Source organism: Hibiscus syriacus, unplaced genomic scaffold, assembly GCF_006381635.1.
Source record: "Hibiscus syriacus cultivar Baekdansim isolate YM2019G1 unplaced genomic scaffold, ASM638163v2 tig00110828_pilon, whole genome shotgun sequence".
Taxonomy (NCBI): Eukaryota; Viridiplantae; Streptophyta; class Magnoliopsida; order Malvales; family Malvaceae; genus Hibiscus; species Hibiscus syriacus.
In genome coordinates, this window is record NW_024062880.1 from 1,113,772 (window position 1) to 1,175,830 (window position 62,059).

The 62,059-nt window shown below is 31.7% G+C and overlaps 3 protein-coding genes across 3 annotated transcripts; all 3 read right to left on the reverse strand.

Moving 5' to 3' along the window:
- Positions 1 to 2,153: 2,153 nt before the first annotated feature.
- LOC120142433 (mitochondrial substrate carrier family protein B-like) lies at positions 2,154 to 4,683 on the reverse strand. The gene is made up of 7 exons (XM_039157137.1): positions 4,292 to 4,683; positions 3,792 to 3,968; positions 3,550 to 3,699; positions 3,288 to 3,389; positions 3,134 to 3,204; positions 2,951 to 3,018; positions 2,154 to 2,572 (listed from the first exon to the last, which is right to left on the reverse strand). Exons 1-7 carry the CDS (start codon positions 4,538 to 4,540, stop codon positions 2,331 to 2,333), a joined length of 1,059 nt encoding a protein of 352 aa, XP_039013068.1. The 5' UTR covers positions 4,541 to 4,683; the 3' UTR covers positions 2,154 to 2,330.
- Positions 4,684 to 9,467: 4,784 nt separating this feature from the next.
- Positions 9,468 to 10,121, reverse strand: LOC120142436 (phototropin-1-like). Its single transcript, XM_039157138.1, has 3 exons — positions 9,950 to 10,121; positions 9,638 to 9,860; positions 9,468 to 9,532 (listed from the first exon to the last, which is right to left on the reverse strand). The coding sequence occupies exons 1-3, from the start codon at positions 10,081 to 10,083 to the stop codon at positions 9,494 to 9,496; spliced, it is 396 nt and encodes a 131-aa protein (XP_039013069.1). The 5' UTR covers positions 10,084 to 10,121; the 3' UTR covers positions 9,468 to 9,493.
- Positions 10,122 to 31,974: 21,853 nt separating this feature from the next.
- LOC120142352 (rop guanine nucleotide exchange factor 7-like) lies at positions 31,975 to 34,755 on the reverse strand. Its single transcript, XM_039157062.1, has 8 exons — positions 34,237 to 34,755; positions 34,053 to 34,169; positions 33,747 to 33,901; positions 33,585 to 33,659; positions 33,212 to 33,499; positions 32,769 to 33,122; positions 32,555 to 32,674; positions 31,975 to 32,217 (listed from the first exon to the last, which is right to left on the reverse strand). The coding sequence occupies exons 1-8, from the start codon at positions 34,721 to 34,723 to the stop codon at positions 31,975 to 31,977; spliced, it is 1,839 nt and encodes a 612-aa protein (XP_039012993.1). The 5' UTR covers positions 34,724 to 34,755.
- Positions 34,756 to 62,059: the final 27,304 nt, after the last annotated feature.

Below are 62,059 nucleotides of genomic sequence, written 5' to 3' on the forward strand. Positions count from 1 at the left end.
ATCACGAACGTGTTCGTTTAATATTCACGAATGTGTTTATAAATATGTTCGTTTAGCGTTCATATAGTGTTCGTTTAGCGTTGCTTTAATGTTTGTTTATCGTTTGTTTATATATTATATTTTTAATTTCATTTGCAAGCTAAAGAAAAATGATAAAATTATGTCACTCGTGCTTAAACTCCTTAAAATTCATAGTTTAAAATGCAATTTTATCATGTGTTCTATTTAATCCTTATCTTCACCAATATTTAAAATGTAAAAAAAATAAAATGAAAAGGAGAATCGGGTAAACGAGTTTGTTCATGAACATAAATGAACGAGTTGATAAACGAGCTCATAAATGAACGAGTTGATAAACGAACTCATAAATGAGCTTGTTCATGAACATAAATGAACTGAACACACCTCTATTCATGTTTGTTCGTTTATTAAATGAACATAATTTGTTTTTGTTCATATTCGTTTATTTAACTTAACAAACGCACATAAAAGAACGTTATACGAAAATTCACGAACAGTTTACTGAACGCTCTGTTCATTTACACCCTTAAGAATGAACACCAAGGAGAAATATTGGCACAATTGATGCATGAATCGCCTTAGAATGAGGGCATATAAGCAACATAAGTAGACTCCCTTGAAATCCTCTTTGCTGTGACAAATTTTTTGTATTGCCAGTGAGGAAGAGGTAATCTGCAACCCAAGGACCAGATGCAACGAGTCGACAAGCATGTCGATCCGGACCTCAGGATGCAGATTACCCGGTCCTTACAGATATGAAATGGAAACAAATCATTTGTTGAAGCAATAGCTAAGGAAGTTGAGGGGAAACACAAGGGGTTGAGGCCCTCATGGATGAAAACACAGATTTATAGTGGCTCCCAAAGCCAACAAGGAGAATTAGTCCATAAATTGGGGACTATAATTGTTAAAGAATAAAGGGAGATAAGGTTCTCCAACAGCAATCAACGTCGATTCTGTTCTTCTCGAACCAATGATAGCCTTACTTTCCATAGACAATGATGGTATGATGATCTTGACTGCTTTTTCATCATGACTAGATATCTTCCCTGCCTACTTGTTCAAAAACAATCCTTTCCCAAGACATATCACTATGGAACAAGAAGGCTTGTATCTATTAGGAAGCACTCAATAGATAGAAGCCTTTTTTTTTTTTTTATCTCTGCAAATATGCTGAAAGATAGTAAGCATCTTCAAACCTGATAATAAATTCCATGGTTGCTTTCCACCTGCATGCTTCTTATGCTTACAACTTCACCCAACACTTGCTGCAATGTGATGTCACTGTGTATGACATCTAGTGGTCCTCCTTGTTCATGCCTACCCTCCAATCAAGCACCAGCAAAATAGAATCAAACCAACGCCTTCTATTGTTGAGAAATTTTGAAGTAGTATTCAAGAGAAATGATAGTTTCACTTTTTTTAGAAGTTGTAAATAGAGGTGTAAATGTACAGAACGTTCGATGAATTGTTCGTATAAAGTTTGTTTATTAAGTTAAATAAACGAGTATGAATTTTTTTTATGTTCATTTAATAAACGAACGAACACGAACAAAGTTGTGTTTGATTCATTTATATTCATGAACAAGCTCGTTTGTAAGTTTGTTTATCAACTCATTTATTAGCTCGCTTACCCAATTCTCCTTTTCCTTTTAATTTTTTGCATTTCAAATAATGTTAAAGATATGGACTAAATTGAACATAAGGTAAACTTTAGAATTCAAACTGTAAAACCCCAAGTAACTTAAAGATTAATAGCGTAATTTTATCATTTTTCTTTGGCTTGCAAATAAAAAGATAAAAGAAGTGTGTTTGCTGATAAACATTAAACGAATATGTTCACAAATGCTAAACAAACGAACACCTTCAAAAATAAATAAATGAACACAATACTGATAAATTAAACGAACATGAAGCGAACATTAATACTTTCAAAATTAATCAAATGAACACGAACATAACTTTGTTCGTTCAAGTCAATTCAATCACACCCATAGTTGTAAAATTTTATTTCCGATCTCCAAAAGCTACATGTAGAGTAACATACAAAACTGTGATGATGACATGATCATGAACAAATTGACAATTGTGTCTGAATGTTAAGGCCTAAGTGTATTGGGACTAAATACTGGATAAAAAAAGGTATATCCATTGCAACAACAGAAAAATTTACCTACAACATTCTATCTTAGCTTGGCTGCTTTTAGATTCTACCCTGTTCTTTCAGGTTTTCTCATCATCTGGAGAACTGAATGACTAGAGTGTTAAAGACACAACGTTCATGGAAGAAAAGGGAGTTCAAGATGAAGCTAATAATCGGAACGAACGCTTGATAGAAACATCTTCAATGTCTCATAGGTCATAAAGACGATGCCTACACCAGGAACCACCTTGTAGTACTCGGGCAGAATCCCTCTGTACAAGCCACAAAGGCCTTCAGACTGGATAATATGCCGAAAAGTACCAAGCAATCCAGTTTTATAAACGTGGGCTCGCCCGGCAGCCCCTTCCAATTGCATTCGCCTCCTCACAAGATCAATGGGAAATGTAGCTGCAAATTGTCAGTGAAGAAAAACAAAATCATGCAGAGCTCAGAATTAGCTTCTTACTAATTTGTACCACTTTAGTAATATATATTTTCCCACCAGGCCTTGGGACATAGGACGAAGTAAAATTTTAATATATTCGAACCATTTCCGCCCATTCATAAGGGGTGAATTTAAGATCACCAAGTGCATAATCCCATGTCCTGACCATTGGAGTCTGTCGACTTAGACTATAAGGTATTAAAAACATTCATCATTTAATTCTACATCCATTCAGCTGAGAAAGGGAAAAAAATCATTGCATAACAATACCAAAATGGATAAGAGTCACACCGAAGGGCTAGATTAACCATTAAAGTCTACATCCATTCATGATTACTAACCTGTAGATGATGCGATTCCTGATAAACTGCCACAGGCAAGACTAACCATTATAGTGGAATCATTGGGCCTGATGTAAAATCAAAGAAATTCCAAACAGGTTACGGATTGACCGCATCAACCAGAGACGACCAATATAAAAGGGCACGCACTATTGATCAATCTAAAACAACAAGAATTTTTACCTTTGTAACTGCCAATACGATCTCAAAGATTCATATACCGAAAAGCTTATTGCTATACTCGGTCCAACACCCTTCACCACACAGCATTCCAAGAGCAGTTATAGACAATGAGATGGGAAAATAAAGAATTGAAGATGAAAAGTAACTAACATACCAATAATGTTGCTCCGAGTCCTTTATACAAGCCCAAAAAACCCTCTTCCCTACAAATGGTATGAAAAGCATGCCAAATACCTCTGTAGTATATTGAATTTCTCTGCAAAGTTCACAATAATAGTTTAATTGGAGGGTAAGTGAAAAGAAAAAACAGAAAGATGGTGCGTATCAAATGGGAAACAATCAACCACATGTGAAATCTTGTTCAAAGAGTACACTAATTAAATTGCTTTCTTCACTTGGAAATTACGGCTGGTTACCTGAGCTGCGAGACGTGTTCTTACAAGATCCAGTGGATATGTGGCAGAGGCAGCAGTAATTCCAGCCAACCCACCGCCAACGAAGTGCACAAAGGGGTCAGCACCAACGTTTCCCCTTCGATTCTCCAGACCAAGAATAGATTGCAACATCTGAAAATAAAACAAAAATCATAACAGTGAATGAACATAACACTTTTGGTAAGGAAAAAACAAAGAGATGGTTAGAAAAGGTAAGAACATACACTTTTGTAACGTTCATAGGCATAGAAATTGACTGAAGAATAGGGAAGACGGTGAGCGATTGTAACCAGATTGCCTTTCCAAAATGCTCTGAACCCTTCTTCATTTATAATGCGCGAAGCCTCACGCCATATGCAAGCCTTGCTCAATGCCGTTACGTCCGAGTGCATTCCTTGCACCTTAAATGAAAGTAAACCATCCAGCAGTCATATTAAGGTAGAATGTACACACATGCTCAAAATAACAATAAGCAGTATGAAATTCATGACAAAATATCATTAAAAAACAATAAGCCGACATTACTACTCTGTTGTTTCATGCTAAATTGACTAAAGCCTTCATCATTAACACTAATGGAAAAACATTACACAATTTGGATAGAAACAAGAAATTCACCTAGCCAAGCCATCTAAAATATATGAATAATCATTCAAGTTACCATTAAAACCAATAAAATAATCAACATCTCCGATAAACTGAACAAACAAGTTGTAAAGCAGACCTGAAATAAGATGGTGAGACGAGCAAGAGGAGCCGTACAAGTCTTGCTAAAAGCACCAGCAATACCACCAGCAAGAAGCTGTTGAATGGTCCCAATCTGCGGACTCAAACCGTGCTTTGAAGAATGTCCATTTTGCAGTTGCGGCAGTAGAGACTTTCTAGCCCCGGCATCGACGACAGCTCCGTGAGCTGAATTCAAAGCCATTTGTCCTCCTTCAACCACCACCCCAACTCTTGCTTCCATATTCATAATATCTCAAAGTTCTTTCCTTTAGAAAAAAAAAACAGTACTTTGGATCGGGTTCAGGGAATTTGGGTTATGATTTTACATGGGTATTAAGAAGGGAAGATCAAGGGAATGAAAACAGGGGAAGTCATAAGCTGGGTTTTGTGAAGTTTGGAGTAGTAAAAGATAAACCCTAATGATCATGACATCAAGAAAGGGGTTTAAGAAAGACGTTTGGTAGTTTTGTCTTCCGAATATACTTGCGTTGATTCGACGGTACAATAACTCTAATTGTTTTAATAAAAATCTATTTTATACAATTATTATAATTATAAAAGTTGGAGGAATCATAGGCATAATCAAATCTAATGTTTCTTCAATTATTTATTTTTTAATTAGTGTATCTTAATTTGTGTTATTTTGTACCACCAATTTCATTGTTGTTATTTTTAATCCTAAAAATATTATTTTAAAAATTTAGCATATGCCCTAAATTTTGATCTGTTCGAATTTAATCTGTAAATTTAATTTTTTTTCATCCATATTTAAATGATTTAAAGAAAATTCCATCTGATTCGAAATCAGACCTAACTTTTTAAATAAAAAATTGTATGTATATATAATTTTTTTTATTAAGTAAAAATAACAATATAATTAAAAATAAAAATTATTATATTTTTTCTAAATAAAACTTATTAATTTTTCTATTTTAAACTCGGACTTAATATGACCCGAATCTGAATTTTTTACATTTTTTACTCGCGAAAATGAAACTTCACAAAAAATTATATAGTACAGATAAAATGGCAAAGAATTCAACTCAAATGATGGAAACAGTTATAAGGAAGAATGGCCCATTGAAGCACAAGGAATGAACAGCCAGCTTTTACAAATCCACTTTTGGTACGTCCAATTCACTTTAACCAACCAATAAAACATGATAGGATGCCTAACCAACTCCTGAATATCATCAGCACCACCAAACCAACATCTAAAAAACAAAAGCTGCTTTTGATTTGATTTTAAGCTCAGACATCGACCCTCAACATCAATGTTTTTGCAAACAGCAGAGCTGCAGTTGCACTCTGTCTCAACTTCACAGCTTTCACAAATCTAGACACTGGACCACTCTTCTCTGTTTTCTTCACAGCCAACGAATAAGGTTGTGTTAGTATTTATTTGTTAACTTTTTTTAAATGTTCATGTTTGATTTGTGCTAATAAATCGGACTTAAACGAATAAGGTTATATTTTAGAAGGGAACATAGACTTCAATTTGATGTCACAGACTATACAATGTAAAATATGGCAATCACCTTGCATGCTTCTCTGAAACATTTTCCAACCGATGAAATTGTGCAAAAGCTGTCCTGCGATAACATCCCATGCAAAAAGCTGATTATGTGCTTCGAAACCGCCGATAACATACCCCTCACCGCCTAGGCCAAGGCCGAAACGACGAGCTGCACTTACAGGAAACGGTTCGGATAAGCTAATACCATTGTTCTGATGAAGACCTTAATGAGACTCCGTTACTCCCACCTGCCATGCTAACACCGATACCGATATGTCGGTGGCTCGATAACCTGTTGTATGATAAGTATTCACTTCCAAGGGGTATATCGGAAAGTGATTCTCTTCTGGTGCGCTTCGATGGCATATCTTGAGCCCTTTGAGTGGAAGTCGATGGATTTTCAGGTGCGAGAGAGTTCGCCAATGAAGACAGATGATCGATCGACTTGTTCGAACCCTTTTGAGCTTGTTCGAGCATGTGTATTTCTTCCACCATTGGCTTCCAACGCCTTACTCTAGCGTTTATAAAACAATTCAATACCTGGTTTACAACAACAAGCATTCAATGTTAATGTGTGCAAGATGATACTATAAAAGGACGAAAACATGATGATCAATGGCACACCTGGTTACGTATAGACCGGTTTGCTTAGCCAACATGTGCTTGTTCGTGCAAATATTCCCACCCATCAACTTTACAATAACAAGCATTCAAAGCTAATGTGTGCAAGAATCTAATTCACGTAGTATTCGACTCATAGAACTTCCATTTATATAAAGAAATGGCTGAAGAACAGATAATTAGTATGCATGGAACAACACCCACACTACAAAGAAATTTCGATTGTTTCAACAAAATTATTTATTACTAAAAGTACTAAATTTGTCACGATATATTTATTCTGACTAATTTTATTTGTTAACATGTTTGTTAGAACAACCTTATCATGTAAAATATATTGTGACAAAATTGTGTTTGTTACAATTGTATAGTATTTATTGTAACAATGAAATTTCGTTACTATAATTAACTTATCGCAATAAAATATTTGTCACAATCAATTAACTATTTTATCAAGAGAAGTACATTTTGTCATAACTAATTTATATTTAAACATCAAATATAAAGGGATTTTATGATTAAATAAATAAGACAACAAAAATTATTTTGTCAACGTTTCTATTTCGTCATGAAATGTAACTTACAGAGACAAAATATTTATTAAAATAAAATAATTATTTTATCACAAAAAGTGAATTTCGTCACAATTAAGTTAAATTATAACATCAAACAAAAAAAGTTTTTATGACAAAATACATATTATAACAAAATTTATTTTCTCACTACTTTTATTTCGTCACTAAATTTTTTTATAACTTTTTACTGTGACTAAATAATTTTGTTATAATTTATTATTGTGAAAGAATATTTTTTGTCACAATTTTTATAATGAAAAATTAATATTTGTTATAAATTGTTATTTCAATTAAATAAATTTGTTACAATTTTTTTATTTTGACAAAATATTAAGACGAAATAAATTTGATATAACTTTTTACTTTGACTAAATTTATTATGTTATTGTGACTAAATTATGATGAAAAATTAATATTTGTTATAAATTATTATTTTGATTAAATAAATTTGTTAGAATTTTTTATCTGGTTCAGCCCGATTCTATTTCCTTGAACCTTAGACTTCTATTTTATTTATTTATTTATTTTTATTTTTTCAAACACAAAAATCCCAAGACAAAACGGTTAAATTGAGGGTTTTAAAAAATATTTATATAATAAATATATAGAGATGGAGTTATATGGCAAGATGAAACATTCATATTCCACCCTGAACATTTAAGTGGCGTTTGATTCGCTCGAATGTTTATGAGAGAATTGAAATCTGTGAAAAAATTTGAATCTATCAAGAATTGGAATTCAATTTCATATTCTATTTGGTTGGCAGGAAATGAAATTAGAATTCAATTCTATGTTATGTTTGGTTCGCAAACATGTCAGATGAATTTGATTTTAGTAATATAAAATAACAGAATTGCCCTTCTTGTTTTTTTGCTTTATTTTAGTTTATTTTATAACTTACATGTAATAATATATTATAAAAAATTAAAAAATATTAAATTTTCATTTTATTGATTGATTATTCATTTCAATAAATTATAAAAATCATGCTAATAAACATCATAAGTTAAAATCATCGCAATCAAAATATGTTAATAAGTTACCAAAAGATATAGCAATATTTCGATACATTCAAATCGGAATATGTTAATTAGTTACAAAAAAATATACCAAAAACTATTTTTATTTAATATATAAATTAGAAACCCGACAGATATAAAATAATAAAAAAATTATTTTTATTCAATAAAAATATTGACTTAATTGAAAAAATTTATATATAGAGGGGTATTATTGTAATTATTCATAAATCTATAAGGTAAAATTATAAAAGAAAAATTTGAGTCGGTTCGGTTTTTTTCACCCTAAACCCAAACTCAACCCAACTCGAATATCACACTTAAAAAACCCGACCTAACCCGAACAAAATAAAGTTTCACCCGACCCGACCCGAATATATGAATTAGTAATCCGACCCGACCCGAAATAATAAAAAAATATTTTTATTCAATAAAAATAGTGACTTAATTAAAAATATATATATATAGAGAGGGGTATTATTGTAATTATTCATAAATATATAAGGTAAAATTATATATATTTTCGGGTCAGGTATTTTTCACCTTAAACCCAAACTCAACCCGACCCGAATATCACACTTAAAAAAACCGACCCGACCCGGCCAAAATAAAATTTCACCCGACTCGACCCGAATATATGAATTAGAAACCCGACCCGACCCAAAATAATAAAAAAATATTTTATTCAATATATAAATAAGTTACTAAAAGATTGACGAGTATAGTATGGTCAAATTTTAATTCCCTCCAACAAAGGAATTGAATTCCATCTATTCTTGGATGGAATTCACTTTCCCTCATTTGATGGAAAGTTTAAGCCATGAGAGATTCTAATTCCCTTGAAAAACTTGAAACAAACATGAAAAAAAATAATAGAATTAAATTCTAATTTCCCCAATTTTAAAAGATTCCAACCAACCAAACGTCAAGTTAGAAGATTTTACCTTCTGATCACGCATAGGCTGTAGATGAAACAGGTTCCAATATTTCTTGCCTGAAACGTGTAAAGAAAGCTTTAAATAATTAAAGGTCTAGAAAGATAAACTCCTTAAACACTGAAAGACAACAACATTACATTCATGACATGAATCGGGAAAATTGAAGATTATTCCTCATATTTAAGCAATTCCAGGTGTTGGAACTTGAAAAATGTTAATAACCATACCACTCTTGGTGTAGTTAATGAGCTGCACAGTTACTTCTGTCTGGTTATTGATTGTCTCTCGAATATTCCTTACAGTAGCCGGATTAGTTTCAGGGCCTTGTAGAAACCTATAAGGGCTTAACAACCACACAAAATTAAATGAAGTGAATTGCATTATTAGTTCAAAAATATTTGGGCTAAACATCAGCCAAGAAAGGATATGGTTTAAGTTCATTCTTTACCAGTTTTTCAAACCATTTAAGCTATCAGATTATGAGTGGAATTTCTTGTAAAGGCATACCTGCAATTTCTGCCCAGGATTTCCTTACTCTGTCAGCTCCAAGAAGCTATCAGAGGCAAAGATCTGAACATCAAGAGAAGTAGAATCATTTATTTTCTTACAAAGTTAATCTCCAATTTGCATGATCCACCATTAAAAATCATAAAAGCTAGAGTTCAAAAGTCTTACAATGGGATTATCAGGCAACCTGGGATCGGTAATGACAAAGTTTTTCTCTATACGCTCAAGCGTGGTTGCCAAATTAATACCCTTTCTCATTTCCTTTTGTCCAACTTTGTCATCAACACTGTCGGGCCTCTCATCATCATAATCACTTTCGTCCTCATTAGCATCCACCAGTAGGCTATTGTCAAAGCTGTCTGCAGTAGTAGACTGGTTTTTCCTCATAAGCCTGGTATACATCTAAGATGAACGCTTCCATTAAATCCCAAGTTTATTACAGCTATCATAACGAAGATGTTGAGTATAAATTATACGGACCACATGAAAGAAAGACGAATGGATTTTCTGGGTTTCTTCTCAGGCACTTCACTGATACGTTCCATTGAAAGCCGCATACCCCCATTGGAGTTTCTTCTATGAGGAGGCACGTTTTCTGAGTTTCGCCTCGCCATAGCTACACCGCCTTCTTCTTTATCTTCTTCTCCACCACCCGATTAAAAATAAATTTCCCTAAAAATCAGTTTCCCCTAAAACTCAATTTCCTTTAAAAGAAAATAGAGGGAAATTTCCCTCCTAAATTAATTAATTATTTTTAAAAATTATTATTAAGAGCATAGCATTATTTCTTTGATTCATATAATGTTAAAATAATAAAATAAAAATATAACAATAGATTAAATATTAAACAAAATAAGACTCCTGTTAAGCACGATTATTATTATTTATTAGAGTATCTTTATATATCTTCTTAAGAAAATAATAATAATAATAATAATAATAATAAAATAATAATTAAAGCATAGTCTAGAGAACATGATGAGATTTATATAATATTAAAATATAAAATAAATCAAAAATTATAATAATATTAATAGAAATGATAAAAAATCGTATATAAATACTACTAGAATAATATCGAGTCAAAAATGATTTTTAAGTATAGTAGTACGGATAATATTAGAACAATATCGATATTATTCAAGAAGTATCGATATAGATATCGATGTTGAAGCCAAAATAATGAAGTAGTACTGATACTACTAAATCAGTACCGATACTATCAAAATAAAATGCTAAAATGGTACCTATACTATTTACGATATCGATACTACTTAGTATAATAGTATCGATACTGTCAAAACAGAATGCTAAAATGATATCGATACTACTTAATGTAGTAGTACTGATACTCCTAGTGATGGTATCGATACTATCTTTTTTGTTTTGAGTCCGTCAAATTCCAGTATACTAAAATAGTACTGACACTTAGTGTTCATTTGTTTACTTTTTCTCTCAAGCTCCCACCAAATTTTTTAATTGTCAATTCACCTCATTTTTTACTATTTCATCTTTTTGATTGACTTAACAATAATAATTATATTTTATCATTATAATTAAAATGTATAAATACAAACATATTTTTTTCATAAAAAACTAAAATCATTTATTAATTAAAAAATAATTTTTTTGTTATAATTTTTGTTATAATGATTAAAATATATAAGTACAGAAATAATTCATTACAAAAATCTTAAATTGTCAATATAACTTTTGAAACAAAAAAGTGGAGAAAAATAATTATGACAATATATGTTATTACTATAATTAAAATTTATAACTACAAATATAATTTGTCACAAAAACATGAATATTATTATTTTTTACTAAAAACATGAATATCATTATTTGTTGTGACAATTTTTTTTAACAATAATTATAGCTTATAGTTACAAATCATGTCACTATATAATTTTATTTTTTTACTACAAAATGGAGATAATCATTTGTGACTATACATTTTGTCACTATAATTAAAATATATAATCACAAATAAAATTTGTCAGAACAAATCTAAATCTCATTATTTGCTGTAACAATTTTTTCTGTCATAGTTACTAACACTTTTAGTTACAAAATTTGTCATTATATGTCTTTAATTTGGCGCAAAAAAATTGGAGGGAAACATTTGTGACAAAAATTCGTAATAAAATTAATTTTGTCACTATATGTTACATATATTTGCTAATTGTGATAAATTATTATGATGATTTTAGTTTTTATCATAATTGTATATCTTTTTTAATCTAATTCAACGATTATTTATTTTGTCACCAAAAACCTACTATTAATGACAAAATTAATTTTAACAAAATTAAATTTATCACAATACTAAAAATTTCTTGTAGTGCCAATATTACATGTTCAAACACTGACTGAACTTAAAGCCAATTAAAAAAGTGTGACAATTGTTCATTTTAATATTGGGGACGATGACTATGTACAGTTATGGATATGCTTGAAAAACGAGAACAAGAGACAAAAGTTGCAAAATGAAAGGCTGTGATGATCATCAGAAAACATGGCAGAGACGAGAGAGAGAGAGATTTAAACATCTTCCACTTTTGTTCTTATTTCATTACACGAAAAGAAATGAACTCGATGTCATGTATGTCCCTAGCTCTCAAAACTCGAAATCTTTTCTTAAATTTATTTATTTTCTATGCTATCTTCCTCGCTGTGACCGAAAGCCTGGTGATCATAGGGTTTTGATAAACCGGAGGATGACCGGCTATTTGCGGTAATAATTGAACTAACTGTGTGTTGCACATACTTATGACAAGGGTTTTGGATTTTAAGATTTTTTTAAAAATTTATATTATTTTTTATTTAAAAATTTTTGAATAAATTTGATAATATATATAAGGTTAAAATACACAAATGGTTCTCCAACTATAAGATGTTACTTTGTTGAGTCTCTTGATTTTCTAAAGTTATAAAATGATCCTCCTGCTATAGGTGTTACTTTGTTGAGTCCCTTGACTAAATATAAAATGATCGCTCGACTATGCATATGCTCCCAACTCGTCCTTTTCGATTAAAAAATGTACGGGGACGTTAACATCGTTATACCAATATAATAATTAGCGTTTGTAAAATTAACGATTAAATTAACAATTTTGTAATAGGGTGATCAAAATCTAATAGTTGTTGACTACCAAAATAATATATCCTAAACGAAACTAGTTAAAGAGTGGCAATAATCAAATAATAAAACTAACGGCCCGGTTTAAATGGTTAGCAATTTGATATCTTTAAGCAAATCTTGAGTCTGAGTATGAGTTCTCGTGCAAACAGAAAACTTCTACTTAAAAACTCATCCGCTAAAGTTAGATGTGTGATGTGATCGAATTAGTCAAGATGAGGTTCTAGAACCGGGAGAGTGAAAAAATGAGAGGCAATAATCAAAATGTAGAATTTGAAGTTTGGACCAAAGTTGTTTTGTATTTGTGTATTTCTTTGGAAACGTGAAGGAGTTGGGAACTGACAACGTGTGGCACGTCTAGTTTTTGTTCTCTAGAAGCACTCCAATCCTTGCGCTCTAACAAAAAATACAGCCACCTTTCTAGATTAACAACAAATATCTGACGTGACTATCCTATTAAATTGGTTTTCCTTTCAGCTTATATATATATTTAGCATTCCTGGTTATATTGCTAAGAGATACCTCACTCGAGAGACAAAGGGGAACGGATAAAATCCAGGGTTTTATGCTTCTGCTATTGCTAGTGCTCTCTGTTTCTACATCCCCTGAGCGGCCTATGGCGGCACGTCCCGTTTCCAGCCAACGTAAGAATCTGCTCAGCTTTTATTTATTGCTGATTGTTTCCTTTTTTCAGTCGCGTGGGTTGTTTTCTTCTGTATATAATTTGCAGGACAATCGAAGATGTTTTCTGTTCTTGGAGTTGTTTGCAAATGTTGCAATGGAAGTGGCGGTGAATGCTCGGCTACTTGGACACAACCACCCTGCCCTCAGGCTCTGCTCAAGTGCCTGCCTTGGAAACTACATTAGCATTTTTACCCAACCTTTTTGTTTTATGTACATACCTACACTGATGGAATATGGATTCATATTCAAATTTTTGACCTGATGTCGTTGGAGCTTAAGGGCTAAGACCATTGGTTTTGGCAGCTTACAACATAGAATGACTTCTTGTTTCCTAGTTTTTGGTTTCTCAACCACACTAATTAATTAATGAAGTAGTTAATGAATGGTTGTGTTATCATTAGTATACTACCGTATATGCATTTTTGACTGGTAAAAAAAACAAGGACTTTGGCTTTGAATCATTCACAAGAAAATAATTGTTTCCATGAGCATGGACTTCTAATTAGGGGTGTTCAAAGTTTGGTTTTAACTGAATTAAACCGGTTGAATTGATTTTTTTTATTAATCGATCAATTAATTTTTGGTTCAATCAGTTAACAATTAAGACTTTTTTTTTAAAAATGATTATTTTAGCTCGAAATCGGTTAATTAACCAAAATTTTAAATATTTAATATATTATATACATGAATGATCTAATTACACCGTGTAAAACTCATTTAGTTTTATACTTTTTTAGGATAGTCTGAGATTAACAGTAGAAAATAAGAAGATATTCAGGAAAACAAAAAGCGAGTTAATCTCATCATTTGATTTCCCTCAATCCAACGATCCTAAAAATGTGTAAAACTAAGAGTTTTACACAATATAGGTGGATTGTAACTCTATTACATATATTATTTATATATTACTTAGTTCTATGAGTGTATAAATTTTGACTTTAACCGAATTAATAGGAAATATAAAATATATATTATTTATAAATTTTGATTAATTCAGTTAACTAACTGATTAACCGAACTTTATTCGGTTTGGTTAAAAAAATTAAAAAAAATTTATTCGATTAACGGTTAAGACGAAAAAAATTTCAATTAATGATTTTTTAGTAGATCGATTCAATCGGTTAATCGAATCGACCGATTGAACACTCCCTACTTCCAATCGGCAATTCTATATAAAATTGTGAGTTCAAGCCCAGTTAGACCCAAATTGTGACAATTTAGGGCTTAAGCTTATTTCGGACTGTCCAGCCCCACAAAATATGGAGAAAACTAGATACCTTCGTGTATTGGGCCCGTGTCTTGTAAGATTGAACCCATCTTATTTGGGTTTTCGGTTTCGTTTGATTAGTTTCAATTTTAATTTTGGGTACGTTTGATAGTATGAAAATAAATTAGGAAAAATATTTTCTTTGTTTTTCGGTATTCCATTGAGGTGACTAATTTTTCTAATGTAATTTTTAATCGTTCATCTGTCATGTTTGAGTTATCAATTTAATTTATCTATCATGTCATTTGTCAAATTATCAACCATCATGGACCGCCACGTCAGCACATGGACCATCACGTCAGTAAAGTGAATTATCACGTCAACAGTATAACGATCAACGACAAAAAACGTTAGTAAAAAAACTTTATCGAGTTTATTTTCCGAGCTGAATGATTACGTTAAGAGAGAAATAATACGAGAGAAACATTAACTTTTTAAAAAATATATAGGAATTTCTGATGCATTTTTATAGATAAAATTTTATTTTTTTAATTCAAACATCTTTCTAACTATAAAATGTATTTTTTGTTCAAACCCAGATTGAAGTGGACCCTTCCGTTGAAATATAGAAACAATCATCCAATGCCTTACTTCTGCGTACCTCTCTTTCCTTTCATCCCTATCACATGCTTTCACCATTAATGCTAACCATAATCCTATTCATCATCTACACCCCATTTGATTTCCCCAAAATCATTGCCTTTCTTTCTTATGTTTATCTTTAAATTTTAATTGGATTCGAAATCATCGCCAATGATAAAATAAAATGTTACTTTTCAAGAAAATTTTAATTCGAACATTTATATTGACAGAATGTGTATTACTAATTTTGAATAAATACTACTCTTATAACCATATGAACTATTCAAAAAAAAAGTAATTGATTTTCAGTTATAACAAATTTTTAATACACCAACAATGTAAATTAAATTTTATATAATTTTATAAAATTATAAACTTTAAACAAGACACATGATATTAAAATAATTTTTTTTATTAATTTAGTGTAATTATAAATTAGTATACATTCAAAAAAAACTAGTCTATTAATAACGTAAATATACTTTCTCGTCACAAGTGCTCGAACCTGAAACTTCAAGAGAGAATAACATTTCATTTTATCATCACTTAATGATCTTAGTAGTAAAAAAAAATATTATTTTGGTTAAAAGATATGAGTTCAAATAACGGCTACGTGTCAATGGTTTAAAAAAATCTAAATATATATTATATTATAATCATTTTAAATTATACTTAAAATTGGACACATGTACAGCATGCGGCGACCCACAGTGGCGCCTTGAAGTCACTTTGAAGTGTATGTGGCAGCCTGTGGGTGGTCGACAAGTGGAATTATGAATAAATATCATCATTAGTATAAAGTGGGAAAACCATATTCTTCAAATTCTATGATTGGTTCCAAAGTCCAAATGGAAATAATGAGACCATCCAATATGAAATTGGATAAAATCAGTCTCTCTCCCATCAAATCATAACCGAAGGGGACCACAGCTTTTGGACTAAACTAACTAATTCTATTTAATATATAGTTTTCTTCATTTCATTTCATTTCATATTATATACATACATGCATATATTAAAATGAGAATGAGAGGTATTTGTGTTATTTTTTCATGAATAAGACCCAACGGTTAAGGTGGGGTTGGTCCAACAGGGCGAAAGGATAAGGTCATAAATGGGGAGGTCAGTGGACATTGGCTAGGTCATATTTACACCTCAAAATTTTAATACATTTGTATCTATCATTCACTCTACCCATTACTTTTCTTTTTCAAAATTAATATTCCTAAAATTAAAAATACGAGGGATAAAAATAATCTCATACATTGAAAAAAAACTTAAAGATGTTAAGAAAATGGTATGAAATTAAGTTGTATCATAAAAATGTCTGATTCTAAAATATTAGGAGGCAGGGTATAATTTGATTAATTTTAAAATTAATAGGTTATTATAAAATTAACAAGAATTTAAGAAATATTTTAAAATATAGAAATCAAGTTTAATTTATCTAGTTTTAAATTTATAACATCCTAAACTAGTATCGAATTTAGTGTGTTATATTGGATCACTGAAACAGTCGCTGCTTGAATTTTTTTTATTTAATGTCAATATATGAAATCATAATAACTTTAAATCGCAGAGGAAATAAAACATTAACATATTTAGAAGGAATAATAATAAAATTAACTCAAAATTTTGCATAAATTGTCACTTTTTACCTTATATTTTTGGGGTATTTTATCCCTTAACGTTTCAATATTTGGTCAAATCAGATTATATTAGATGAAAACTGTTAGTAGACTAACGATCAACTCATGCTGCTAATATAATATTTTCACATGTTTCCAATTACTAACATAGAATTAAGGATGACAAACAAGTGGGGTGGGTGTATATACCTCTTCCCACATCCCGTACCCATACCCACCTAATATTTTCATACCCACCACCTACCTACCATCCACGAAGAGTAAAGTTTTTAAATTCACACTCTATACATTCTAAAAATGTTTATACCATAACATTTGGTTAAATTATAAGTCATGTCCTATAAAATTTTAAAATTTACAAAATAGTCTCTAAAATTATATCCAAATTCATAATGATCCAAAATATATATGATGAATAGTTAGTTGACAGACGGATGTGGGGCGGGGTAGGTAAGGTCTCAAACACATCATATACCCACTACCTACGGCGAGTATGCCTTATGCCTTTTTACATCCACATCCACCCACTATCCACTAAACTTATATTCATCTTCGCTCCAATTGGAGCGTGTACGATACGAAACTCATGAAATTGTAATCGTCTGTTATCCTTACATATCACATGCCATATTATTATTTTCGGTGACGTGACACATGTTATGTTAATATTTTCAGTAACGCGTCACATGACATGTCATCACTTTGAATGATGTACTACATGTCACATCATAACTTTTAGTGATATGTCATATGTCACATCATCATTTTTAGAGTAATATGGTACATGTTACATCATCACTTTTGATGACTTGTCTCATGCCACATCATCAATTAGACACATGTAAAAATATCACATCAATAATATGAGTTGATTGTTAGTCAACTTACAGTTTCTTTCCAATAGGATTTGTCTTGACCAAAAATTAAAACGATGAGGATAAAATGCTTCAAAAAAGTAAGGGACAAAATTATCATTTGTGCAAACGTTGGGGGTATTTTTATTATTATTCCTATTTAAAAATTAAGGTTTCATTTACATAATTCACAAAATAGATCTTAAAATAATAAAAGGGTTTACAAACGAAATACAAAGTCTATTAACATATGAACGAAAATATTCGAACATTGAGCTTCATAAGCTTAATCGTATATCCACTAATCTAATGAACATATCATAAAATTCAATAGCATAAACATGCTAGTTATGCTAGCAGAATATGTAATAAGCATTAAGTATCTAAATGATACATGAACCCAATGCATAGCATGCTTAAGATCAACAATCTCATTAGTTCAACAATACAAGTCTCATGCTTTATCTAGTTCACAATTAAGGGCCTAGCCATGAACTCTCAACATCAATAGAAAATAATACAATAATAATAAATCATCTTATCGATGATACCATGGCATCTCTCGGTCTCATTTAGTATCAAGTACAAATATAAAAAAATGATATAAGATATCTGTATAAATCTTGTCAGTAAGATCGTAGTAATATACACATGTTTATTTACATCATGTCACTAAAGTTGTTGGACATATATTCATTCGCCACTGAAGTCTGTCATGTTATATGTAAACAAACAATCACCACTAATGCCACACAAACAATCATGCTTATGTCATTAAAGCTAACATTTAACCTTACTCACGCCGCTAAGGCTAATAACAATACCCTTAAGCCACTAAGGGCAATCAATGAGATTTGCCAATTACTCTTTCTTTACAATTATGTAAACCTTATTTACCACTTAGTTCAATAGGAACATCATTGTAATTATACTCTTTTAAGGGTATTTTAGATATTTAATGAGTTAATACTTCATAATAAACTCAATTGATCAACTATACTCAAGTCTCATTTTAAACAAGACCCAAAACTAAATCCTCACTATTGGTATCTATACTCCCTTAAGGACATCAATACTCAAACCTTGAGTAGTATACTATTCTAAGTTTTAAAATGAATTTAATTAAAATAAGTATTAATACCAATAGTATCAATATTGATACTCAAGATTATTTTTACCATATTTCAATATTCATTAATCTAATATCCATACACATAAATATTATAGATATCAAAACTTAGAAAATATCATTTACGGCTTAGAAATCACCCTAAAGCTCCTTTACACATTATTACTAAGATCAAACATCGTTTATAGAGTCTAAGGGGTCATATAGATTCATTTAGAATCGTAATAACTTATATTTGAACAACAAATAGATCATCCAAGACATAATTCATGCATATCACTCAACATGCTTCAAAAGTCAATATATATAATACAATTCATCGTATTTATGAATATCATGATATGATAAGGGATTATAGTGTCCGTCCAGCTCAGTTGGTAGAGCAAAAGGCTCTTAACCTTGTGGTCGTGGGATCGAGTCCCACGGAGGGCATTTCATAATTCGGAGGTCTCCACGGAAGCTGCTCTCAACCTGGCGTTGGGAGTAGCCTACTATCATACCTCTCCTTTACCCCATTACATATGGGAAAAAAGGATCAGCTAATTTATGATATAATAAGGGTTAGTAATACATTATCTTTTTTTTTCAAAATCACTAAATAAAGGGCTTGAATCAACTTCTTCTAATCTTCTATTTGTTTTTAGGTATAAAGAACTCTCATTTCTCTTTCATTAATCAAACACAAAGACAATGATTTATAATCATTTATAATAACAAATAAGTACCAAAGATAAATTTGAGTCATGAATGAGCCCTAAACACTCCTGCATTTGGCTTTCAAGTCTATCCCCTTTCTAAATTCGCTATTATCTTTAGAAATGAGTAATATTGATCTTATTTTGAAACTCATGAAATTCATAGATACTTCTGATCTTGAATGATCCCTAAATACACTTGAATTTGACATCTAAGCCTAAGCAAAAATAAGGCCTTTTATTAGATTTTTTTCAACCTACCACCAACGAAAAGAAGACATATATCCCCAACACACCATGATTGTAACACCCCAAACTATGGGTTAGTGACTAAATGGTAAACTTTCAGAATTTGGTGATTAAAGTAGAAGAATGGATTAGTTCAATGATTTATCTGGAAATAAATCCTAAAAGTTGTTAGTAATTATCAAATGAAGTAGAGGACAAAATGGTCATTTGACTAATAAATGAATTAAAAATAGATATGATAAGGATATATATGTTAGAGGGGATAAGGATGAAGAGATATTCTCTTCATCTTCTTCTTCTTCATGTACGAGAGAAAGAAAGCTCCAAGGCAAAGGTAAGATTCCTTGTTAGCTGATGATTTGTTGATTTTAAGAGTGGGTTTTGATCCTGAGGTAATACTTAAGATTATGGAAAGCTTAGGTTGTCCTAAAATCAAAAGATAAAGGAGATAGAGAAGATTAAAGATTAGTGGTTCTTGAATGAAATCTTGAAATAAAGTTTATAATAAGAATTGAAAGTTAAATTTGATTTGTCATCAATCTAGTTAAGATATATGAAGTGTTAAAAGTGGAATTCAAACATGTTGGATTATTGATGTAATTCTTGAATTTCATATGAAGGATAGGATTTGAAGGTTAAAGATGAAATAAATGAGTATAAATTGGTTTAAGGATGTGTACTAGAGTTAAGAGTGAAAGAGGGGATTAAACATGAAGGATTTAATCCAAAATTAATGGATTGTCGGGTTCAAAAAGAGATTCTAGGTAGAGTGCACCGATGCACATTCATAGTGCATCGATGCATCAAGGTTAAAACCCAGAAATTGTTTGAATGTGCACCGATGCATTGGTAGTGCATCGATGCACTCTTTTAAAATAGAAACATCAAATGCAATTAGTGCATCGATGCATAAGGCATGCATCGATGCATCCCAGTGATAATACAACATCGAATGCATTTTATGCACCGATGCATCAGTAGTGCATCGATGCATACTTTCATTGAAAGATGAAATTGGCATTTTTCTTAGTCTAAGGAGTGAACCATTAGAGTATATTAGTTATAATACTGATATAGATCTATGAATGATTATGTAGATATAGAACGTGATCCCATTCAGAAACAATTAAAGGATTAGAATCGAATCAAAGCAAAGTTAAGGTGAGTGCAATTTAATTTGTACTTATATTATTGAATAAACATTTGGCTTGCGATGAGCCAGTGATGGAGTTACCATGGTAAGAAGTAACTCCTAAAATGTTATTTGATTGGTGATCAATGTTATGATTTGTGTGATTATGAGATATATAAGTTATATGGAAAGTATATGTGAAATAAGATATGAGCTTATATGAATATGTGATATGAATAAAGCTATAAGAAATGATTTATGTGAATACATGCATTTGTGATGCGTGTTATATGATATTAGATATATGTTTACACATACATATGGTATGTGACCGAAGAGAATGAACATGTGATTATAAGATCAATGATTACATGTACATTTGGTACGTGAGTGAAAAGAAAAGATATATGTTCATAAGAAAAAAGGATATGAATAAGTAAATTGAACTGTTATGAATGTTAATGCCCATGTTATGTGATAAGAGAGCTAGTGGTATAGTTGGCATGCCAAGGGTCGAGGGTTTACCTATGTTCTTCGGGATATATGGACTGTTTACCTAGGTTCTTCGGAATCTATGGACTGGTCATTTGGGATGAATACTGAACTAAGGTTCGGTGCCCCATGAGGGAATTGATACGAGCTGTGGTAACAGCACTAGTGCACAACCTCAATGTACTCACATACCTTAAGTTCTCACTAGTGTACATGGGCTAATAAAGAGATTAAACAAACATACTGAATGTGATATGTATACGATGGGTTTATAAATGGTTATCAAAGGTAAGTGGTTTGAAATGTGTTACATGAACCATATGATGTTATGTGTGTTTCTTAATGATAATGATAGAGATTATGATAATGATGGTATATGTTTATGTATGCTTTATGTTATATGAAATATTATATGTTTTATATGCCTCACTAAGTCATCGACTTAGCGTGTGATTGTTTCACACGTAGGTTTGGAAAGCGAAAAGGAGAAGTAAAGAGGAACAAGACAAGTCAGTTCTCCTTACCGAATGTCAGATCAGAAGAGAGGTGAATAATATTATTTTTGTATATAAAGTTCTAGTTGGCATGTAATCAAAAGAATATATTGTATAAGCTCTGAATAGTTTTGTAAATGTTTTGAATAAGTTAAATGTTATAAAAGTTTTTAAATTACTCACTATTTTATACGAATAAATGTTTGAAAAGTCAATGTGACACTTCAGACTCGTATCCGGGTCGGATACGGGTTGGGGTGTTACATTTAATGGTATCAGAGCTACGGTTTAGCCGATTCTAGGCTAAAAACGAAGTCAAAATTGTTTTAAAAAGTATACATGCCGACATAAAGTAGAAAATTTTCTGATCTGATAGGGTAAGGAGTGTAATATCTTGTTAATATAGTTAAATTATTATGTTAAATAAGATATGTGAATACCAGAGAATGATTTATGAAATTTATATATATGTTCATATGATATGATGGATGATATGTGAATATATGCAATTGACATATGTTATACAATATGAATTGGATGAGCATATGCACACGTGATATGTGATAGAAGAAATGATATGGGCACATAAAAATATGAGAGTTTCCAAAGTGAAACACAAGGCTATAGACCTGAAGGTAATAGCATTCACCTGCTCTGGCCAGGCAGGGAGAAGAGTGAAAACCTCAGGGAATGTCTGTATAAGATTAGAGAATGATTCATGATGTTGAATGATATTTCGATGTGTTTACAATGTTATATTTTGTTAACTCATAGAATGAATGTATTGAGATAGTTAAAAGATTTAGGAGCACCTAAGTTCAAAGGTGAATTTGAGGAATGTTCTGTTGTTACAGACATTTGGTTAAAAGATATGAAGAAAATGTTAAACGGTTTTCATTTCTCCAAAGTGGAGAAGTTAAATTCAGTAGTTTAATTACTACGCGGGTAAACTAGAGTATGGTGCACAATGTCACCATAATAACGTTAAAAGATTAAGTGACGCGGTTATTGTTTGTAAAAGAGTTTAAGAATAAGTGCATCAGTGATACGTTTATAAGATGAATGAAATCAGAATTATGAATTCGAAACCAAGGGATAGTACTGAGTATAAGCAAGAGTGTGGATATGATAAGAGTTTGTATTCTAGATGGAAAGAGTTAGCATTGGCTAACAAGAGTATGTGATGAAAATGTAATGAAATTATAATATATTGACAGGTTATGATAACCAAATATGAAGAGGATTTGGATACAGTTGTATAGTTTGATCATAGTAAGGTGTTGTGGTGAAGAAGATAAAGATTTGTATGTTTGAAGGAAATACAAGTACAATAGATGATAAGAATGAGGTTCTGTACAAGTAAAGTTGATTATCAAAGTTATGAAAAGATATAGTTTAGTTATGTTATAAGAAGATTTTGATAATGAAAGGATTAAATATGATAAAGGATTATAAGGATGTGCAAATTATAAGTTTGAATAGAAGTAAGAAAAGTATGTAAGGTTATATGAAGATATTATGTGTATCGTAATATAGACAATGATGAAAGAATGAGTAAAAGTTTGGATTGTGGCGAATTAATTAGAAAATGAGGAAATGAATCAATTGATTGATTTTTTTGATTTGAGTGATAAGAATTGATGTTAATGTCTACATGATGAGTAACATTATGTGGATTTTAGAAAGTTCAAAGGAAAAATGCATAATCGAATGAGAAAAAAAAAACAGAAATGGATTGATGTTATTGGTTATTGTTTATATGATAAGCAACAAAAGATGAACGTATAAACGAAAAAGATAGTTGGAAACTAAAGGATTGAAAAGTAAGTTTCTGATGATGACAAGAAAGAATAAGTCAAGGAAGCAACATAAGAACATTAGAAGATATGTTCTTATTATGATGTGCAGTGAAAATTCGAGGACGAATTTTCTTATAAGGAGGGGAGAGTTGCAACACCCCAAACTATGGGTTAGTGACTAAATGGTAAACTTTCAGAATTTGGTGATTAAAGTAGAAGAATGGATTAGTTCAATGATTTATCTGGAAATAAATCCTAAAAGTTGTTAGTAATTATCAAATGAAGTAGAGGACAAAATGGTCATTTGACTAATAAATGAATTAAAAATAGATATGATAAGGATATATATGTTAGAGGGGATAAGGATGAAGAGATATTCTCTTCATCTTCTTCTTCTTCATGTACGAGAGAAAGAAAGCTCCAAGGAAAAGGTAAGATTCCTTGTTAGCTGATGATTTGCTGATTTTAAGAGTGAGTTTTGATCCTTAGGTAATACTTAAGATTATGGAAATCTTAGGTTGTCCTAAAATCAAAAGATAAAGGAGATAGAGAAGATTAAAGATTAGTGGTTCTTGAATGAAATCTTGAAATAGAGTTTATAATAAGAATTGAAAGTTAAATTTGACTTTTCATCAATCTAGTTAAGATATATGAAGTGTTAAATGTGGAATTCAAACATGTTGGATTATTGATGTAATTCTTGAATTTCATATGAAGGATAGGATTTGAAGGTTAAAGATGAAATAAATGAGTATAAATTGGTTTAAGGATGTGTACTAGAGTTAAGAGTGAAAGAGAGGATTAAACATGAAGGATTTAATCCAAAATGAATGGATTATCGGGTTCCAAAAGAGATTCTGGGTAGAGTGCACCGATGCACATTCATAGTGCATCGATGCATCAAGGTTAAAACCCAGAAATTGTTTGAATGTGCACCGATGCATTGGTAGTGCATCGATACACTCTTTTAAAATAGAAACATCGAATACAATTAGTGCATCGATGCATAAGGCATGCATCGATGCATCCCAGTGATAATACAACATCGAATGCATTTTATGCACCGATGCATCAGTAGTGCATCGATGCATACTTTCATTGAAAGATGAAATTGGCATTTTTCTTAGTCTAAGGAGTGAACCATTAGAATATATTAGTTATAATACTGATATAGATCTATAAATGATTATGTAGATATAGAACGTGATCCCATTCAGAAACAATTGAAGGATTAGAATCAAATCAAAGCAAAGCTAAGGTGAGTGCAATTTAATTTGTACTTATATTATTGAATAAACATTTGGCTTGCGATGAGCCAGTGATGGAGTTACTATGGTAAGAAGTAACTACTAAAATGTTATTTGATTGGTGATCAATGTTATGATTTGTGTGCTTATGAGATATATAAGTTATATGGAAAGTATATGTGAAATAAGATATGAGCTTATATGAATATGTGATATGAATAAAGCTATAAGAAATGATTTATGTGAATACATGCATTTATGATGCGTGTTATATGATATTAGATATATGTTTACACATACATATGGTATGTGACCGAAGAGAATGAACATGTGATTATAAGATCAATGATTACACGTACATTTGGCACGTGAGTGAAAAGAAAAGATATATGTTCATAAGAAAAAGGATATGAATAAGTAAATTGAACTGTTATGAATGTTAATGCCCATGTTATGTGATAAGAGAGCTAGTGGTATAGTTGGCATGCCAAGGGTCGAGGGTTTACCTATGTTCTTCGGGACATATGGACTGTTTACCTATGTTCTTCGGGACATATGGACTGTTTACCTATGTTCTTCGGGACATATGAACTGTTTACCTAGGTTCTTCGGAATCTATGGACTGGTCCTTCGGGACGAATATTGAACTAAGGTTCGGTGCCCCATGAGGGAATTGATTCGAGCTGTGGTGACAACATTAGTGCACAACCTCAATGTACTCACATACCTTAAGTTCTCACTAGTGTACATGGGCTAATAAAGAGATTAAACAAACATACTGAATGTGATATGTATACGATGGGTTTATAAATGGTTATTAAAGGTAAGTGGTTTGAAATGTGTTACATGAACCATATGATGTTATGTGTGTTTCTTAATGATAATGATAGAGATTATGATAATGATGGTATATGTTTATGTATGCTTTATGTTATATGAAATATTATATGTTTTATATGCCTCACTAAGTCATCGACTTAGCGTGTGATTGTTTCACACGTAGGTTTGGAAAGCAAAAAGAGAAGTAAAGAGGAACAAGACATGTCAGTTCTCCTTACCGAATGTCAGATCAGAAGAGAGGTGAATAATATGTATTTTTGTATATAAAGTTCTAGTTGGCATGTAATCAAAAGAATATATTGTATAAGTTCTGAATAGTTTTGTAAATGTTTTGAATAAGTTAAATGTTATAAAAGTTTTTAAATTACTCACTATTTTATACGAATAAATGTTTGAAAAGTCAATGTGACACTTCAGACTCGTATCCGGGTCGGATACGGGTTGGGGTGTTACAATGATAGTCATAAGTAGACCATAAGGCATCATGAGGAGGAGCCTCTATGAAACGGCCAAAAGAATCATCTAGAGAATTCAAAAGACGAGAAAGAAAAAAGAATAACCAAGGACATAAGGAAGGAAGGAAGGAGATAAAAAAAAGAACCAATGAACACTAAACAATATCGGGACTGTCGAAAAGGACACCTAGAAATTATAAAATAAGAGAGAGGAAAATATCCTTTTTAAGTTTTTTATGGTTTCGTATTTTTAACTTTTAAATAAAAAGTTCGTTTCGACCGTAAAATTAATGTTAAACGGGTAAAAAAAATTACGGTGGAAACGACGATTTCAAACCAACCACAAAAGCTATGATTTGTAGCTTTTTTAGTTTCGACTTTACGTTTGGAATCAAATTATAATTTTACCCTCAGTTATGCATAGACTACTCAATTATGTATTTACATTTTATTTAATAATTTAATACTTACATACTTAAAATATAATTTATTACTTAATAATTTATTTTAGTTACTAATTTTTTTTAATATTCTTTTTGTCAAAACAAGTATTTAAATTATTACTCCACATGTTATACAATATTGATAATATATTTTTTTCTTAATAAAATATTTCATATATAAAAATATTATTAATGAGTTATCTTAAACTATTTTTATATTTTTATTCTAGTTTAAGTTGATATATTTTATATATCATAGTATTAATAAGTGTAAATATAATTTAAATGTTATATTTTTAATTTACAACATCATATCTATAATGTACATTTTATCTTTTCAAACTCACTTTTTAACCACAATTCCAATCAATTAAATTTTAAACTATACTTTGTACTATATTTTTAAAAGTTCATTTCTACAATACTTTTAAAATATCACTTTTCAAAAACAGCGCCAAACTGACCCTAAGAGTGCGTTTGATAAAGTTTTCTAAAATCACTTTTAGCTTAAAAGCCCGTTTTGACTGCAAAATCAATGCCAAATAGGTAAAAATAGGGAAAATTGCAGTACAAACGATGGTTTCAAACCAACAAAAAACTAGGATTTATAGCTTTTTCATTTTCAACTTTGTGTTTGGAATCAAACTATAATTTTACCCTTGCTAATGCATGGACTCCACCAAATTATGTATTTACATTTTATTTTAATAATTTAATACTTACACCCTTAAAATAACTTATTACTTTTAATAATTTATTTTAATTTATTTGAAAATAAATAAAATTTATGATTTATATATTAAAATATTAATAGTGAGTTAAATAAAATATATTTTTATTATGATTATAATTTTTTTATTTATTTTTTTGTTATATTTTAAATTGATATGATTTATATATAAGTGTAAATTAATTTAAACGCTATATTTTTAATTTACAACATAATGTCGATAATGGACATTTTATCTTTTCAAACTCACTTTTTAATAGTAATCTCAAACAATTAAATTTTAAACTACACTTTTGTACAATATTTTTAAAAAATTGTTTATACATGTCGCTTTTCAAAAGTTATACCAGATTGATCATAAAGGTAAGAAATAATTAATGATATATTAAGAGATATTGAAAAGTTATAATGACGTAAAGTTTTTAGGGGGAAAATTGAATGATTCAAGTAGATATAACAATTACAATTATTTACATCCACGAAATGATTATATGAAATTAATACTTAAAAAACCAATGAAACTTACCATCTAAAATAATTGTATCAGAATAGTGAACTAGAGTCTTACCGTATTAGTGGCGTATACAGGTAGCGTCGTATTAGAATGGTGCACGTTATATGGACATTTTTTTCACCATATTATTCCAACAAATTTGACGGCTTTGTTGCTTCCTTTTTCTATGGATGACTACTCTGCCGGTCATCTTTTCTCTTTGCATTTTAATGCTCTTCTTCATCTCTTGTTCTTCCTTATGCTTTGGTCATCGTTTCCCTCTCCTTTGCTTTGCACAAACTATTCCGGTTTGGTTTTCGGTAGCCTTTGATTGACGACAGCAGAACAGATCTTGTTTCCTCAATTGATGGAGAATATGACCTAGGACTCTGTCCATCTGTTTTCTCTAACCTATCCCGACTTTATCTCACGTTTCTCTTTGTTTCTGTATGGTGCTACTCAACCTTTAAAAAGACATTGAATTTATCGTTGTAATGGTTTTTAACGATATCATGACATCATAATTACACCCCTAATTTAGAAATATAATGGGTTTTGAGTAACGATAGTTATTTATGAATTATATAGTATGATGTTATTTACGCAACAGAAATTGTAACCGTAATTTAATACAATATTTCGACTACATTTGATTTTAGGTCAATTGTAATATTTTATCGATCTTATTTCTTGTTGATCTCACAAAGGTAGATCCGAGAATCTACCTCAAAGGACATCGGCATCCATGACTCCATATAGATCTTTGAACCCCCCGGGTCCCCGTGCTGATAGGATGGAACCCGCAATGCGTGCCTAACGAGTTCATGGCGTCTCGTATTACAATATTATATCGTCATGGCTTGCGATTATTTTGATTAACCATGAATTGTGGTCCACAGGGGGAGGGGAAGTCGTGGCAGTAAAAGATTGGAATTTGGATCCTGAGCCCACTCAAACACTAATGACTCGCACGTAGCAGAAATCTGTTCAGCCCGTTAGCACAATGCAGAAAACAGAAACGGAAACATACGATTTCAAGGTAAACAATTGTTGGTCCAACGATCTAAAAGGAGTGAAGCTAGTGAATTTTCTGCTCTATAAGGAGCTGGACTCAAATTAATGCTAGATGGATTTGGGATAATATTCGCTGCAAGGGGGAGAAGGTTAGCTGGCATCAACTTGTATGGTTTCCTGGCCATATTCCAAAATTTTCACTAATCTCTTGAATAGTAATGCTTGACAGATTGCCAACTAAGGACAGGCTCGCAAGGTAGTGGCTGTGGATTGTGCAGATCTGGTTTTGAGTCTCGTGATCACATTTTTTCTAATTGTGCTTTTGCTGTGGGAGTTTGGCATGCTATCTTGCACGCTTGTGGTCTTAGCCAGGAGCCTTTATGCTAGAACGATCTCATTTGCTGGTTGCTGCTGAACCTTAAAGGGAAGTCTCTTCTGGTCCAGATCCTTAAACTGGCCTGGTCTGGTTTCATTTACTTCATCTGGGAGGAGCGCAACCACATGCTCTTCAGAGGTACAACTCGTTCAATCGAAACCATTGTAAGTAGAATTAAAGAAGCGGTTAGTATTAAAATGTATAGGTGCCATATAAATAGACTTGATACAATAAATATGCAGTTGTGTATAGATTAGGTTTGGTGTAATTTCTTGACGGATTATGTTTGTAGTAGTTAGTCTGCCGTCTTTTGGATGAATAAATATTTTACTTATCTAAAAAAAAATTGTTGGTCCACATGGGGAATCTTTATTTCCTTTTTAATTCCAGCGCAGAAAATTTATTTCAATTTATTTGGTTTTCATATATGTTCTTTTATTAAATCCAACCCATAGAAAATGTTTTAAATCAAATAAAATCTGGGTAAAGAGAGGGACGGACGGTTTCATTTTCTCTTCAAACAAAACCCTACTAAGAAAACGCAATCTTCACGTGTCTCTGTTTCTAGTTATTCATTTCTTTCCTTGAGGTGCTTTGTTTCAAGCACACATCTCTGTCTATATGTAGAGATCTCACTCTAATTAGAGTTCATTCTAACTTTGTAAGAGTAGTTTAATTTTACTCAGAGAAATGGAACTAGGCGAAGGAACCAAGTCCTCTTCTTCTGTTTCTCCCTTTGCTGAACTCTTTGCCCCAAAAGTGTCACCTTCTTCTACTTCAAACATTTTAGAGTCTATATTTCCTCCTCCACCCAAGGTACCTTTTTTCTTTGGTATTCAATGGTTTTGCTAATTGGGTTTTTGGTTTATGTCCCATGGAGTTTCAAAGATCAAAACTTTTCTTCTTTCAAATCTGGTTTTTGATATAGTGTCAAAAGGTGTTGCTTTTAAAGATTTTTCCTTTTTATGAATGGGAAATTTTGTTGAGGGCATTGTTTGTTGCTATTGGTTCTTTTTTGTATTGTTTTTGCTTGTGTCGTCTCATATGCTAGCATCTGCATGGCATGCAAGTTCTCTTTCTAAGTCCAATTGTCTGTTTGTGCCTCTTTCTTTTTGTCTCGATTGTTTAACCATGTCTGCTGTTGGTTTAGGTGCCTAGAGGACAGTATCTGGTGACCAAAAGGCAGGATTCCCCGAATAAGCCCCTGAAAACAAAGCCTGGAGACTCTGGTTTGTGCCTCACTTTATGCTTTTACAGGATATCTACATTTTATACAACTTAATACAGGATTTTGCTAAAGACTGGTATTTGGTTTAACACTATTTGCTTTGTACATTAGAGCAAAACAAGGCCAGTGTTCTGAGTACATTAGAGATTTTGTGTAAAACTATATGACTTTTGCTCGCTCTTTCGAAATTAATCGACTTGACTTGTCAGCTAATCCTTCTAAAGGAAATGAGGGTGAATTCCAGAGTGCGGCAGACGAAGAAGCAGATTCTATTTATCCGCAGCAATGCGTGAATCCATGTGGTCTAAGTTCGTCGATCTTCTACGGAGGCCAAGACGAATGCCCTATCCCTAAGGCATACCGTGGCTCTGGAATAGACTCTTTTGTGAGTACATCAGATTGCCCTATGGGCATGAACTTATCCAGTGACTGGATGAACATCTGGAGCATTCTTTTTGCATACAGATTTCGGATAGTTTAAATGTTAAATCTTTTGATTCGAAATCTACTAACATGTTTTTTGTAACATTCTAGTTCAAGGATGATGGAGAAGATGATAGGGAGTATGCAACCAGAGGAGACTGGTGGCAAGGTATTATGGTGTATATTATGAGGAATTATAGCATATATAACATTTTTAGCTGGAAGGTTGATTTTTTTTCTTCCTTATTTGTGCAGGATCTCTCTATTACTGAGTGTTTTCATGTCAATCAACATACTTATCAAGGTATCTTAAGTCAGATTCACAGCTAATCAACATGCTTATATAATGGTCTTGTCTTATTTAGAACAGCTGATCAATGTGCTTATATAACGGTCTTGTCGTATTTAGAACATCCGATCAACATGCTTATATGACGGTCTTGTGTATTTACGTTAATGTTCCGTTATGTTCTATTGATCGATCAATATCTCACCCGAAACACGCCTCATTTTTTTTCATTGTTTTTATCTTATAAAGTTGCATCTTTACCCTTGGCAGGTACATAGGAAGACAAAGGCAGCCGTTTAATCCGTTTCTAGCGATATATGGAAGTAGACCACAGTAATCAAGCATTGCAGACAGCCAGTTGTTATTTACTTACTCCTGCCGCGCAAGTGTAGTAGTTCAGCTCCCATCTTCACCGTGAAGAATGAGGAGAGTTAATCTTTTTATTTTCTCATTTACTTTTTTTTTAATTTCAGTGGAGACTGTGTAAGTGACCTTGATTTAGTATGATGAATTTACAGCTTTGTGCTTTGAACATATGGTGTCCATGTTCGTGTTTTCTTTTTTCCCTTAATTAACAATCCAAAAAGCATAAAATAAACCCAAATTGAGGAACTTTGGACTTAATTGTTACACTTTAATAAAAGATGAATCTGAGTGGACATTTTGCCTTTAAACTATTATACTCATGAACTGATAAAACAAAACATGGATTGTGTGTGGTCCCAGCTGCCATACTTATCTTTCATTTGTGTTCTTTCTATTTTCTTATCTGGGCCTATAGATATTTAGGCCAAGGTTATGGTTGTTCCCTATCAAACAATGGGACCTGCAGATTCAAGCAGTCCTTGTCTATCTGTTGGTGGGGACAAACCTCAAATGCCTTTAAATGGTAGCTAATGAAAGACTGCAACCACTCAGTTTTGTGAAAGTTGATTAAGATTTTGATGTTACGTATATCCGCAGTTGTCTTCATGATTGTCGAAACATTCATTTTAAAAGTATCTTCGGAATCATTTGTCGATATCCTATTGGCTTTTCTCTGCATGGTATCAGCATAATGTTATACCAGGAACAATTTCGAGACAACAGATAATGTACTGAGAAGCATGAACCAGACAACTCGTTGTTTATAGACATGCATGGATGATACATTTAAATAACAGGGCGACTGTTCGTCGTTCTCAAGCATCTTCCTATTTCTAGCAAATATTTGGAAACAGTAATAATAGAACCAGGTGGAAGACTGCTGTCTCGGGGAATGGTTCATGGTGTGCAAACCCAGGGCTCTTTCTCAGGGGATGACTCCTTTTTCAGTGAGCTTGTTGCGTCGTTTGGACATTCAAACGATCCTTTTGTTTCTCGAGTGATGCTTGAACCTGATTCGGTTTCTTCGTTTGGATTACTGTATTCCTCGTCTCATCAATACGCGCCACAATGTTAAATGCCAGGCTCTCCAATACTCTTGAGTAGCTTTCCAGAATGGATTTTCCTATATCCTAAATAACACCACAATATTCGGTTATTGGCATGACTTCTGTAATCGAAACCATTCTTAAGAATAAATCTGAAAGGGGAACTAGTGACACAAACCTTGTTGTACTGAATCTTGCTCATATCTAAAGTGGTCTGGGGAAGACCCGGGAACCGCTGCTTCAAGCAAAGCAGTAGACTCTCACCTCGATCTGCAAGTATTTCTCTCTTTTCAGCATCAACCATCAGATCCTTGACCATGTCCCATGACGACTTTGAACTAAAGCGAGCTGTGTTGACAGGTTTGGGATTGGTTTTTCTGCGCCACAGATATACCGAGGCCTCCACTCGGTTGGCAATTTCTGTAGATTGATGATCAGAGGACAAATCAAGGCAATCAAGAAGACATTCAGGTGTAAACAGATCCGATGAAATATAGCGATAAATAAGATCTCCTAAGCTCGCTCGGCCATTCTGAAAACAAATTCTAGCTGAAGTTAATAACCAACACATTTGGTAGAATATGTACATTATACTCCTAATCTTTATCTACAGTCTTTTACCTTAGGAAGAGATTCGAAATATGATTCAGGGACTTCCATGTCAGCTAGAGTAATGTTGTTGATAGCCATGGCAGCTTTTAGGATCTGATTTGCACAGTCACGTTTATGCTGCAACTCCTTCCTCGAATTTTCATTGAGGCCTCCCGGAGGCACTCGAGGCACGGGAAGCCACCATTTCTCCTCTTGACGCTGAAGGGCTTTTCGGAAAGGGGTTGAATCAGCCTGCTGAGCTAGAATCCCTTGGTCAACATACCAGAACTCTGCATCAACAAAACTATCTAATGTCTCCTGCAAAAAAACACATGTTACATTAAAAATAAGCTCTTCAACAGAATCATATTTCCATATTGCAATACAAGCCGGTGAATCTTACAAGAAGCATGTTATCCAATTTTCGCAAAGCCGGGAGGTTAACGTAAAGATCCAATCGGGGCCTGCAAGTCATGACCTGAAACCATAGCAAGTGGCATGGCATTTTAAACTACAAATCCTTCAAAACTGCCCTTAGGTCATCATTTTCAAACCATAGCTTCACCTCTCGCTTGCTTCCGCCTGGGAACGTCTGCCAAGTCGGTATCAACTCCACAATGTGATCACTAACGGAGAGAAACCATTCCATCTCTCTTCGCCACATTGCTTTCTTCTCATGAGTTACTGGTTCTAACCTCCATATTTGCCCAAATAAGGTGGCTGAATAGTTAAGGCAGTGAGTGAGAAATAGCCATTAAAACAAATGTTAAAACAACTAACCAACAAAAACCAGAAACAATTAACCAATATGGACAAATCAAACTCATATAAACTATATTAAAGGTCAAAACAAGCGAAATTGTCAACATACTAGAAAGATTGGTGATGGCATTTGAAATAGCCAAGGCAGTGCTAACACCATTTCCTGAACCTGACATATCTTCACCAAGCAGCAATTTTGCAAATCTTTCCTTCATCAACTCAATCTCTGCAACCCATTACCAAACACATCAGTGAAATGAATCAAACAAAGGGAAAAATGATGGTCAAAGTACCTGAAATTGTGGAACTTTGTTTCTCCAACATCCTGTCATTCATGGGGGGTTTCTTTCTATCTTCACTAAAATCACTACAAGTGCTGCCCTCTGTTTCGGAAATTTCATGCACATGCCAATCTATTGAAGGCGGTGAATATAAATCTTCTTCCTCGGAACTACTGTGACTGTGTTCTTCTTCCTCGTGCACGGTTGTTTCTGGTGTCAAAAGATCGGAGCTTGAACTACTTTCACGACCCTTTTGGACCCCATTATCACCAAAGCTTTCATTTTTCTCAACCGAACTCCCCATTTCACCTTTCTTTTCTTCAAAACCAAGAGAATCTAATCCGTTTAAGCAACATCCATGTGGCTCTATAGCTTTGTAGCACAAGCTTTTAACAGATTTTGAAACGGAAAAGCTTCTAGCTTCTAGCTTTGGCACAGGTAAACAGAGCTTGAGCAAGGCAGAGTCTACTTGGTCACGGTGGGTGAAAGCTCCATCCATTAGGCTGCAACCATGTCTGCTTCAAAGAGGCAAAATGGAAGTAAAACAACAAAGAATACAGAAAAAATGGGTTTTCTTTTCTTATTGTGTATGAGAGATAAAAAGTACAAAGCTTTGTGCTTACACTGTATGGAGTAATAAAGCTGATAATGAATACAGAAGCTTTGCTAAACCTATTTAAAGAAGTCCCTAGTTTTACCCTTTTTGTTTTTTTCCCCAAGTTGTCATGTTTTTAAGCAGACAGGAAAAGGGCTTCACAATCTCTAGGCAGTGTTTTGAAATATAAAGTAGGTGACGGGTAATCTACGCATTCAGATCCATGGTCTTTACTTCTTTTTTCAAAGTGTTAATTTTCAAATTAAAACCTCTATTAACAGAGTTTTTCGAGTTCTAACAAATATATCTACCTTGCAATCATTTTAAAAAATATTCTTTCGAATTACGTTGCTTTTAAGCTCCTAATAAGACACCCTATCTTCTTAGTTCTGGAAACAAAGAAGAAATTGTTCTCAAAACATGTTTTTTTTTTACTTTCATGATGCTTACCGCTCCATCTTGTCTGTGTCAAATTTCATGGATTTTCAAAATGTGGAATCTTCTTTTCCAAACCCAAATCGAACTTTGACAAAATCTTCTTTACTTTGAATTGAGTGAGATTTCAACAACACATGAAATGGATATAAAGTAGGGGTAGCTTTTATTTCTTTTTTCTTTCCCTTTTATTTGAATTGAACGGGCAAAACTCACGATATAATGCTTTCAAAATAAATAATTCACGAGATAATACACTTCCCATATTATTTGCTGAAATAAGGTGAAATCCACAGTGTTGGCCGTAGGTCGCCATGCCTTCCGGGCGACCTACTACATCGCCATGGCTTCCCGGTGAGCTGCACATAGATAATGGACGTTTTAACGTCTGCATGTGCCATGCACGTCCCCAACACATAGGTCACCATGCCCTCCGGGCGACCTTGTAGGTCGCCATGCACGCCCGGCGACCAACGTTGCTCGTGATTCTTGTTGCAGCTGCTGCTCTGCTTTGGTGCTTTGCATGGGCCATGCACGTGGCATGGGATAGGTCGCCATGCATGCTTATGGTCTGCTCTCGCTGCACCTCTGCTCCCATGCAGCGTGAATTCAACTGCATTATTGCAACACTTATTGTTGCATTATTGCAGCCCTTATTGCTGCATTATTTCAACCCTTATTGTTGCATTATTGCAGTCCTTCAGCTCACGTGAATGACAATTTGAGGGTGAATAATTGAAGCAGATGAGATGGGTGGTTGTATTATATATTGGATGGGGTTAATGAGTGAAGCATAAAAGAAAGAAAGGGAGAAGAGAGCAAGGGAAAAGAGGAGAAGAAGGGATAGCAACATCGAGGTAAGTTTTTTAATAATTTAAATTAGTTTATTATTTTAAATTATTAGTTTGTTAGTTTATGGTTTAAGGTAAAACAAAATTTTAGTTAATTAGTTAGTTAGCTTAAGGTAAAACAAAATTTTAGTTAATTAGTTTGTTAGTTTAAGGTAAAACAAAATTTTAGTTAATTAGTTTGTTAGTTTAAGTTTTATTATTGTTAGTTTAAGTTATATCATACATAAATATAAAATTATTTAATTAGTTTGTTTGAAGGTTATATATTAAAAAATAATTAATTAGTGTGTTAGTTAGTCTAATATTTAATTAGTTTGTAGTTAGTTAACTAGTTAAGTTATATATTTTTTGGTTGTTGAATTTATTTATAAAAATAGTTAATTAGTTTATTAGTAGTTTAAGTTTTATTATAATAAAAAAATAGTTTATTAGTTTAAGTTATATAAAAAAATAATTATTTAAATGCCAATAAGTGTTGGCACAAGTGGTTGAGATTCAGGAATTTGAGCTTGTAAGGCCAAGTTCAAATCCCACCACCGTCACTCTTGGTGGGTAATCTGTAAAGTCCTATGTAAATCTCAATTGGGTCTTAGGTATGCCCTGACCCTGGACTGGGGGAGCCACCCCTGACCTAAACTTTTATGTACAAAAAAAGAATAATTATTTAAATTAGTTTATTGTTATAAATTATTAGTTAATTAGTTTATTATTATAAATTAGGGTAAACAAAAAATATAATGAGTTTGTTAGTTTAAATTATATTATTGTTAGTTTAAGTTATATCATATAGAAATAAAATTATTTAATTAGTATGTTTGATAGTTACATATTAATAAAATAATTAGTTAGTTTGTTAGTCGTTAGTTATATAAAAATATGTAATTAGTTTGTGTTAGTTAAATAGTTAAGTTATATTTGTTTTTGAATTTATATTATAAAAAATTTAGTTAATTAGTTTTTTAGTAGTAAATTATAATTAAAAATCGTTTATTAGTTTAAGTTATATTAAAGAATAGTTTATTAGTTAAAGTTATATTAAAGAATAATTTATTAGTTGTTTAAGGGAAAATTTACGTTTAACTTATATTTTAAAAAGTTTAGTTGTTAGTTTATTTAATATATTATAGTTATTATATTAAATTTTTTTGTTGTGTTGTAAATTAGTTAGTTAGTTTATATTAGATTATATTAAATGATTTTTTAAATATTGTTGTTTAATTTTTTTTTACAGATTCATTCCAATGGCTGACCAAATTCTACTGTTGAGACTTGACAATGAACATATTTCAAGTCATTTGGGAATATTGGTGAATAAAATATTTGTTTAATGAATTATAATTAATACATATTTAAATATTATTTTATGATTGTGATAAATTTTTTGAAATATTTAATTGCAGGAGGACGAGCAGCGAGTCCTTCGTCTTTGGCTACATAAAGTGCCCAAGCCACACCCATTGATAGAAGAAAACTTGCAAGAGGCTGGATTTTAGTATGTAACATTTGTGCGAGATTACAAGTTGGTCCAAGGTTTGATCAGTGCGTTGATTGAACGTTGGAGACTAGAAACGCAAACGTTTCATTTGCCGTGTGGCGAATGTATGATAACTTTGGAGGATGTGGCAATGCAAGTCGGGGTCTAAAAAAATGGGATGCCGGTGGTAATGTCATATGAGTTTAATAATGTGGCACAACTTTGCAGCTTGTTTCTTGGGAAAGCGCCCGTACCACCAGAGTGTAGAGGGTGGCGTGTGAGGTTGTCATGGTCGAAGAATGAATTTCAGCTTCAACCAAATAGTACGGAGCACGAAATTATATATGCAACACGAGCATATATATTACAAATGATTGGGGGAATTTTGATGCATGATAAATCTGGTAGTTATGTTCACACTCAGTATCTTCTTTTTTTTAAGAAATTTTGAGCATAGTAGGCAATATAGTTGGGGATCGACGATATTGACGTTCTTGTATCGTGAGATGTGTAAGGCATCATTAGTCGTGAATGATAATAATACAGCAGAAATCGGTGGATGTTTGTTGCTGCTACAATCATGGGCTTGACATAGACTTCTATTTTTGACACCGATTAGTCGGACTGCGGTTAACTTTCCACTTGCCAGAAGGTAATATGGATCCTCTATTTTAATATAAAATATTAATTATAAAATATTTATTTTGATTAAAATTATTGAACAAAATGGCCATATTTTTGTTTTGATTGATATACAGACGGAGGCATAAAATTGAAGGCACGGGGTTGGTGTACAACAACATTAAAGAGTTCAGGCTTAAGATCGATATTAAGGCCAAAAAGGAGGTATGTATAATCTGTTATTTTTAATTATTATTTAAATTAACTATATTATTTGATTTAAATAAATTTTATTGTTTTTGTAATTTTATAGTTTAATTGGAGACCATACATGAATGAAGAAATACTTGCGTTGATACTGCACGATATTTTAGATGGGTTTCAATATTGGTGTGTTGTTTCACCATGATCAATTTGCTTTTGTTGAGATCCAATTTGGGGATAGAGTGTTGAGGCAATTCCACTTCCACCAACCTATTCCACGGAGTCCATGGGATCATGACCTCCTCCAAAACTTAGATGGTCGTCGTCAGGTGAATTGGGTTGAGACGCACGACGACCTGCACAGATTTGATGGTCGTCGTAAAGAAAATGTTAATTGGGTTGAGAAGCATGCAACCTACATTAATGCTTGGAACAATAGGGCTTCATTCATGCCAACTCTTGACAACATTCAAGACGACGACTTTAATTTTGAGAATTTGGCTTACCTTGCTTATTTTTGGGATAATGGAAAGCCGTCCTGACAACAGGTTTAAGAAAAGATTTGGTAAAGCTGAATACTCTCTACCGAGTGGGAGTTCATCTCAACAACCTGAAGAGGAAATGACCGATGTAGATAATAGCGCATCACAACCGTTCGACGATGCGGGATCGTTGCATCACGCAATTGATGATTCTACTATCCCGACATACATACCAGAGTTTGTGCAGCCTGAGGCACCTATCTACTCTCCCATGTTTTCGTCGACGTATGACTTTGAACACATGGTAGTTCAAATGCCCCCAATGAATGAGGAGGATGGGTACCATACTCCTGAGCAACCGCAACGGCCACAACGTATTAGACGTCCGGCCCGACATTATCATTCAACAACACCCCAACATCGACAACAATTGTAAACTCGTTTGCTATTTGTTACAAATTATATATTGAAATTAGACTAGTTTTTTTAACCTTAACAATGATTTTTTAGTATCAAATCATTATATAATTTCATTACTAGTAATCATTAGTATCAAATAATTAAATATTAATAATAAATCATTATTAATAATAATTAGTAAATCATTAGTATCAAATAATTAAATATTTAAAAATCATTAATAAATTCGACTATGTATAAATTTAAATTCGAGTAGTCCACACTAATACATTCATTTGTTATTATTCCATAATTATTAGTAATAATTATTAAATCATTATTATTAAATCATTACTAAATCATCAAATCATTAAATATTAAAATCATTATCAAATCATTAAATATTAAAATCATTATTAAATCATTTTTATAGTTAATTGAAGCACACATCCATTCAAATATGTTCAATTCCTCGAATTATAAATGGCATATTAATTAGGTCCCTCTATTTAAAAACTCCGCTCGAATAATTTATCGACAAAAATTACATAAATTCAACTTCAATGTGAAGATATAATAATTTATCACCCTATTAGTATAAAATTATTATTATAATTTCATTATTACTAATAATTACTAAATCATTACTATCAAATCATTAAATATTAATAATAATTATTATTACTATCATTACTATCAAATCATTAAATATTAATAATAATTTAATTATTACTAATCATTACTACTAAATAATTAAATATTAATAATAATTTCATTATTACTAATCATTACTACTAAATCATTAAATATTAATAATAATTTTATTATAATTAATCATTACTACCAATCATTAAATATTAATAATTTTATTATTACTAATCATTACTAAATAATTATTATAATTTTAAATATAAATTCATTATTAAATCATGATTAGCAAATCATTACTAAATCAAATCATATCATTATTACAAATCAAATGTTCCATGGATGAGTATTAGTTATGTAACGAAAATGGCGTTAATTGAACCACACGTCCATTCAAATCTGTTCAAGTCCTCGAATTATAAATCATTACAAAATTAAATCCGGATAAATACATAAAAATACATATATGATTACTAATGATGAGGGTTATATCTTGGTAAATTAGGATAATTGTTTTTTGAATGGCCTTCACCCATACATAATCCGTATCTCTTTGCTTGACCTCTCTCTCTAGCATGGAAATTCATACTGGTATGAATAGGAGTGGACTTAGGTCGACCCTTTGGACTTTTGCGAAGCATTGGATTTGGCAGCCATTCATCATGATCTTTTTTGGGCCAATATGATTCATTCGGGATCTATCTGAACGCATAGCTGTAGACATTTAATATCCTACGTAGGTGAAAGCATTCATCAACATAAGTGTATGTGCTTACACCAGCATACATACATGCAGCGATAGCATGAGCATATGGATATTTCCATGCCTGAAAACGACTACAATCACACCATTTGTGTCATAAATCAACTCTAAATATTTTGTCTTCTCCTCCGACATTACGGCGTATGCACACCACGACAAAAGTATGACCAACTCGGTTGAAATTATGAACAACCATTGATGTTGCCAATCGCTCATTTGCTTCCATATATTCCACTACTGTAGGAGCCCAAGTTTTACCTCTATTTATGAGACTCTCAATTTCCTTGCCTTTATCCGACCAAACTTTAGCCAATCTAAAGTATGTCTCTTTCACCACACTCGCTATTGGGAGATGGAGTGTACCTTTTAGTACCGAATTAATGGCCTCAGTAAGGTTTGTGGTCATATGTCCATATCTCCGACCTTCATCGTATGCTTGCGACCATTTTTCCCGCGGTATTTTTGAAGCCCACTTCCAAACACGCTGATCATCGTAAAATACCTTCAAATTCTCCAATCTCTTGTGCATTATGAAATTGGTCGATACTATTCTTGCCAATATGACGGATACAAAATGTCGGATATGCATATGGAGGCATCCAACGACTTCCTGGTTATTCAATTGCCGCCAAAATACCCGTTTGTCTATCGGATATCAAGCAAACTCCATCTTCACGAATGACATATTGACGTAGATTGGTCAGAAAGAAATCCCAAGCCTCTGTTGTCTCTCCCTCAACAATGGCGAATGCAATTGGGAAGATATTCCGCTCACCATCTTGAGCAACTGCCATTAAAAGTACATGCCTATATTGACCATACATCCACGTACCATCTACTTGGATTATACGTTTGCAAAATGGAAATTCTTCAATACATGCCTTGAATGCCCAAAATAGTTTATAAAATATTTTCTTCCCTGCCAGAAGTTGACCTTCTTCGTCATATGCGGCCATGGTTTGAGACTTCACTATGGTTCCTGGGATAAATCGCTTCATTGCTTGTAACAAATGTGGTAGCTCATTATACGATGTATCCCAATCTCCATACTTCAGCTTCATCTTCGCATTCCACATCTTGCCATATTTTACTTGATATCCAAATTGGCTTCGAATAGATGCAGCTAACACTGAACAAGATATCCTTGGATCCTTTTCAACCATCGCCTTCACGTATTCGCATATTACATCGGAGTCCAATAATCGGTGGTCTTGTTAGATGGAGTTTCGCAAACATGTGTGCTGACCATTGTACCTCGTGATGACCCAAACATCGTGCCTTTGATTTTTCGACACTCTGATCTTCCACTTGCACTCTGGACTATATTTTACACACTTCGAGTATAGGGTTTTCTGGTTGGACTCTGCAACATGGACATCAACATGGAATTTGATGCAGTACTCTTTAATCGCCAGGGTAGCTTCATTTTTTCCTCTTAATTGCACCCCAACTGAAAATTCCCCATAATTATCGAATGATTCAGTCATTTGGTACGGAGGTAAATGTGGCATGTCTGGGAATTCAGGTGCCCTCATCGCATCATAGTCTATCTCGTACATGTGAGGAGTAGCTTCATACGGTGCCGGAACTTCATCAATTGCACCTCCACCGAAAATATTTTCATCGTCGCCCAAAACGGTTTCTTCGGTTTCTTCATCTTCGCTTGAATCATCATGAATTTCTCCCTATCGATTTTCAACATCAATATCAACAACCAATTCTGATATGTTTATCGTCTCATACTCTACTACTGCAGATGTCCCTCCGACTTTATTTACACTTTCCAATAGTGCCATAAAACTGTTTGGGAACCTATATGTCGGCTCCTCAAACTGGCTATATAAAGCCATTTCAGATGGATTTTGAGCCACACCTCTTGATGACCCAGGAACATCACATATGTTACGCACATCAATAAATAACTCAATAACTGTTATATTGGTTGACTCATGTAATCCAACCATAGTTCCAATATCATCATCTTCTTCAAGTGGAACTGCAGCATATCTGACTGGGTTGAGGCATATCATAAACCTATACCTCAAACCATCAACTGCAGCTTGAATTTTTCTTTCTATCTTATGCTTCATTTCTATAAATGTGATATCTTTTTTTAACATCATATTTATTGGTTTTTCAGACTGAAAAACTACTCCGACCTCATTTTCCATAATCTGTCCATTATAATGGACAATCGTGAAAAAGTTGTTGCTCATTTTCTCTACAAATAAAAAAATCAGTAAATTTAGATTAAAAAATTATATAAGATATTTTCATAAATCATTAAATAATTAAATATAATATAATATACTATTATATTAACGATCAAATAAAATTTGTTATTTAACTTGATTGTTTGATTACTAATATTACTAATAATGATTTAATAATTATTATTAATCTAATGATTTTATATTTAATGATTTAATAATAATATGATTTAGTCATGATTACTAATTTATTTATATAAATATTTAATGATTTATTTGATACTAATCATTTAGTATGATTACTAATAATAATAATATTAGTTTGATAATATATTTTTTAATTTTTTAAAATATCAAACACATTTGTTAGGCAAAACTGTCGAGATAATGTTCTCGAAAGAATTATTTCACGAGATAATGCGTTGGCCGAATTATTTCATTCAATTAATTTTTATTCCTTACCAATTTACACATATAATATAAATTAAACAAAATATTTTTTTTAAAAACACTAAATATTTTTAAACACAATATTTTTTTAAGCGGAAATTATCTCACACAAATTATCTAATATAAACTTACTAACTAACTAATTTACACATACACAACAACTAAAAATGGATAACAAAAAATAATAAATTACCCGCGTATTTGTGCCTTCTTCCTTTCCTTTCTTGTTTCTTTCTTCGAATCATTCTGTATGTAGGCAAATGTTGTGGAATAATGCCCTATATGTGTAAACAAAATATTTCTTTAAACAATAATAAATTAAACCAATTAATTTTATATAATCGAATTTATTATAATATAACTTAAACTAATAAACTATTTCTTTATTATAATATAACTTAGTTAAAATAACAAACAAACTAACTAATTAAGCACTAATTAATTTTTTTTTTATAATATAACTTCAACAAACAACCTAATATACGTTTAAAGATACTAACAAATTAATAATTTTTTTTTATATTTAATAACTTAAACTAAGAAACTAATTAACTAATTTTTTATATAATATAATATATAACTTAAACTAACAAACTAATATAATATAACTTAAACTAACAAACTAATTAACTAAATTTTAGTTTTACCCTAAACCCTAAGCTAACAACTAATTTCATATAATAAACTAAATTAAACAATAAAAAATTACCTCAAAAAAGAATGTTTGAGCCTTTATCTTCTTTTCTTCTTCTTCCTTTTCTTTCTCTCGGTAAAGTTTCTATATGTGTTGCTTCTGCTTCTGCTTTTACCCTAAACCCCCATATCCTCTATATAAAGAAAATGAGCGTTGGAGAGCGTCATTAAATTTAACTGTTGAAGCAAATAATATTGAGCATTGAATCGTGTAACTATTGAGCGTTGAAGGCTACAATTCAACAACAATATTTGTTGCATTTAACAGCTAAATTAATGCTGCAATAATGCAACTATAGATGCAGGAATCTCCTAGCTATGGATGAAACACATGCATGAGGGAACAGAGGGTTAAAGCTTGGCTGTAATCTCCCAGTTATGGATGTAGGAATCACCCAGCTATGGATGCAACGCATGCACGAGGGAGCAGGGTTAAGTTTGGTCGCCAGCTTGGTCGCCAGGCGTGCATGGGCCATGCACTGCTCCCTGGATAGCTCGCACTCACTCCTTGGTGCTCCATGGATAGCTCGCACTCACTCCTTGGTCGCCCGGAGTGCATGGCAACCTCTTTGGTCACCCGGAGTGCATGGCGACCTACGACTTCACTATAGAATTCACACTATCTCAGCAAATAATATGTCCAAAGCATTATATCGTGAAATAAAAATTTAGAGAACATTATCTCGTGGATTTTGCCAATTGAACGTTAATTATTTTTTTCGACTAACAATACTTATAATATTTTATAATATTTTCTATTATTTTGATGTGTTTATTTAATATTGTTTTATATTTATATCTATACTTTTCATATAAATTGAGTTACAATTTTTATGTTTATTAAGATATATTTTAAAATTTTCTTTAAAAAAGTAAGTAAAATATTATTTTATCATTGATGAACTTCTAACAACTAATTGATATTATTCGAATAAAAATTTTATTTTTAAAAAATCTATTTAGTCATTAGACAATTAACAATTGACACGATAAAACCATCGAATTATAATTCTCTGTGTATCATTTGTTAATATTACAATATAAAAGAAGTTATATGATTGGAGGATAAAGTATATTGAATTAATTTAAAATTATGAGCAATTTGATAGATTGTGCAAGTAGTGAGGATTAAACATGTAATTATACAAATTTTATTAACCGCCACATCAGCACTTCTGTTAATTGTTAACGGCAAGTGGCTTGATTGAATGCATTTAAATAGTTTAATGATATGATTGACAAAATTTCAAAAATGGTGTTCAAAATGAAAAGGGACAATAGTTAGGTGGTCACCAATATAATTTACCCAAAAAGATTATGGAAAATAATATAATAAATATTTTATTTTAACTAATTTACCTTTAAATTTTTAACTAATTTATAATTATACGTTGAATACTTTAAATTTTAAATTTTTATAAATTAAATTAATTGTGCTCATTGTTAGTGGTGCTCAACAGTACTCGTCGAACATAGAAGAATCATCTTAATTTATATCAAGTGTAATTTTAAATTTATTTAAAATTTAAAAAAATAAATAATAAGACACTTTATAAAAGAATTATATTTTCTTTAATAATATACTATATTATTATTATTATTATTATTATTATTAGGATAAAGTACACAAATGGTCCGCCAATTATAAGGGATTGTTTTATTGAGTTTATCGACTATTAAAAGTTACAAAATAGTCATCTGACTATAGAGTTATGTTTTGTTGAGTCACCTACTTTTAAAAGTACAAAATGGTCACTCGACTTTTCAAATATTCCAAACTCGTCATTTTTTGTTAAAAAAATTGATGATAATTTGACCTGGACGTTAACCTATTGAATGAGATATGATAAAATTTGATCACATAATCGTTTAAGCTTTATTTTGTGGATCGATTCTCTGTTTATATTATGCCTTCGATTTAGTTCTTGAAAGCAACAACGATGCCAATAGACATCATTAAAATATGATTTTATCATATCTTAATCAGCATGTTAACGTCCAGGTCAGACGACCGTCAATTTTTTTAAGAGAAAAGGATGAGTTTGAAACTATAAATAGTCAAATTAACATTTTGTAACTTTTAATAGTTGGGTACCCAACAAAATAGTGCCTATAATTAATGGACCATTTTGTAACTTTAATAGTTGAGGGACTCAACAAAATAGTGCCCCATAGTTGGGGGACCATTTGTATATTTTACCCTTATTTTTAAATAGGCTTTTACTAACTTGCAAGACGTTGGATCTTTTTGCCACTTTTGATTAGTGTTAGGTGGTGTTTGTTTTTGCAAGGTAAAAGGTCTGCAGTCTGCGAACCACATCTGCAGGCATCTGCAGCAGAATAGGTGGACCAAAAGTCTGCAGTCTGCAAGAAGAAGACTGTTTGTTTTTTAACGTCTGCAGACTGCTAAAATGAACTGAAATATAAATAAACTGATTTTTTAAACTTAAAAGCGTTTTGCAATACTGAGATTTAAATAATTTTAGTTTTACAATACTGAAATTTAAATAATCCATACAACTACAATAATAAATTATTTAAAATAAATCAATCCATATTTTAAAATAAATCAATCCATACTAATAAATTATTTAAATAAATCAATCCATACAACTACATAATAAATCAATCCTATTTTAAAATAAATCAATCCATGCAAATAAATTATTTAAATAAATCAATCCATGCAATAAATTATTTAAAATAAATCAATCCATACTAATAAATTATTAAAATAAATCATCCATATTTTAAAATAAATCAATCCATACTAATAATTATAAAATAAATCCATATTTTAAATAAATCAATCCATACTAATAAATTATTTAAATAAATCAATCATACAACTACAATAATAAATCATCCATATTTTAAAATAAATAAATCCATACTAATAAATTATTTAAAATAAATCAATCCATATTTTAAAATAAATCAATCCATACTAATAAATTATTTAAAATAGATCAATCTATATTTTAAAATAAATCAATCCATACTAATAAATTATTTAAAATAAATCAATCCATACAACTACAATAATAAATCAATCCATACTAATAAATTATTTAAAATAAATCAATCCATATTTTATAATAAATTATTTTAAAATAAATTATTTTATAGTAAATTATTTTATAATAATTTATTTTAAAATAAATTATTTTATAATAAATTATTTTAAAATAAATTATTTTATAATAAATTATTTTAAAATAAATTATTTTAAAATAAATAACCTTATTAAATTATTTAAAATTATTTTAATAAATAACTATATTTTAATTGTTCTTGAAGAGGTTTGAAGACCTTTGAAGACATAAAACCAAGTCTGCACCAAGAAGAGCTCGCGCAGACGTTTGAAGAGCTTCTGTCTTCTAAAAAATAAACAGTCTACAAAGCCTAATATCTGCGCATGGTCTGCACGACGCAAACATAAGTGGTTTGAAGAGTTTGCACAGTGAAAACAAACACCACCTTAATGTTGGTTGTTTAGAGGGAAGATTTATGTGTAATTTAGGGTTTTGGACCTAAAAGATTGAAGCTTTGGGTTTTAGATAGGTTCAAAATTTAAAATATAGTCTTCAACTTAAATTTTATGAAATTTGTTCTTATGTTTTGATTTTAAAATTTTAATCTATCCACTAAGTTTTATTTATTATTCATCTAATAAATATAGAAAATGGATAAAATGATTTTTTAATCTTCTACATTTATAATTTTTATAAATTTATCTTTTAAAAAAATTAGAAGCATATATGATTGAAAGGTTATATTATTTAATCAATGATAATTTTTATTTTTTAAAAGATTGACAAAAATTTTAAATGTATAAAATTAAAAAATCATTTTTACTTTTTAAAAATTTTCATGCCAGTAATTATCGATGAAATGAATCAAAATTAAGGAAGAAAAATATTTTCAAGTAAAAATAATATAAACACTCATGTTATAAAATTAAAATATATAATTTGAATTTTAAATTCTAAAACATTATAGACATGGCATATATGATTGAAAGGTTATATTATTTAATCAATGATAATTTTTATTTTTTAAAAGATTGACAAAAATTATAAATGTATAAAATTAAAAAATCATTTTTACTTTTTAAAAATTTTCATGCCAGTAATTATCGATGAAAATGAATCAAAATTAAGGAAGAAAAATATTTTCAAGTAAAAATAATATAAACACTCAATGTTATAAAATTAAAATATATAATTTGAATTTTAAATTCTAAAACATTATAGACATGATGTATTTAAGACCATTAGAGGGGATACAAAGACCTCTTTATCCCCCATACAATTTTTGGTTTTAGTCCTTTATTTTTATGAAAAATGAAGGTTGAAGGGCTTTGTGGCTCCAAAACTCTCAAATTTTGAATGGAAACACATTCAATAAAGGAAACCCCTTTATTTTGTTGTTGAGTTAGAAGTTAGGAGCAAACTAATTTTGAGGGGTTGCTTTGAATAATATTAATTTTTGCTGGTGAGCTTTGAATGTGTTGCATAAGTACAATGGTCCAACAAAAAAATTATCTTTTGAAATTTGAAGTCAAGAAGAGATGTCTCATGTTTAGATTGTACCCTAACTTAAATATATCTATAAAAAAGATGCTTCAAATTTAGATTGTACCCTAACTTTAATTATTAAAATAAATAAATAAAGTTGTTGATTAGAGATTAATAATCATATAATTATTGTATGAAATGGACATTCAATAATCAATAATATTAAGGGAAAACAATGCCAATAACCCTTTTTGTTTTCGGTCTGACCAACTTTGGTCATCGATTTTTTAATTAAGTGTGTTTGGTCCCTTATATTATCAATCCATTCGGTTTAAGTCTCTCATTGTTGACTTTCGTTAACTCATTAATGGGATTCTGAGTTGGCAATTAAAAAATAAAAAAAAATCCAAAAGAACTCACGTGTCTTCTTCCTTCCCCAAAACACATTCTCTTTAACCCCCTTACCTTTATTCTTCTTCTTTCCCTACATCACATTCTCATCAACACCCTTCTTCTTCTTTTCTTCTTTTTCTTCTTCCCATTCTTATCAACACTCATACCCTTAAAAAAAAGTCCCACAACCCATTCTCATTAACACCCTTACCCTTGAAAAACTTTTTAAAACAATAACTTCAACTAATGAAGCATGGGGTTGGTCACTATCCTCACTTCCCCTCGAACTAGCACCGAGCATACTACTTGAGACATAAGGTGCTCTCCGTCCTTGTGGTGGATATGGACCACTATTATAACCTCCTCGCCATCTTGACCGCCACTATTTTGGTGATTATATCCCCATTTGTGAACTATAATGGTAGTCAAGCCTTACTGATCTCAAAATCCTTTTTTAACTTCTTCAATCTGATTGTTTCTGTTATAATAATGAGGTTTGATTGTTTCCGTCAAAGAATATTTCTAACTACCCATCCCATAGCAATCTCTCTCACAACTTCTCACATCCTAAAATGCAACACCATCGTTCATACATAGAGAAACAAGTTGCTCTGTGTAGCACCTTTAACCTGTATTTATTTTTGAATACAAGTAAAAGATGTCACATGTTTCTGTTTAACATTTACTGTTCGAAAGAGGAAAATTTTTGTTTCTTTTAAAATCTCCTAATTTAACAATTATTATCAGACTATTTAACCACGTAAAATCACTATGTAATATTTTAATTTCCAATTTACACTCGATCTCGCTCAATATCTAGGCAGTTTAGTACTATTTCATATTATAATTTAAAACTTCCTAATTTAAAATTTAATCGATTTATCTTTATAACATAAAATTTTACTACACTCATACATAATCACTTAATATCTTATCATATTTTTCACTTTTCCTTATTACATTTCTTATACTATATTATTTCCCATTTGAGCATAATTTATGTACTTTCCTTTTTATAACACTATGTAACATCCCAAACTACGGGTTAGTGCTAAATTGTAAAATTTCATAATATGGTGATTAAAGTAGAATAGTTGAATAGTTTAAGGATTTATTTGGAAATAAATCCTAAAAGTTGTTAGTAATTATTAAAGGAATTAAAGGACAAAATGGTCATTTGAATTAGAAATGAATAATTAATGATATATATGGGGATAAGGTTGAGAGATTTCTCCAGAAAACTCTTCACTCTTCATTCTTCATTCTTCTTCTTCTTCTCCAATGTGAAACACTCAAAGCAAAGGTGAGTTTTCTAATTTCTTGATTGTTTGTTGATTTTAAGCATGGGTTTTGATCCTTAGATTATAATTAAGCTTAAGGAAAGCTTAATTTGTCTTAAAATCAAAAGATAAAGAAGTTATGAAAGATTAAAGAGAATGGGTTTTTAAGTGAAATTCTGGAAAAGAGTTGATAAGTTAAATTTGAAATTAAATTTGACTTGTCATAGGTGTGAATAAGAAGTTATAAGTGTTAAATCAAAGTTTGGATAACATGGAAAATTTGATATGATTCTTAGCCTTAAGAATTTGGATGAAATATGGGAGATTATAAAGTGCTGGAATGATAGATATTAGTTAAAGTTGTTATAGATGAGTTTAGTAGCATAATAAGGATTTTATACATGAAAATTTGGGTGAAGTGTTGATGATTTTTGGATGAAAATAGCCTATTTTGGACAGGTGCATCGATACACTATGAATGGGTACCGATGTACTAAGACAATTTTGAAGGTGCATCGATGCATTAAGGGGTAAATCGATGCATGGAAATTTCAAAGCTATTTTGGGTACCGATGCACCCATAGTGCATCGGTACACACTTAAAGGAAAAGTTGAAATTTAGTTTATTAAATTAGTCTGAGTTATTAATATCAAGTTATAAAGTTTAGGCTTATGATAATCGTCTCAAAAATTATGTTTATGTAGATATTGAGCCTAAACAAGTTCTAAAACAATCAAAGAATTAGGATCGAATCAAAGCAAGGCTAAGGTGAGTGCAATTTGATTTGTACTTATGAAATAAACAATTGGCTTGCAATAAGCCAATGACGGAGTTACTATGGTAAGAAGTGACTCCTAAAATACTATTTGATTGGTGATCGATGTGATTATTATTGTGCATGATTATATGAAAATGGGTATATGTTATTATGTCTGACATGTTATTCTATGTGTTGTGTGATGTATATATATGAACATATATAAACAAGACATGACATACGTGCTTACATGAACACATGAGAAATGATATAAGCTATATGGATATGAAACATGTTATGTGATAAGGACATAGGGAATGAAATGAATATGTGACATATGAATATGAAACCATTTGAAAAGTGACATGAATTACATGAAAGTAAACTACGTGATTATATGCACATGTGATATGTATGTTACATGATATGAACCTATGTGATACATGTTATATGATATGAGATATATGTTCACACATACATGTGGTATGTGACAGAAAAGAATGAACATGTGAATATAAGATCAAAGATTACACGTACATGTGATACGTGACTGAAAAGAAAAGATATGTGTTTATAAGAGGAATGATATGAATAATTGATGTGAATATATGAACTGTTATAAATTATAATGCCCATGTTATGTGATATGAGAGCTAGGGGTATAGTTGGCATGCCAAGGGTCGAGGGTTTACCTATGTTATTCGGGACATATGGACTGTTTACCTATGTTCTTCGGGACATATGGACTGATTACCTAGGCTCTTCGGAATCTATGGATTGGTCCTTCCAGACAATTATACGAGCTGTGGTGACAGCATAATAGTGCACAACCTCAATGTATTCACATACCTTAAGTTCACAGAAGTGTACATGGGCTAATACATGGTCTTTAAAGAGAGTAAATAAATCAATTGATACGATACTATGTATGCTCTGTTGTGAAATAATATATGTGTTCCAATGTATGTATAGAAATGTTCAATATATATTTATATGATAAAATTGAATTAGTGATAATAATATAAGTACTGATAAGCATATTAATGGGCATACAAAAAGTATAAAAAGTGTTTACATTATTACATGTTATCATGTTATTATTATTTATATGGAATTATATATGACGTGATTGAATAAGTAGATGATATTTTCATATATATATGAAATGCATTATTATTATTATTATTATATGTTATGCCTCACTAAGTCTATGACTTAGCGTGTAAGTGTTTTACACGTAGGTACCGAAAAGCAGAGAGATCCGTTATAAGCTCAACAAAACAACATAACTCCACTTGAAGGTCAGATCAGAAGTAGATTAAATAGTATGTATTATTAAATAGGTTGGCATGTAAACAAAGTCGATAAATTAAGTATTTATGCTCTGATCGAGTTTTGTAATGTTTTAAACGTATTTATGTAAATGTAAATGCATAGTAATGAACAGTTAAATTTTTACGAGTTTTATGTATATTTTACGAAAGTTACTATATCAATACATCGGTACACTGTAGCACTGTTCATGATACTATTCTTAGTGTTCACGTTTTTGCCTTAAATTTTTATAATGAAGCATAATTTAATAGTATATTATGATATTTTCTTAATATGAGTTTAAATGTTTTGATATTTTATAAGAATATTGTTTTTAAAAGTCAATGTGACATCTTGGTCTCGTATCCGAATCGAGTACAGGTTGGGGTGTTACACACTATATATAAAATATTTATAACTAGACTTATTTTAAAACATATTTCTTTTGTTGTTTACCACCACACGACCACCCGCTGACAACAACTTTTATTATATTATCATCATTACACAGATATACATATCATTCATATGTCAATTCAAACCAATATAACTCATTGTATGTAAACCATTCACTGTACTATTCTTTTTTTGTATCTTTTCTTTCAGTGTACTGTTTCTTTTTCTGTACTGCTTCTTTTTCTATAATGATTCATTTCCTATATAATTTTTTATTATATTATTTCTCTTACTATACTGTATCTTTTACTTTTGTTTTATGGTCCAATGTATAATCATAAGAATACATGGCACGTGAGTCTATGCATGAGTGTTCTATGCTATGTGCAGTATAAATTTTCTGTAACTGTGTGACACATTTGTGCCCTGTGTGCAGCAGAGCTGCTTGTAATTTGTGATTGTATGGCATATTTAGTACCATGTGATTGCACCGCAGGTGCACTGTATCGTACTATATGAAGCATAGTTGCATGGGGTCCATAGCTATATGGCACAGTGCTCTATGAATGCACCGTAGGTTTACTATGAATGTACAGGTATTGTAGAACACAACAACACTGTACCTATGATCCTGAATACATAAATGTATCTGCTAACTATGTTGTACACTAATGTACCTCTGTATGTTCGATCAATAACACTCCACCTCACGTATCACTGTCTCTCAAGTCTTATACACTTGACTTTTATTTGAAATCTTATATCCTTCTTCCTATAAAAATATTTATAGAAAGATTATCAAATTCGTATATTGTTTTAATCATGTGTTCATATTTTAATTAATATAATAAATTCATAATCGTATAAATACTCTAAAAATACCATTAATGTATATTCAATACTAATTTATTTTTCCAAATCGAAAACTAACTTTAAATCTATCAAATTAATTTATTTAAGTTCCTTAAACAATTATTTCTAACAATAATTTATTTATTTACTTCATATTTCACATTTAGCCACTAATAAACTTTTTCTTTTAATTTTAATCTAATATTTTTAAAACATTCCAAGTAGTCCCTTGATATTCACTTTAAAATTTTCACATATTATATTATACTCTATTTTCCATTTAAATCCATAATTTTTCCATATTTACAGTTTAACTTTTTAACGTATACATGTTTCCAAATTAGTCTCAATTTAATATTTTAATATCATAATCAACATTATGTTATTTATACTTGAATTACTTTTATATTAATTAAGTAATCTTCAATTTATTCAATTTACATTTTGATCTACAACTTTAATAAATTTTACAAATTAACTCAAAGTCAACATTCCAACATTAATTCAATAGTTTAATATTCAACTTCAATATAGTACCTAAACAAATGAATATTTACAATTTAAGTTGTCAACCTTTTTTCTATTTTTTTACACTTAACCATTACACTCTTATAACCTTCTAAATTTAATTCCAAATTCATAGGACCATAATTTTAACTATAAGATAAATTATTTTAGAATTTCATCTCCACTTTTCTATTTTATTTAATATAGTCCTTTTTGTTATTTACTTCTAAATTCAATCATCATAAAACTAATTCAAATATTCCAATAACATGTTCGATTTTTACTCATTAACTTATACTAAATTTTCATTTCAAACCCACAACTTATACAAATTTGTAATTTAATACTCAATCTTAACAATTTTACAATTTAACTTCAATTCAAACTTCAATTAAAAAAACCAAAAATTCAAACATAAAACCTCAATAGTTACACAATTTTCACTTAAGTTCCTAATTTATTCATATTTACAATTTAGTCTACAACCTTTACCAAATTTCCAAATTAGTCCAATTTCAAATCATAACATCAATTCAGCATTTTAACATTTAAATTTTAGCATAGTACATCATTTATTGAATAATCACACTTCAGTCCCAAAATTTTCCTTTAATTTTGAATAGGTCCTTATAATTTCACAATTTTCCAATTTGATCTAAATCGTCATCCAAACATCAAATTTAGCACTTCAACATTTATTTCAACATAATACCATAATTATTAAATAATTACACATTAATCCTCATATTTATCAATTTATGCTATTAGGTCCCTATACTTTCACAATTTTCCAAATTGGTCCGAATCACATTCTAAGCATATAAAATCACTCATTCATCATTTCTAAACCTTGTATAATTTTTCCATAATTTTTTCTTTATCTTCTTCCCTTAGGTCTAATTGATTAAAGTGTATTAAGCTTGATTTTCAACTTAATTCAAGTATGATTTCAACTTATCAACATCATTTTAAGTCAATTCAAATTAATTCCATATCAATTCAATCCAAAATCAATCTTTTCATAAACCCTTGGTTATGGCCAAACCCTTCTATATGCATTTTTAATTGATTTTAATCATCGTGCAAGCTTGAAAACAACTCAACAACAATAACAATATAAAAATCCATTCTTAAAGCATTAAAATCCTACTTATTCATCATTCACTCTAACAATCATGCCATTGATTCAAGCATGGGAGCCATATAATATTCATATCAATTGATAGAGAATTTAATATATATTATTTTTCTATTTCATAATTGTCGGAACCGTCTTTCAGTTGGGTCCGGAATTGGGCTTCGACTTAAATAAAATGGATTAGGAGTCGCCACCGATCATTTATTTTAAACAAAATGGGTTAACCAGATACTTTATTTCTTACCTGATCTGCGTCTTACCAGTGATGTGTCGAGTTCGGGAGTCGATTACGGTCAAGGAAGGATTAACACCCTTGAACCGCCCTTTCGGTACTACGTAATTTTCGATTGTCTTAATTAAGAAAGTTGTCGATTTAAATTAAAGGGTAAAAAGACGATCCAAATTACTTACCTCTGATGAATTTACGAAAATACCCTTAAAAAATCATGAAAAGTGTTAAAAAAAGTGATGAAAATAATTAAAAATGAAAAATGAAATAAAGAACAAAATAGACAAAATAAATAAAAAACTGTGAATAGCATAAGAGAGATGAAAGAAATAAAAATAACGACAAGCATAAAAACCAAAGATAAATAGAGAGGGAAAAAATAAAATAAAATATAGAATAAAGAAATAAAGAGATAAGAAAAAAAATGAAAACACGATAAAAATAAAAAAAACAAACGAAATAAAAAAAATAAAAATAAAATATATATAATAGCGTAAAAACAAGATGTTAGAAATAATAATAATAATAATAATAGTAATAAGGGGAAAATAAAAATAAAAAATAAAAATATATATGTATAAATATATAAAATATTAGAGAAAATATAGTATGAATAAAGAGTAAAATAAATAATAAATAAGAATAATGATATAAAAAACGAAAATATTAAAAATAATAAAAACTAATAAGGGAAACAAATAAATATATATACATTAATAATAGATGTAACAATAAAATATTAAAAGTATATATATATAAAATGATAAAATAGTGCTTAAACAATAAAAATTTAGTAAAACAAAATAATAATAATAATAATAGTATAACAAAATGGAATATATATGTATAATATACCACAATATTAATAATAAAACAAATAATAAATAGTAAAACAGTAAGTAAATAAATAAAATTAGAAACACGAATTGACTTTACAGGGGCCAAATCGAAAAGAAAAACGAATCAAGTGGCCAAATTAGAAGAAAATCGGAGCTTAAATTCAATCTTGGGATCAAAACGACTGTTTTACGAGATAGAGGGACCAAATGAGAGATTAGCCCTTTATGGTTCAAAAACGCGCGGGTCAATGGAGCAAATGAGTCAACACGCGGGTGGGTCATCGGGTCGCGTATTTAAGCCAAATTTTTGGCTTAAGGCTTCATTTCTCTCCTTTGCAAAACAAGAAAGCCTCCCCCGAATTCAAAACGCTCTCAATTGTTCATCCTAAAAGATGAACATGCGCCGTGATTTCCAGAACATGGTCGCCGCACCGCCTCGCCGCCGTCATTGATCGGCGGCAAAAAATGATTTTTTTGCTCTTTCGAATGCTTTTCAAAACTTATTTTTAAAAACCAAATCGTTTTTTTTAAATCAAAAGCCTCGGGGGCTAGATCTACAAACGAATATCTCATAAACGCCCCCTGTTCATCGGTTGAAACTTGCTTGTTGGGGTTTGAATTGAGTAAAAATAAACAAATAAATCACATATGCGAGCCAACAATCGAAATAGGTAAGCCTTTTACCTTTGTTCTTCTCTCGAAATATTGCTAAAAAACAAGTGCTTCAAACGTTCTGTTACTTCGGCTATATTTTTCTCAAAACTTTGCTTGTATTTTTTTATTTCAATTCGTGACCAAATTACAGTAGGGATTACATTATATTTATAGTGTTCATCTACTCTTACTTTTGGGAATTTAAATCCTAACAGAACACTAATGCTTCGTGTTTCATGTATCCATGTTTGTTGGCGTGTTGATAATGTTGTTGTGAATCTTGGGCAGTTAGGGTTGTGGGAAAAACGTGTTGGTTGGAGTCCCATACGTTCACGCTCATGGCTTATTGATGAGAAGCACGAGGAGAGGCGTACGAGCTGAGGAATCCTTGGGAGTGACTTGTGGTGCCGAGGATGATGAGGGTTAGGGTTTCAGAAACCCTAACCTGTTTGGGTTCTTGGATATTGGGTTGGGTCTTGCTGCAAGTGTGCAGTTGGGCTTGTAATGGGCTGTTGATATTTTTTATTTGTAAAGGGCATGTACATAAACATAATATATATATATATAAGTATGTATATTATATAATATAGTTAGCAAATATAATAACATTATTTAAGATGGATGAAATTTAGTGTCTCCAGCTGTCTCTCTTTGCTCAATATCGTGTAACGACAATAGAGCAAAGATTAAATACACATATTTTGGCTATATCGAATATCCTCTATCGTAGAGTTGAAATTTGATATTAATACTGGTTTGTCAGTTTAGATTGGAATATGAAATGACTCCCTTGTCGTGAGGTTGAGTTGAAACTGGAAAGCTCTGAGCATGATATCCTTTGTCGTGAAGTTGAAACCAAACTCAAAGCTTTTGACAAGTGGCCTCTAAATCATCTTCTAGCTCAAGATACTTTGTCGTGAAGGTGAAACTTGACTGGAAGACTTTGGTGTTGATGTGTTACATATGACTCATTCGTCGTGAAGTTGGGTCAACCTGTTAGGGTACGATACCCTTCGTTGTGAAGTTTGAATTGTATGGCCCCTTCGTCGTGAAGTTGAGTTGAAACTGGAAAGCTCTGAGCATGATATCCTTCCTCGTGAAGTTGAAACCAAACTCAAAGCTTTTGAAAAGTGACCTCTGAATCGTCTTCTAGCTCAAGATACTTCGTCGTGAAGGTGAAACTTGACCGGAAGACTTTGGTGTTGATGTGTTACAGATGACTCCTTCGTCGTGAAGTTGGGTCAACCTGTTAGGGTACGATACCCTTCGTTGTGAAGTTGGAATTATATGGGCCCTTCGTCGTGAAGTTGAGCCCCGAAATTGGATATCCTCCATCGTGAAGTTGAAATCCAATGAAAGTTGCGTTACTTCGAGGCCAATATCCTTCGTTGTGAAGTTGAAATCGACTCTGAAACTAGAATGTTTATTGACAGACACTCATTCTTTGAGTTGAATATCCTTCATCGTGAAGTTGAAATCCAATCTGGAGATGGATGCTGCTTGTGTGCGCGATTCCCTTCGTCGTGAAATTGAAACCGCGGGTGGCCCCTTCGTCGTGAAGTTGAGCTTGGTAATTGGATATCCTTCGTCGTGAAGTTGAAATCCAAGTAAATTGTATTGCTCCGAGTCCAATATCCTCCGTCGTGAAGTTGAAATTGGCTCTAGAATCGGGAAATTATTTGTTGACAGTCATCCGCCCCTTGGCTGTGAAGTTGAGCTTGTGCTGCCTCGAGTCTAATATCCTTCGCTGTAAAGTTGAAATTGACTCTGAATGAATTTGAAAATCAGCCGCCCCTCCGTTGTGAAGTTGAGCTTGTGTTGTCTTGGGTCCAATATCATTCGCTGTGAAGTTGAAATTGGCTCTAAAATTGTGAAGCCCCTTCGTTGTGAAGTTGATCCCCGAATGGCACAATATCCTCCGTCGTGGAGTTGAAATCGTGGATGTGTGGGTACGATATCCTCCGTCGTGGAGTTGAAATCGTAGGTGGCCCATTCGTCATGAAGTTGAGCCTTGACTTGAATATCCTTCATCGTGAAGTTGAAATCCAAGTATTGTATGTTGCGGGTGGACACGATTCCCTTCGCTGTGAAGTTGAAACCGTGGATGGACCATTTTATTGTGAAGTTTGGCTTCGAGCTAGATATCCTTCGTCGTGAAGTTGAAATCTACTCTCGAGCAAATTGTGTCGTTTCGAGTCCAATCTCCTTCGCATCGAAGTTGAAATTGACTCTGGCTAAAACATGAAATTTTTTTTTGCATCTATGCGATGCTATGGATGCAATGCTCTTAGGTGTGCCTAAAATGCATATGCAACATATGTTATTCTGGGCTCTGGAGAGAAATCTTGATCTCCGGTGGCATGTCGTTGTTGACTCTTGATTTTGAAATCTTGAAGTACTGATCTTTGATTTTGAATTCTTCAAATGTTCAAATCTAATGTGCACATTCTATTTGTTTCTTGATTTAGGAAATGCTTCTCGACCATCTCAAGTATGTGCATGAGCCTTGATCGGCTTTCGGGTACCTGTACTTTTCAATGAATCTTTGTACAATAATATGCGATTATCTTTTGCATGAGTAGATAAATCATTGAGTTTAAGTTCAATCCAAGATGCTCAAAAGGAATTGATTTGGAGAAAAAGATGGTTTTTATTCATAAGGGAGATAATACATGACAAACATTTTGAACAATGAATACATGATGAAGTGTGAATGAGTGTCTTAGATCTCGATAATGTGGGCACTTTTGAGCTGAAAAGCCGTCAAGTGACCTTAAATGCAGCATTTGTCAAGGAATATTTAAAAATACGACAACATTCTGGAGAGTGCAACCTTTCACCAACTTTTTCAGTTTGTAGAAGATTCGGATACCCGGATGTTTCCACTATCTAGATTTCTTGAACTGATATCCAAATCACCCTTTCGGGTTTTCAACTTGGACCCATCCTTGGTTGCAAGACGCCCTTTTCGGGTTTTTATCTTGAACCCACCTTATTTTTCTTTCATTTTTTCTTTTTGCTTTTGTTCTTTTGTTCTTTTTTCTTTTGTTCTTTTTTCTTTTTTCAATTTAGGGCGCCCTTTCGGGTTTTCACCCTAAACGTTTTTCTCTTTTTTGGTTTCCTTTTTTCTTTTTCTCTTTTTTTTAACTTAGGACGCCCTCTCGGGTTTTCATCCTAAGCGAAGTACTTTTTGACTGCATCCGAGTTGATGGGATATGGTAGTTCAGGTCCGTCCATTTCAGCCAGGACAAGGGCTCCTCCGGAGAAGGCCTTTTTCACGACATAAGGTCATTCCCAATTTGGCTTCCATTTTCCTCGAAAATCTTTCTGGACTGGCCAAATTCTTTTTAGTACCATATCTCATTCGCAGAATATTCTTGGGCGCACCTTTTTGTCATGTGCTCGGATCATTCATTTTTGATAGATTTGACCATGGTGAATGGTTGTTAGTTTCTTTTCATCTATCAGATTAAGCTGATCATATCTGGATTACACTCATTCTGCATCATCCAGTTTGACTTCTGTCAAGACTCGAAGTGACGGAATCTCTACTTCAATGGGCAGCATTGCTTCCATTCCATATGCTAGTGAAAATGGAGTTGCCCCAGTCGAGGTTCGTACCGAGGTTCGGTAAGCGAACAAAGCAAAATGCAACTTCTCATGTCAGTCTTTGTAAGTTTTAGTCATTTTCTCCACTATTTTCTTAATGTTTTTGTTTGTTGCTTCTACTGATCCATTCATCTTTGGTCTGTAAGCACTGGAATTGTGATGTTTTATGTTGAACTATTCACAAGCAGCATTCATCATCTTGTTGTTCAAGTTTATAGCATTATCGGTAATGATTCTTTCAGGTAGACCATACTGACATATAATCTCTTTCTTCAGAAACTTGCAAATAATGGACTGAGTGACACTGGCATATGATGCATCCTCTACCCATTTCGTGAAGTAATCAATTGCCACGAGAATGAAACGGTGACCATTCGAAGCCTTTAGATGGATTTGCCCGATAACTTCCATGCCCCACACAGAGAAAGGCCAAGGCGATGCCATTACATGAAGTGGATGAGGTGGAACATTGATTTTATCTCCGTAAATCTGACATTTATGACATCTTCTAGCATAGTTGATGCAATCACTTTCCAGTGTGGACCAAAAGTATCCGCATCTCATTATTTGTCTTGACATCATATGTCCATTTGCATGTGCTCCACAAACTCCATCATGTACTTCTTCCACTATCATTTTTCCCTCTTCAGCATCGACTCACCTTAACAGGACTTGATTATGGCTTTTCTTGTATAAAACCTTTTCGTTAAGGACGTATCCAGTTGCCATCCTTCTAATGATTCTTTTATCAGTTTCAATGGCTTCCTCTGGATAACTCCGATGTTTGATATACTGCAGAATGTTGTAGTACCAAGGCTTAGTGTCTTTCACTTCTTCAATTTGGTAACAATGAGTCGGGTACTCATACGACTGCATGTTAATTGGAATCATTTCAGACTCTCCGCCAGCCTTGAATGCGGCTGCCAAGGTAGCTAAAGCGTCAGCCAAGGTAGCTAAAGCGTCAGCCATTTGATTTTCTTCTCTAGGCATGTAGTGGAAGGTGACTTCATCGAATTCTTCAAGCAGATCCAGTATTAGCTTCCGGTATTCCATCAACTTTGTATGTTTGGTTTCCCATTCTCCTCGGAGCTGATAGATTACTAAGGCTGAGTCTCCGTACACCCGCAAGGTCTTTATATTTTGCCCCAGCGCTGCCCGGATTCCCAAGACACAAGCTTCGTATTCTGCCATGTTATTGGTGCAGTCGAAGTTCAGTCTGCTGGTAAATGGGTAGTGATTCCCTTCTGGAGCGATCAGAATTACCCCGATGCCATGTCCTAATGTATTTGATGCACCATCGAAATGCATTCTCCAGGAACTGTCAATTGAAGTATTTGTTTCTTCAAAGGATATAGCCATCAAATCTTCATCTGGAAAATCAAAGTCCAATGGCTCATAATTCTCATCAGTTCTACTAGCCAAGAACTCAAATATGGCACTTCATTTTATTGCTTTTTGGCTCACGTACTCGATGTCAAACTCAGACAAGAGCATCTGCCATCGGGCTAACCTTCCAGATAG

Excerpts from the sequence above, each read along its gene's own strand:
- LOC120142433 (XM_039157137.1), bottom strand. The coding sequence starts at position 4,540 with ATGAATATGGAAGCAAGAGTTGGGGTGGTGGTTGAAGGAGGACAAATG. Across the intron at positions 3,390-3,549 it reads GAACACGTCTCGCAGCTCAG|AGAAATTCAATATACTACAG; the intron begins GTAACCAGCCGT and ends TGAACTTTGCAG. Across the intron at positions 2,573-2,950 it reads AGGAATCGCATCATCTACAG|CTACATTTCCCATTGATCTT; the intron begins GTTAGTAATCAT and ends GACAATTTGCAG.
- LOC120142436 (XM_039157138.1), bottom strand. The coding sequence starts at position 10,083 with ATGGCGAGGCGAAACTCAGAAAACGTGCCTCCTCATAGAAGAAACTCC. Across the intron at positions 9,861-9,949 it reads ATTCGTCTTTCTTTCATGTG|GCTTATGAGGAAAAACCAGT; the intron begins GTCCGTATAATT and ends GATGTATACCAG. Across the intron at positions 9,533-9,637 it reads GGTTGCCTGATAATCCCATT|ATCTTTGCCTCTGATAGCTT; the intron begins GTAAGACTTTTG and ends CTTGATGTTCAG.
- LOC120142352 (XM_039157062.1), bottom strand. The coding sequence starts at position 34,723 with ATGGATGGAGCTTTCACCCACCGTGACCAAGTAGACTCTGCCTTGCTC. Across the intron at positions 33,902-34,052 it reads TGCCATCACCAATCTTTCTA|CCACCTTATTTGGGCAAATA; the intron begins GTATGTTGACAA and ends TTAACTATTCAG. Across the intron at positions 32,218-32,554 it reads AAACGAAGAAACCGAATCAG|AGAAAAGCCAATAGGATATC; the intron begins GTTCAAGCATCA and ends GATACCATGCAG.